This window comes from Rutidosis leptorrhynchoides, chromosome 9, assembly GCF_046630445.1.
Source record: "Rutidosis leptorrhynchoides isolate AG116_Rl617_1_P2 chromosome 9, CSIRO_AGI_Rlap_v1, whole genome shotgun sequence".
Taxonomy (NCBI): Eukaryota; Viridiplantae; Streptophyta; class Magnoliopsida; order Asterales; family Asteraceae; genus Rutidosis; species Rutidosis leptorrhynchoides.
In genome coordinates, this window is record NC_092341.1 from 203,559,377 (window position 1) to 203,631,465 (window position 72,089).

The following is a 72,089-nucleotide window of genomic DNA, read 5'->3' on the forward strand; positions in this document are numbered from 1 at the left end:
TTGTCGTACCAAGAACGAAAGAAATTCTTTAGTGATATAAAACATTATTTCTGGGAAGATCCACATCTGTTTAAAAGTTGTCCCGATGGAATAATACGCCGATGTGTATTCGGAGATGAAGCTAGTAAAATTTTAAACCATTGTCACACAGGACCAACAGGAGGGCATTATGGGCCTCAACTAACAGCAAGAAAAGTTTATGATGCTGGATTCTATTGGCCTACAATTTACAAAGACGCACACCTTCTTTGCAAATCCTGTGATACTTGTCAAAGGGCCGGAAAAATAAGTCAACGTGATGAAATACCACAAAATGTCATTCAAGTATGTGAAGTATTTGACATTTGGGGTATTGACTTTATGGGTCCATTTCCAAAATCTCATAATAATCTCTATATTCTCGTAGCCATTGATTTTGTATCTAAATGGGCTGAAGCACAAGCTCTCCCAACTAACGATGTACGAGTTGTAGTCAACTTTTTAAAACGTCTTTTTACAAGGTTTGGAACACCGAAAGCTTTAATAAGTGATCGGGGAACTCATTTCTATAATAATCAATTTGAGAAGGTTCTTAAAAGATATGGAGTAACTCATAAAATCTCCACTGCATATCATCCACAAACAAGTGGACAAGTTAAAAATACCAACCGAGCTTTAAAACGTATTCTAGAAAAAACCGTAGGATCAAATCCGAAGGAATGGTCCATTAAGTTGGAGGATGCACTCTGGGCTTTTAGAACAGCCTACAAAACTCCAATTGGAACCACACCTTTTAGACTCGTTTATGGAAAAGCATGTCATATTCCAGTAGAAATTGAACACAAAGCATTTTGGGCTTTGAAGACATGTAATCTTGATTTACATGAAGCTGGATGTCTACAGTTAAGTCAATTAAACGAATTAGAAGAATTAAGACATGAAGCATACGAAAATTCGTTAATCTATAAAGAAAGAACGAAGAAATGGCATGATAAAAGAATCAGAAGTTCAAAAGAATTTAAAGAAGGAGACATAGTTCTTCTTTTCAATTCACGATTCAAGCTATTTCCTGGAAAATTGAAATCAAGATGGTCTGGACCATTCATAGTTAAAAGAGTTTTCCCATACGGAACAGTAGAATTGATAAATTCAAATGGGATTGAATTTAAGGTTAATGGTCACAGAGTTAAACATTACATAGATAGTCCGATGGAAGTCGACAACGAAGTTAATCACAATTTCGACACCACAGCTAACTAAGTGTGGGGAGAATCAAGTCTTTAAAGGATAATATATATTTATGTTAGAGTTAGATTTTCTGTTTTCGTGTAGTTCTCGAAAATGGAACCCGAATGGTCTTTCCCTAGCAGACCCTAAAGAACTAGTCTTCTCCCCCCATTCTGAATTTTTATTTTTTTTAGGTTTTTACGAAATGAAGACTTCCTGTGAACTAAACCATGGTCTAATGCTACACGCTTTGATTAATGAACGTAATAATGACGTCCTTCCAAGTGAAATAGTATCATTAATCAGAGAAAAATTGGACGGAGTAAGAAAAGAATCCAGATGCGAAGATAATAAGTTACAATTTGGTAAAGGAAAATCAAAATCCGCAGCGAAAAGAAGAGCACGATACCTAGAAAGATGTCACAAATGCGGAAAATGGTCACACGGAGGTAAATGTTCAAATAATCAAACCTATTCAAACACCGAATTTGTTACTTTATGCCGAGACGGACCGTTCATATGTTTAGAAGAAAAAACACTGAATGCTCGAGGTTACGCCTATGTAGCCATGGAAAATCAATTAAACCGACTATCTTATGAATGGGATAGATCATATCACTAAGAATACTATCTCACAGGTAAGTCTGTACAGTTTTTTTTTTTTTTTTTTGATAATAAACGCTAATTTGTTTGCTATAAAGTACTAAATTGGTATTGAATAAAATTAGGTTTGGCGACCGAAATTATTGATATCATTCAAAAATTTATTACATCACGGCGAAATTTAACGTTTATTCTTAAAGTATAAATATCTTTAATCAATCAACCCAAAATATTTCAAAAATTCGTCATGAGTTAAATTAGGTCATGGAACCGAAATTACTTTACCGAAAAGAGGGGCGTATATTTTTGATAATATTTGATTAATTAAAGTGGGATAAAAGCCAAAAAAGATTTTTTTTAATTTTATTTTTACCATATTTTTAAAATTAATATATAGTTATTAATTTAATATTGTAAACTTTTTAAATTAATATATTTAAAATTATAAATATTTGAACAATTAATATTTTTAATATAAGTTTGTGTGTATAAAAACAAAAATATGAATTTTTAAATTAAGTTTGGTGTGAATTTTTAATTTTTAAAATATGAATTTTTAATTTTATGCATTTTTAATTTAAGTTTGGTGTGAATTTAAAAACAAAAATTTACTTTATTTCGCTAAGTTAAAAATATGATTTTTAAAATTCATCGTAAGTTGAAGACTAGGTCGTTGAACCGAAATTGCTTTACCCGAGGGAGGGACGAGAACTTTTATTATCATTATTTTTAATCTTATTGAATTAAAGTATGCCAAAAACATTAAAAACCCCAAAAATCTTAGCTTTTTAAACAATCGCTACAAAAAGACAAATTTTAAAATTTTGTCGAAGGACGGACTAGGACATCGTTTCGAAACGACCCCGTCCTAAAACAAAGGAAAACAAAATTTTAAATTTATTTTATATTTGTTTTATAAGTTAAGGTTTATTTTAAAAAAAAAACAAACACCGCGACTCGCGGTATTTGAAACTGCCAAACTCCGCGACTCGCGGAGGGTCCAAAATACTGAAAAAAATAAAAACGCAGAGCAGATCAGATTGCACACACTCCAAAAAATATACTGCGAAAAACATACGAAAATCGCCTCTAAAATCCAAATTTTTTCACCATTAATCATCAAATCTTTCACAAAATCATGTTGAGAAGGATGTTATCAAGGAATTACTCAAGGAAAACGGTAAATTTCTACACCTAAACACTATTTAATCCGAAAATTGGTGTTCTTGAGCAATTTTATCCCCAATTCGATTTTGATTCTTTTTAGTGTAATTATGCTTAAATTGCTTATGTATTATGTTTGTATAATCTAGATTGATGCTATTTAACATGATTAGAAGCCTTAAACTTCAAATTTTGAGTAATCTAGGGTTTGTGTTCTTGAGCAAATTTGGGGCTTTTTGATATAAACAGGTTATGGCCGATTTTTGTCATGAATTATTGCTAAATTAAGTAGTGTAACATGTTTAGATAGTTAAATGATCCAAACTTTGAGCCTAAACATAAATTTTGAGAATTAAAGTGGAGTTTTTCAAGTCTAAAATTCATGAACTTGATATTTTGATAGATAATGCCATTTGAAACTTATTTAATTGCTAATAATGATTATTTTGACATGTTATTTGAGTTGAATGCTTATGAACTTGGCGAACATTTTCGTATATGCTTATTTGAAAAAGTGTAGATTTGATAAAAATATGAAAATGAGCATAAGTTTGATATAAATTGGACATGTCATTATAATTATTTTGATTGTTGATTTTGCTGACACTAATGCATATTTGGATGCACAAAAATTGTGTTTGATGTGTTTTGCAGACTGAAAGGGGTGAATCTTCATCCCAAGCTCGCAATGCTCCTGCTGAGAATGCGGAACAACAGGAGGTGGGTAACTACTACAAACAAGATATACCTCATCCAGTTATGACATTTTCAGATATGCACTTGGAAGATTTGCACCCGAACTTGAGATTTGACAGACTTTGGATAGATTATCCAAAATACCAAAGGGGCTTGCATACTCTTCATTCTAAAGCTGTTGAAGTACCTAGGGTAATAGAATGGGAACCATTAGAAGCCGTAGAATTGGCCGGGCCAATTAGGGAATTACTTACGCAGAGGTATGGTAATTCTACTTTTAACGATTGGGTACGTTTATTCAACATGCATAGACCTGTATATAAAGTATGGTGTGAAGAATTATTGTGTAGTATAGAGATAAATGATCGGGTAGCTAGTTTAACCGATCGATCTTTTATTAGATTTTTGTTAGGAGGTTCGATGCGCCACATGTCTTTACTAGACATGGCTCAGGCCTTACGTATATATACGCCTGAGGAGTTAGCATCTGCCGATTGTCGAGGGTTGATACTAAATGGTAGAAAGATAGACGAAAATTTTGATATGCATGGTGTATGGAGTCAAATGACTAGCCATCACCGATTTAAAGGGGAAATTACTCTTATTTGGATATAGATAGAGCTGAATTAAGAGTAATTCATAGGTTTTTAGATAATTCGATTACACAACGAGGTAAGAATAAGGAAAAGGTAAATGAACAGGATTTGTTTTACCACATGTGTATTCGAGACCCACAAAGCGCTGTAAGTATACCGTATTGTGTGGGTTATTATTTGTCAGCTATGGTTAGGGGGATGAGACCACACAGTATAATAGGAGGTGGTATATTTATTACACTAATTGCTGAGTATCTCAATGTGGATATAAGTCGGGGGGATTATTAATTGAAGAACCAGAACCCCGCGATACAATAGGTTTAAATGTATACCATGGTGCGAAGTTTTGAAGAGGCGAAATAACGCCGCAGTACAATACCATGGAAGACATCCACAGGCTGAGAGAAATCAACAGCCAGGTAATGTGGGAGGGGGAAATGAAATGACAGAAATGCAAAGGTTTATAGCTTCACAAGAGTACGAAAATGCTAGACATCGAGCCTTTGAAGATTGGCAAGTTCATCAAAACCAAATCATAGCTTATTGCCAACATATAGGTAGAAACTATATTCCTACCCCAACGCCCATATTTCCTCCCTGGTCTATAGAGATGCAACCACCGTATCCTACGTATAACCCAGCTGAAGCATTCTATAACACATACGGTTATGCATGAAACCCCTACTGGTATCAGTATCATCCCTAGTGTACTTAGTTTTATTTATTTTATTATTTGTAATATTGATACATTTAATACTTATGTTGGAATTGTATTAGTTTTTATAATTTTATAATTTTTATTTTTAGATTTTAATAATGTTTGAATGTGGGGTAATATACCAAACTTCAAAAATATGTATATATGTTTGCAGTTTATCTTATGTACACAACAGGGTAAAACAACACATTTTCAAAGACTGGCATTAAGTTCAGCAAAAGCAACTAATTTTGACGACAAGATGCAAAATATATGTGAAATAACAATAAGACGGAATGAACAAATGATGTGCACCATTTATCATTCAACACAAACAACAATATGTATGGAAACTTTGGTAAAATTTAATCGTTTCTACGCTAATCACCCTCAATAATTTAAATTCTTACTGATTTCTCGCAAATGAGGGCATTGCAAGATCTTAAGTGTGGGAAGGGGTTAAATTCTTTCGGATTTTTAAAATTTTTAACTTAAAACACTTGGTTACCATTAAAAATACTAGTAAAGCAGTAGTTGTATTAGAATCTAGTGCTCTCTGATAATAAAGAACAGCCCTAGTCTTATATACTGACTACCCAATTCTAGTAAAATTTTCAAAATTTCCAATTGAATGAACTCAAAATCATGTTTATACATATTTATGAACGATAAAACTAGGTATTAACACCGAAATTATTGTTACCTTGGAAAGGACATAAATTGAGAAACAAACCAAAATGTTAGAATTCATTTAAGAATGGAATAGAGGAGAACAAAAAGAAAAAAATAAAAGCCAAGTGTGGGAAATTTTCACCAAGTTATTCAAAATATATATCACATATTTTTGTACAAATAATTGAAAATACTTTTGTTTTGGATGATAATTAACTGTTTTACCCGATGAAAGAAAAGAAAAGATGGATCTACACGATGAATCAATTCCATCATTAAAAGGAAGTAAAGTCTTCCGAAAAAGACACGCGCTTCTTGATTTAGGTCAAGAAGTTGTCGTCCAGACCAGCTGTAGGTTGACGAAAAATCTAGAAAAGTCATCACTAAAATCAGCAGGAAATCCACGGACCTCAGCATAAAACAGGGTCGCCAAGTGGTCAGATTTATCCTAACCATGAGAAGGATTTATCTCGTACAATGGGGGGGGCACCGTGAAAATTAGCTGGATAAGACTAATGAATCAGATCCCCAGAAAGGATGATCTCCTTAAAGATCAAAAATTAGCTTTTAAGACTGATATTACTCAATCCTTGAGATTGACCTTAAAGATTGAGAATTACAAACTCATGGAATTCAATGATATCTAAACTCGAGCTTGAACGAGAAAATATTTTGATCAAAATTACAAACCGATTTATTTTCTGAAAACCTATTTTCAATGCGTTCATTACCATTGAATGTAAAATCCTAGGAATTCACCTGGAATTCATTAGGTCACCTGAACCAAATCGGGTGTCAACCGTAAGAACGGTGGTTGCATACTATGGTCAAAGACAGGACCTTGTGCCAGACCGAAAAATAATAAGGGTGAGCTTTACTATTGCTCCTACAAAGGATAGTAATTGCGTCCGACACGTTATAGACCATAATTAAAAGCATGTCAGGGGACATTGCCTTAACAGTTGCTTGTTCAACGCTTTCCTTTACAACCGGACGGTAGTTTATCGAAAGGTAATATTCAGAGCAAGTATACTGGACGTGTTGCTTTCCCAATACAAGGTTAGCAAGTGGGTGACACAAAACCACAAGTTTTGAGCTAAAATTTTCAAATCTGAAACCCACCAAACCCACAAAAATATTTTGCAAACACCGGTGAAGGGTTATTCCGGAAAACTTATCTAGGGTAAAAGTTAGATTTAATTTTCAAAAGATCAAATGTTTTAATAAAGATCCAATTTCCTTAAAGGATCTAAATTTTATAGTCATGTGGGACTGTAAACCATATCGTTACTACCATTGTTTATACCGCCGTAAAGAAATCACTTATGTACAAAGTGTGAAGAATAAAGAAGTGATTCTAGTATTTCAAGACTATATTGCTTGAGGACAAGCAACGCTCAAGTGTGGGAATATTTGATAATGCTAAAAATGAACATATATTTCATAGCATTATTCCTCAAGAAAGACAAGCTTTTAGTTGCAATTGTTCTATTTACAAGTGATATTCGTTTAAATAATAAAAGGTGAAGACAAAATATAGATTCGACGAATTGAAGACGCAAAGGTCCAAAAAGCTCAAAAGTACAAAATACAATCAAAGAGGTTCCAATTATTGATAAGAAACGTCTCGAAATTACAAGAGTACAAGATTCAAAATGCAAAGTACAAGATATTAAATTGTACGCAAGGACGTTCGAAAATCCGGAACCGGGACCAGAGTCAACTCTCAACGCTCGACGCAACGGACTAAAAATTACAAGTTAACTATGTATATAAATATAATATAATATATAATTAATTCTTAAAATTAATATATATATTATAATATATTTATAATTCGTCGGCAAACAAAGAGCCAAAGCTGGGTGAGCTGTAATTTCAAACTCCGCGACTTGTGGAGTTTGAAGAAGGAAAATGCCGCGAGTCGCGGAGATCACCTGGACTCAATTCCCTATAAAAGCCAGCGCAGTTCGACGTAAAAAATATCATATAATCTATCTCTCTCTCAATATATACGTAATATATATATATATATATATATATATTTATATTTTAATTTTAATTTTAATTTTAATTATAATAATAAGGGTATGTTAGCGAATGTTGTAAGGGTGTAAGACGAAATTCTGTCCGTGTAACGCTACGTTATTTTTAATCATTGTAAGTTATGTTCAACCTTTTTAATTTAATGTCTCGTAGCTAAGTTATTATTATGCTTATTTAATCCAAAGTAATCTTGATGTTGGGCTAATTACTAAAATTGGGTAATTGAGCTTTGTACCATAATTGGGGTTTGGACAAAAGAAAGACACTTGTGGAAATTAGACTATGGGCTATTAATGGGCTTTATATTTGTTTAACTAAATGATAGTTTGTTAATGTTAATATAAAGATTTACAATTGGGCGTCCCTATAAATAACCATATACACTCGATCGGACACGATGGGCGGGGTATTTATATGTACGAATAATCATTCATTTAACCGGACACGGGAATGAATTAATAGTCACTAGAATTATTAAAACAGGGGTGAAATTATGTACAAGGACACTTGGCATAATTGTTAACAAAGTATTAAAACCTTGGGTTACACTCAGTCGACATCCGGGTGTAATTATTAAACAAAGTATTAAAATCTTGTTACAGTTTAAGTCCCCAATTAGTTGAAATATTTAACTTCGGGTATAAGGATAATTTGACGAGGTTACTCGCACTATATATTTATGACTGATGGACTGTTATGGACACAAACCAGACGGACATATTAAATAATCCAGGACAAAGGACAATTAACCCATGGGCATAAAATTAAAATCAACACGTCAAACATCATGATTACGGAAGTTTAAATAAGCATAATTCTTTTATTTCATATTTAATTTCCTTTATTTTATATTTAATTGCACTTCTAATTATCGCACTTTTATTTATTGTTATTGTATTTAATTGCACTTTTAATTATCGTACTTTTTAATTATCGCAATTTTATCGCACTTTTATTTATCGCAATTTCCTTATCGTTATTTACTTTACGCTTTAAATTAAGTCTTGTATTTATTTTTAATATTTTACATTAGGTTTTAACTGCGACTAAAGTTTTTAAAATCGACAAACCGGTCATTAAACGGTAAAAACCCCCCTTTATAATAATAATATTACTTATATATATATATTTGTATTTTTATAAAATAAAACTAATATAGCGTTAAGCTTTGTTAAAAGATTCCCTGTGGAACGAACCGGACTTACTAAAAACTACACTACTGTACGATTAGGTACACTGCCTATAAGTGTTGTAGCAAGGTTTAAGTATATCCATTCTATAAATAAATAAATATCTTGTGTAAAATTGTATCGTATTTAATAGTATTTCCTAGTAAAATATAAGCTATTTCATATACACCTCGCATAACATCAGGTGATCAGGGGAAACATGTGCATCAAGGTCACTATCTGACTCAGGAACTGAAAATGCAAAGTTGTTCCAGTCAGCATCAGCAGGAGAAAGATGGGCACCAGGATCTACACCATATTGTCGGAGACACCGATTTGAAGCTCTAACTTCATTTCTTGCAACAACCATCGCCATTTGATTAACAGTGGCCCTAAAATCTGCTTGTAGGGTAGCCATTTATGTATAGTCTCCACCAATTGAAGATAAGCAGAGACAGGAACCATATTAGCCATTTGTTGTTCCTGCGAATCCAAGCTCTCTGTCAATAACCGATCCTCGTCATTAAGGAAAAGATTCCTTCGATTAGCAGCATCAAGATCAGTTTGAAGATGGGCAATATGATCAGCATATTCATTATGAGAGATGATTCGCCTTTTGAGATCCTCCTCTTCTTCAAATTGTTTGACAATAGCTTCCACCGCTAGATCAGCAAAAGCACATACTTGTTTGAGCTGGTTTTCAATGGTAGAAGTGGTAACCTCCCCAGCTCTGCGTATGGCTTCAGTCATTCTATCAACAATAGAAGAGCAAATGGTGCTTTGTAAATCTGGTGTAACTTCGGCTAACGTCTTATAGACAGTCAAACTGGAGATGGCAGCCACCTCATCAGCATTAAAACTGCTGGTTGAGGGGCGATCATTAGCAGCTATCATAGAAGTACCTCCGTGGGGTGGTGGAGGTGGAATGTCAGAATCTGACTCATCACCATGATCACCATCATTTTTACCTTCACCCGAAGGTTTAGAACCACTGGTATTCTTGTCAGCATCATTATCACCATCATCAGTTAGATCCACTGGTTTGTCTTTGAAACCAGTCATATTATCATAAGTGACTGGTCCGTCCTTACCAGTACCTTTATCAGTATTACCATCAGATGAAGAAGATGATGATGAAGAAGCTGATGAATCAGAAGATACTGGCGAATCAGAGACATTTTGCATAACACATTTACCAGTAGCAGGATCTATGATGAACTTGAGAGGCCTCCATGTACCAGGCCATGGAGAAGCAGCTGAAGCTATACTAAAGTAGTGATAGTATGGCTACTCATTAACTTGTTGTAGCGTGGTCAACCTATCATATATCTCTTCTCTTGCTGGTCTATCCAGCTGAGATAATAGCTCAGTCAGCTCCTCTTCTGGTAATTTGCTGGCTAAGACAATAGCACTTTGGGGATCAATAGTCAGCTGATCCACCAGCAAGGCAACTCTGGGAGTGATGGATGCTCCCATATAGATGAAGTTAGGTACAACTTCATCAGGATCTGGTACCTGGCACACATATGGTTTCTTCTCAGCAGAAGCAGTAGCCTGAAAAGAGTCAGTGGTGGCAGTAGCAGAGGTACCAACATCCATAGTGGGTTCCGTAGAACCAGTGACATATCCAGAACAGGCAGCATTTGCTGCGATAAGCTCATCAGTAAGCACCACGTCATCTTGGTCACTACCTGTGATAATCTCTTCAATAGAAGCAGTTGGAGAAGTAACAGTGGTAGTGCCAGAAATATCAATATCAAGAACCTCCTTAACAATATTACCAATGACCTTTTCAAGTGTAGGAGGAGGTTCCATTATCATCTCCTCAACCACTACAGAATCAGTGGTTGAAGCAGCAATACCAGAGATAGTAGGAGGAGTAGCAGAAATATCAGCAGTAGCTAACTCCTCATTATCAGTAAGAACAGTGGAACCAGCAACCACATTATCTCCAGTAGAGCCAGCAACAGAACCAGTAGCAGTACCACCAGTAGTAGAAACGGAGAGCTCATCAGTAGAAACAATAACATCCTTTTCTTGCTCCCCCTCTGCTGTTCATCTACCCTGCTAAGAACTGAAACAAAAGAACATTTTGTGTTAACAACTGTAGAACTAAATAAATTTGACTCAACAATTGTATCTGTTGTTGGTCTCTGGGGTCAGACTGGTGATTTAGTCAGCCCTTCGATTGAGACAGAGTTAGGTGTCTGTAAGTACAGCTGTGACTCTGCTGACTCATTGGCAACACATGTTGACCCAGATAGTGTAAGAGTTCTGGCTGGTAATGATGTAGGAGTGAGACTCTTAGCATGATCCAAGTAACATTAAGGTTGTGCAGTGGCCTGAGCGTATTCAACACGATGAGGAACCAACTCAAGACTGCTTTAGGGGTCAATTATGTTCTCAGCTGGTTGTACTGTCAGCAGAGGATATTGGATGATGTTCATTTTAGAAAAATGTGGAAGTGCCTGGTTAGAAGAGTATGGGTTGCTACTCTTCTTAACACTAGTTTTAAAACCAGTCAGCTTGGGAGTAAAGGTTGTGCCTTTAACTCCACTTTCATTTTTCAAGTCAGCAGTTAAATTTTTTTTAATTAAGTTAGAGATTTCTGCTGTTTAGTCTAGAGACGCACCAGGTTCCATAGCAGCTTTCTTTTCAGAAGCAGTAGTTGAGACTGAGGCAATCCCTCCTGTGGTTTGCTTGGAGCCAACTTTAACTTGTTTGGATTTGCCTGTTGCCAAAAAATAGTTAAGCAACGGATTCCAATACTAGAAGTGTGTAGTCAGTATATAAGACTAGGGCTGTTCTTTATGATCAGAGAGCACTAGATTCTAATACAACTACTGCTTTACCAGTATGTGAGACGGTGGCTGTACTAGTTGAGGTAGCTGGCTTCTTCCTTTTCACAGCTGGCTTTCACTGAGGTCCCTCCCCCTTAGCTGGTGCAACACCAGAGACATTAGTTGGGTTTACTCCACCCCGAGCAGCAAGATACTCGAGCATGCCTGGTGTTAAACCAGTATATGGAGCAACAGGAGCATCTTTTGGCATTCCCCCTTGTTTTGGATGTAGTTCGAATGATTGATTAGCAATCTGCTGGTAAGCTTCAACCAGCTCATTTTCAAAAACAAGGCTCAAGAACCTTGGAAAGGGGATTAGATGTGTTCGTTTGGGTGCAAGCACCATTTCCCTTAACCTGAGGTAGATCTCAGCTGCGTAGTCAATGTTCCTGTTGAACAGCAAACCATTACCAATTTTGAGCTCAAAATCTGAGAACTGATCAATACTACTGGACTTTTGGCTGATGCACTGGGTCAGCAGTCCAAAGAAGTAATGCCATAGTGGTGGCATGTTCTTCCTTAGTGGTGTATGAGCAATTGGACCAGCATATCTAATCGTTTCCAGCACTTCCCTCCTAAAATAATCACTCGTTGGTGAATTAAAAAATGGACCACCAGGTAATTGAAGAGCACTACGGATGGCATCAACAGTGATCGAGCAGTGTAGGGTTTCAGTCACCATGCCACGAATACATGGAGCATCCTGTTGAGTGGTGGCCATGGTGGCAGTATACCAGAATCTTTCTAAATAGGCTGGATAGAGATGGGAAGGAACTCCGGTGATGGATCTCGCCAAGGGGCAACGCCTAATGTAGTCGATCAAAGCCTCATAGCCAATGCTGGCTTTAGACTTGGGAATTGAAAGAGCGTGTGCTGCATTGCCTCTCGATAGTCGAATCAATGCTTAATCTGGTGCATTAGCAGCCTTGATCAGATTAGGGTGAAGATTGAACAGTGGACCCTGTACAACTTGTTCCTCAATGACCGGTAGAGGGTGTTGTTCCGATTGTTGTGGTTCCACCGCTTGTTGTTACTATAGTTGTTCCTCTGGCTGATTCTCAGTAGGTGGTGATTGGTGTTGTTATCCTGCCATTGAAGAAATGTTGAAGGTGAATGTATGAAATATTTGAAGATTTGGGATTTGTAGAGAGAAGAGTGTGTATTTGAAAGGTAAATCAAAGAGTTAAAAACCGAAGGTTATTATGTGGAATTGATAGCCTTATTTAACCTTCCAGATTGGTGGAAAAAGTGCAGGAGAGAGAAAATGGCAACTGTCATCTGCAGGTGTGTGGGCAGATGTGACAGACTGGCACGTTTTCGATGGGACATAGACTGTTGACATGACATTTAATCGGCTTGAGCACTCATACCTCCCATTAAGCATTAAATGCAGCAGTTTTCAATCCAATTTGAAGTTAAAAATCATAAGATAAATTTTGTATTAAATACAAAAATTCTTTGTGACATTTAATATGTAATGAATTTAATTTTAAATCATTGGGAGTAAATGAGTTTCAGATTTAAGGTATCATTAAGTATTGTGAGCTATTTATTATTTTGTTTTGAACATTGAATAACCATGATATAAAAGACCTTGTTGTGCTGACTGTTTGACATGTAGGCAGTAAGTGAAAGAAATTTGGAATTACTGGTTTGCCCTACATGTTGTAGAGCCAACACACCAACAAAATTGGCTTTTATTTTAAAGTTCAAGCATACCCAGCTCTGAGATGAGATAGTTAAAATGTTTCTCATCTAAGGGCTTTGTGAAAAGATCTGCTAACTGCTGGTCTGTTGAAATAAAATGTAGCTCCACATCTCCTTTTTGAACATGATCTCTTATGAAATGATATCGAACGTCAATGTGCTTAGTTCTTGAATGCATCACAGGATTGTTGGTAATAGCAATAACACTTGTGTTGTCAAAGTAGATTGGAGTTTTTGTAACATGAACACCATAGTCCTTCAGCTGGCTTTGCATCCATAGTACTTAAGCAGTACAACTACCAGCAGAAACATATTCTGCCTCAGCTGTAGATGTGGACACAGTATTTTGCTTTTTGCTCGTCCACCTGACTAGCCTACCACCCAGTAACTGACAACCACCAGTAGTACTTTTCCTGTCTATTTTACACCCTGCAAAGTCAGCATCTGAATACCCAATTAGCTCAAAATCCTGGTCTTTGGGGTACCAAAGACCACGTTTAGCAGTACCTTTCAGATACCTAAATATCCTTTTTACTGCTAGCAAGTGTGACTCTTTAGGATCAGCTTGATATCTGGCACAGAGACATGTAGCAAACATAATATCTGGTCTGCTGGCTGTAAGATAAAGTAGGGATCCAATCATACCTCTATATTCAGTGATATTGACTGGTTCACCATTGGGATCAGCATCTATTTTAATAGATGCTGCCATTGGGGTCCCTATATCTTTTAAACAGGTCAGACCAAATTTCTTTAACATATCTTTGATATATTTATCTTGACTTATAAAAATTCCATCATCAAGTTGTTTAATTTGAAATCCTAAAAAGTATTGCAAATCTCTTTGTAAGCTCGTTTCATATGTCTTTGGTATAAGTTTTGAAAAATCTTGACAATGTTTCTCATTTTTTGATCCATAAATAATATCATCCACATATATCTGTACCAGCAAGAGATCACCATCTATCTCTTTTGAGAACAGAGTGGTATCAATTGTTCTAACTTTAAAACCTATACCAGTGAGATACACATGAAGTGTCTCATACCATGCTCTTGGTGCCTGTTTGAGGCCATAAAGAGCTTTGTCTAGCTTGTAGACATGGTCTGGATATTTACTGCTTATAAAACCAGGAGGCTGTTTGACATAAATTCTTCTTGCAGCTTCCCATTTAGAAATGCAGATTTAACATCCATCTGGAATACCCTAAAGTTCATCTTAGCAGCATATGCCAAGAACAATTTGATAACTTCCATCCTAGCTACTGGAGCATATGTCTCTCCATAATCCAATCCTTCTTCCTATTTGAAACCCAGAGCTACCAATCTAGCTTTGTTTCTGATTACAATCTCATCTTCATCCATCTTGTTCTTGAAAACCCGCTTGGTACCAATGATCTTCTTAGTTTCATCATCAGGTTTAGGTACCAATGTCCAAACCTTATTCCTATCAAACTAGGAGATCTCTTCTTGCATAGCTCCTGCCCAGCTTGGATCTTTGATAGCTTCATCGGGACATGTAGGTTCAATGGTAGATACAAAGTTTACAAGCATACAAAAGTTGCTGGTTGCATGTCTTATTGTTTTAACACCACTGTCCAGATTACCAATAACTTGTTCAATTGGATGCTCCTTTGTCCATCTAGTGTTATGAACATGTGAGCTTGTTGTGGAACACACATCATCTTGATCGTCAGCTGGCTCAGAAGAATGAGCAGGAGTGGGAGACATCTGTTCATTATGAGTGTAACCAGTACCAGCTTGAGATCCTTCAGAACCAGTAGACCTCTGATCCAATTGTAAAACTTCAGTAGAGCCAGTAGGTCCACATGGTATAGACACAGATGGAACAGAGTGTTCCATCTCATCATCAGAGAACCCAGCAACATGGATTGGTGAGGGATTTACTGCTGGTTCTTCTTCATCATCAAGAGCTTGCTGAGTTGGCTCTTCAAACAATAACTCCTCATCTTCTTGACCAGAAGATGAAGTAGGGGCAGTTTCATCATATGTAACATTAATGGATTCTTCAAATCAGCCCCTTCTTTTATTGAAAACCCTGTATGCCTTTGACATGTTGGAATATCCTAAAAATATACATTCATCAGCCTTAGCATTAAATTTTCCTAGCTGATCCCTATTGTTTAGAATGAAACAGGGAGTGCCAAATACATGAAGAAATGAAATTGAGGGTCTTCTGCCTTTGAGAACTTCATAAGCAGTTTTTTGATGTCTTTTCACTATTAAAGATCTATTCTGGGTAAAACATACAGTGTTCAAAGCTTCTACCTAATATGAACTTTTCAGCCCAGACTCAGCCAACATAGATCTTACTACTTCAATGAGAGTTCTGTTTCTTCTTTCTGCAACACCATTCTATTGAGGTGTTCTCACAGCAGAAAAGTTCTGTGAAATACCTTTATCATCACAAAATTCTTCCAATGTTGCATTTTTGAATTCTGTACCATGATCACTTCTAAGCTGCTTCACCAGTTACCCATTCAGTAGTTCCATTCTTTTGATAAAATTGATATTTTCATCAGCAGCTTCACTCTTTTGCTTCAAAAAGAACACTCAAGTGTATCTGAAATATTCATCAACAATCACCAGTGTATACTTCTTCCCACTACAGCTGGCTATATTAACAGGACCAAAAAGATCCATATGAAGAAGGTGAAATGGTTTCTCAACAGATGAAATCTACTTTGATTTGAATGAGGCATGGTGATGCGTCCCATTTTCACATCCAGGACATAATCTGTCCTTCACATAAGATATTGTGGGTAGCCCAGACACCAAACTTTTACTAGATAACTTATGAATATCTTTGAAGTTGAGATGTGAGAGTCTCTTGTGCCATAACCACTTGAGGTTGTCTGCTGCCTTTGAATAAAAACAAGTACCAGTTGTTGTGACTGCTGTGTTCATGTCTATTTGATACATGTTCTCATGTCTTTTTGCTGTCAGCAGTGGCTTCCCTGTCTTATCAAAAATAGTGCCAATCTTCCTTCTGAACTGGACTATCTTACTTTTGCTTGTCAGTTGGCTTATGTTGAGTAGATTATGTTTAAGTCTAACGACATATGCTACATTTGAAAATGTAACATTCCCATTTGTTAAAGTACCAAAACCCTTTGTGTAACCCAACGAATTATCTCCATATGATACAAATGGACCATCCTTTTCTTGATAGTCCATCAGCAGGGACTTACATCCGGTCATATGTCTCGAACAACCACTATCGAGATACCAGATTTGCTTATTTTGAATGCCCTGCACAGTAGCTAAGAGATAAGTTCTTTTTGGGAACCCATCCAAGGATGGGTTCTGGAAAGGTCATCTTTGATGATCGCTTCCTGTCTGCTGTTTTACTTGAAGAGGCAGCAGCAGATAGGGTTAGGGTTAGAGTACACCGGTTGGCTAAGTGAAACTTGCTGCCATATTTGTAGAATTTTCTCGCATTCGGTATCGGTGACTGGTCATACACTGAGTAAATGGGTGAAGTAAGATCGGGTCTACTTTCAGATATGGCAGCTATGAGCTGGTCAAGCTTGATAGTCATTATCTCAGTGATGGATGGCCCAGCACTTGATTCCACAATTTGGTTCACTTTAACTTTTCCCTTAAGGGCAGCTTTCCTTTTAGAACCAGTACCATAATCATGGTATACTGCTTTGCCTTTGTTCGACGAGTCAGTGTGGGAAGTTACTGACTCGTCAGCTGATGCTGGTCGATTCTTGTGAATCTTGATTGCTGCCTTTGACTTGCCAGTATTGTGTTTTGCTGGCTTGTCAGCAGCTACTGGTTTATCAGTACAATTTTCATCAGTTGGCTCAGCATTGGTGGAATTTGAACACGAAGGGGAATCAATTGATTTTAACTTTCTTTGATTGTTTTCAGTGATTTCCCTTTTAATGCGTCTTTCCTTTGGAGTCATATATTAAATGCTTGAGGGATCAGTAGTTTCATCAATTGAAGTACTGGTTTCCTTGGCTTTTACTTCATCCTCCAAAATTTCTTTCATGGACGGTGGTGGGGTGTCAGTAGGTCTGACAAACTTATTTGTTAAGACCTTTTTACCCTTAACTATCTTGGCAAAGGTATTTGGCAAGACAGCTTCAGGATCTGTTTCAAGAATGTTGTCCATTTAAGTAACTTCTGCGAGAGCAGCAGCAGCAGCATAGTCACCAGCAAAGAAAGCTTCAACTTGTGCAGGCACCTGTGAAAGGACCCGTTCATATACATTATAAAAGATTCACAATAGTTGATTACATTTCGAGGTATTTGACCTCTATATGATACATTTTACAAACATTGCATTCGTTTTTAAAAGACAAACTTTCTTTACATCGAAAATTGGCAGGCATGCATACCATTTCATAATATCCACTATCCAACAATAAATTGATTTAATAATAATCTTTGATGAACTCAATGACTCGAATGCAACGTTCTTCGAAATATGCTATGAAAGACTCCAAGTAATATCTTTAAAATGAGCAAATGCACAGCGGAAGATTTCTTTAACACCTGAGAATAAACATGCTTTAAAGTGTCAACCAAAAGGTTAGTGAGTTCATTAGTTTATCATAATTATTTATTTCCATCATTTTAATAGACCACAAGAATTTCATTTCTAGTTCTCATAAATATACGTCCCATGCATAGAGACAAAAAATAATCATTCATATGGTGAACACCTGGTAACCGACATTAACTAGAAACATATAAGAATATCCCCTATCATTCCGGGATCCTCCTTCAGACATGATATAAATTTCGAAGTACTAAAGCATCCGGTACTTTGGATGGGGTTTGTTAGGCCCAATAGATCTATCTTTAGAGTTCGCGTCAATTAGGGTGTCTATTCCCTAATTCTTAGATTACCAGACTTAATAAAAAGGGGCATATTCGATTTCGATAATTCAACCATAGAGTGTAGTTTCGATTACTTGTGTCTATTTCGTAAAACAGTTATAAAAACATCGCATGTATTCTCAGTCCCAAAAATATATATTGCAAAAGCATTTAAAAAGGGATTAATGAAACTCACCATACTGTATTTCGTAGTAAAAATACATATAACGTCATTGAACAAGTGCAAGGTTGGCCTCGGATTCACGAACCTAAATTAATTATATATATTTATGTGTTGGTCAATATTTGTCTCACAAATTAGGTCAAGTCATAGTGTACTACCATCCTAATGCTCGAGACTAATATGCAAAAGTCAACAAAAGTAAATTTGACTCAAAATAATTTCCAAAAATCTATACATGATTAATATATAGTTTAAATATCGTCGTTTATATTTTTAAATATTTTTAAAAGATTTATTAGAGTAAATAATATAATTTATTTATTAATAAATAAAATTTTATATTAAATTTATATAATAAAATATACTTTTATATATATTAAGTAATAAAATTTATAGGGTTCATTTAATATCAGAAAGATAATATGATAGGTATTATTAAAGTAAGTTATTACACGTAGTAAAATATGTTTGTATCACATATTTATTTGATAAAATAATATCTATAATGATTGTATTATTAGTAAAAGTTGTATTATTTTGTAATAATAATTATTATTATAAAAATATCAATATTTATAATTACTAAGACGACATTATGATAAAACGATAATTCTAATAATGATAACTTTAATATTTACGATAATTTTTAATATTATCTTTAAAATAATAATTCTATTTAAAATAATAATAATAATGATATTTTATAGTAAAAATGACATTTCTATTAAAATGATAATTTTTGTTAAAATGATAGTTTTAATACTAACGATACTTTTAATAATAATAGTAATGATAAAAATAATAAGAACGATAATTTTATCTAAATCAATATCTTATAATATTTTAATTTCATCATGATACTCTTACTCATTATTTCCTAATCATTTCATTTAATAGCTTTTAATCGTCTTTTATACCGTGTTCATAATAATGATAATAATAGTAATCAAAATAATTAGGTATTACAAATATTTGTTTTAATTACACTAATATTAATAATGATAGTTACTATAACATTATTAACGATAATACTAATAATTATCTTAATGATAATATAGTAATAATAATAATAACAATAACAATAACCATTTTTAAATAATGATATATATATTAATAATGATGATAATAATAATAATAATAATAATAATAATAATAATAATAATAATAATAATAATAATAATTGGATAATAATAATAATAATACTAATTATAACTTTAACGATAATAACGATAGTAATAATAAAAAAAATAATTTTTAATGATAAATCCCTTTTATTGATAAAGATAATAATAATGATAATAATAAGATAAAACTAGAACGGCGATAAAAACGACGATAATAATAATCATTTTTAATAAAAATATCGAAAATTTAATTGATTATAACTTCTAATCCGTTCATCGAAACCATTCGATATCTAAAGGAAAAGTTCTTAATTTTTCGCTAGCTTTCCAAGGACATGCATATCTTATACCTTATCTCAACCGCAAGTGTAACTAATTCAAGATTCAACCTAACATGTCTAAGGGTAATATCAAAAGTACAAGTATGCATAATCCTAAATACTCGAGCACTAGTCAGGGATACACTATTAGTATGTAAAAGTTAAATTATGAGTACTCACGTATCAATATTGAGATTCAATATTGCAGGAAAGGTACGTAGACGCAACGGAAATGATAAACACTATATTGACCTCACGAGCATACCCATGAACCATACTCAATCACCTCCATAGCTATAACCCATAATTTCCTTAATCCTATCCTACTCGAAAAACAATTTTGAAATCACTCGGATAGCACTCCGTCGTAATATTTTATGTATACTAATAATATCTTGAAATAATACGGAGTAAATATATATATGTAAATCGATTGAGAGAGTTTAGAGAAAAATATTTTCAAGTTTCTATGAAATAATGAAACCTATTTAATTCTATTTATAATAGATTTTTGAATAATTAAAGTGAATTATTAAAGTATGAATTATTAAAGTGAATTATTAAAGTATGAATTATTAAAGTGAATTATTAAAGTATGAGTTATTAAAGTGAATTATTAAAGTATGAATTATTAAAGTTAAAGTAAAGTAAAAATAAAGTAAAGGTAAAGTTTAAGTATAATAAAAGTATAAAACTATGTACGTATAATACGCGTATAAATATATATAATATTAATTTAAATCGTTATATATATTTAATAAAATAAAATATAAATATCGTTATCTTTATCATACTAGTTAAGTAATGAGTTGTCAAAAGTGGTTCTAGATATTTATAAAAGTTATATACGCTTTAATAATAAAGTTCTTTTTAAACTGAAAACGTTTTTGTACGTTTGAAACTAAATAGATAAATAGAGTCTTTATGAGATTCAATCTTCCACTATCCTTTGTCTAGTTCTCAATGATTAACAATTTGTTCTTATTTATAAATCACTTTACCATTTTCCGAATATTATTAAAATGGAAAGATTTCTCAAATCAACGTGGGCCTTTCAACAGAGACTTGTAATCATAATTCAATATATCTGATAATTCAATCATTTGATCTTATATTCTAATTCCATTGATAAACATTTTGAAACAGATACAATCATATAAAGTATTTAATCTAATATTTTATTTACGTTTCAAGTTATAATATATATACACATATTCATATATAATCATATTCATTTAATGGTTCGTGAATCGTTGGAACTTGGTGGAGGTTGAATGAATGTATGAACATAGTTTAAAATTCTTGAAATTTAACTTAACAAATATTGCTTATCGTATCGAAAACATATAAAGATTAAAGTTTAAATTTGGTTGGAAATTTTTGGGTTGTCACAGTACCTACCCGTTAAAGAAATTTCGTCCCGAAATTTGAGTGGAAAGGTCGTGAATGATAATAAGTATGTTTTCATGATGCATACGGGCTGAAAATTAGAGTTTTATCATCAGCGAATAATTTAGATAAACAATCCATTTATATGAAGAGTACGAATGAAGCTAATATAGAAGAATGAAATGAGTAAGTGTAGATTCATCTTATCATTTGACGTAGATATGATTGATTCCCAGATTTCAAGGGATTTGAAGAAAATCTTCTTAATAAGATTTGACTCTCCGGTAATCAAGGGAATTAGGATCCGCTTTAAATGCGATCGTCCATTTTAATTGTTCTGTCGGAGATTTTCTTATAAATTCACCTCCTTCGTTTCCTTACAACTTACACCTTATGTTGATGCATTTTATGCAAGTCCCTAGACATCTACCCACGTCCATTACAGGTACAACAGTTTACAGGCCACCATGATTGCTCGTTATTATCCTATCCGTGTTTGTATGTGGTTACAGGAACTGCAGGAACGAGATTTAGATGTTTGACTATGTTAGACTTAGTCAGATGTACGAGTAAAGCCTCACTAGTACGACTGGCAGGCTCATACGCACGGTTGATGCTGAGCTAAGTCAAAATTACAAACTAAATGAAAAGACACGAGTGAGTGATCACCCGTACGGCTGATGAAGCCAACTCGTACGTGTGATGAATGAATCGTATGGGTGAGTCAACAGCAGGGGTATATAAAGTCTTATGTTCTTCATTTTAGGTTAAGCCTCTCATTTGTTACACACACTCAAATCTAGTGAGCTCCTCCGATTCTCTCTCAGTCCAAATCACCCAGGTGGTGAATAATAGCTCTAGGTGTTAATCTAATCACACTTGATTTAGTTGTGGTTTGACTAAATTAATCAAAAAAAAAATTAACCTATTCACTAGAGGGTTTGATTCACTTATTCCGCCATTGTATGAGTTAAATCTGTTGATTTCTAAGTTCCTAGTCATGTTTCATCACCTTCTATTCTTTCCTCCTCAACTCATATTTTAAAGTATTCATCAATATGCTCCATCCAGTTCTGATTCTCGATATACTTCTAACTTTCATATCGGTCATTCTTCTTTTTCATCTACCGCCGGAAGAATCTATTTACTTCTACTATACTCTTGGGTTTATAGTGTTTCTAGTTCTCCCGTGTCTTTATATTGCTATATGCATCGATATATATGGTTTATAATTTCTGGTTTGTCGTTGGACTTTATATGTTCCCTTATATTTCAAAGTCTCTGCTTCTGTCTTCTATAATCATTATCATTCACAGTTAATGCTCTCTTTTATTTGCTGCAATTTATACCCCAATTTCTATTTCGGAGTTTTGTCCTTTCGTTTCTTCTTCTTGCGATTAAGCACCGCTTGTAATGGTCCAGAATTCACAGATATGAATTTCGGAATGAACATTGTTAATGTTTTAGGAAGGAAATTGTGATGGCAAGATCTTGACTTGTCAAATTACTAGAATACCTTGGAAAAGGCCGAATCATCAAGAAATATTTTTTTTGATATTTTAGAGGTTAAATAGAATACAAGAGTCGTATAACATGGCACATGATGATGTTATGATCTGTGAATCATCACGTTCCATTTAGAAACTCAGCATGACTTACTGTAATATAATCACATTGATTAAGTGTCATTATATTATACTAATTCATGCTTCAGTTCCCAACACTACTTCAAAATATTCCTATTTTAAACTTGAATGTTTCAGAATTTAGAAACTAAAATAGTTTCTTTTATGATGTAATACAGATAGCGCGAAGAGGTAAATGATTTCAAATAAGAAAAATTAAGAAAATATCTTCAGAAATATGGAGGATATTTATAATGAAAGATATGATGATATTTTAGAATTTCTAATATCAGAGAATGATGAAGAATATTGTCCGCAGGGGTTTAGAGTCAGGATCAAGGTATTCGTTAATGACTTCAGTAGGTACTGAATCATTTGGATCCTTTAAAGTCAGGTTCAGTCTTTGTAATTTGTCCACAGCCTCCTTCCTACTTTGCTCAATCCATTTTCTAGTTCCAAAACTTCTCTTTTTCTACGCTTTGCCAGCACACTTCATCATTATCATCCAGCTTTTACTGTTTAAAGTCGTTTATAGTTTTTGCTGCTTCATCAGCATTTTTTCCATTTTCGGAGAACCAATTCGTAGTTCGGAGTGTTTTTCAGAAACTTCACATTCAAATTAAGTCCAGAAGATAGACGTTATATATACACATATAACTGTTGGCGTAGACATGCTGCGAGATTTCAAAATACTGATTGCTAATTCTCAATGATTCGTATGGCAATTCTCATTACAAGATGCGAATGAGTAAATGATAGGGTTTCAATGAATAATTATAATGATTTTTTGGAGAGGCTAAAGTCAAAGGGTAATGAAGTTGTTGGTACATCTGCTAATAATGTGGTGGAATGTAAAAGGTTCCCTGGTAATGATGGTGTATATCTCAAGGTTATAATAAGGTTAGTCTGTCTGAAAAGTCGAAGTTGACTTGCTGGAGCTGTGACAAAACTGGCTACTTTGAATAGGAGTCGCAAAGTTATTTTTGCTAATAAATGCCAAAGAATCTGACGCGGATACGTTGTTTAAACTTTTACTTTGGTTTCAAGAGTTTTTCGGGTACATAACTGTGGGTAACATGTGGTTGGATCATCATCTCGATTGCTCATCATTCGAAGTGTCTTCAGAAATTTTCGAAGGGTTTGAACACAGATTGTAATCGTTAACATACATTTGATGTTCTAACACAGTTTTGAAGTCAAAATATAGCTTGTGAAAGATGTAAGGATCTAAGAGTAATGATTTTGGTCATATCTCAAGTTGAATTTTGAGATTTCAAAATCAGAATATGTAATTAAATTTTGAATGAGTATGGTTGTTTTGATTTCTATAAAAGAATGTATATTGTTGTGAAAGTAGGGAGTATAATGGATGATTTGCTGAATCAGATTTAAAGAATGTAACATATTAATTGTGAATTTATATATCTCTCGAGTATTACCTACCCGTTAAAAAAAAATTTCACAATTAATATTTTGTACAAAAAAATTTTATTACAGTATTTATGAAAATATATATATGTATATTTTCTTCAGATGTAACATAGATTTAATGAGTTAATGTTAAATTAAACTCATTTGATTTACGGTTGAAACTAGAATTGAATAATCCCTAAAGGCTTTAAAAAGTACATAACTTTTACGCAGTATTTCTTTAATGACATTAAAATTATGAATCAATAATTCGTTATTTGTTGATGTATGATGTTCGGTTTGTAGAATTCTTGTGAATTTCGCAAAGTACGAATGATGTTATCTGAAAAGTTTCAGGTACATCGATGATGAAAGTGTAAAATCAAATATATACTTGATTTATTATGAATTGGAATTTGTTGAATTACGACAGAGATTGTAGTTAACGCTGGTTAAGTTGCGGCCGAAGGACATACATTATTGCATATTTGTAATATGAATTAACCGAGTAGTTAAGATTCATACACAATAGCTTAGCACGGAAAGATTTATTTCAAAATATATATATATATATATATATATATATATATATATATATATATATATATATATATATATATATATATATATATATATATATACACATACATACATATAATTTCTTCAGAGGGAATGAGTTAATTCTTCATAACTCGTTGATACAATATACATGTTATTGATTCGTAATGATGTCCACAGTGATTCTTGAACTGACGGAGTTTGTGATGTTATCGGTGTTGTTGATTCGGATGTTGACTGTACTGACGATGCTGGTAACGCTGACGGTACTGTTGATGTTGTTGGTAAAGCAAGTTTAGCTTGTTAATCACACACCATTTTTGTCAGGGTTTCTACTCTTCCTTCTATCATTTTGGTTCGCTTAACTGATTTATGGTTAGGGCAAGATTAGATAATCTCTAAGACTTTAGAGATTACATAATCGCCGCGGAATTTTTCTCCAATGAAGTTATGAATTAATACTTCGTCAGTTATTGTTGTTGGTACTCCTTGGTATCTATGGTGCGTATGACGTTGATGCGCATGGGACAGATTGTGAAGTTGATGTTTACGACGTGGTTGTAGTTGGAGGTAGTAATGGTACTGTTGGCGTTGATGATGGTGGTACTGGTTATACTGCTGATGCTGCTGCTGGTGTTTGTAATCTCTGCACCATATTCTCCAAAGCCACTACCCGAGCGCGAAGCTCATTGACTTCTTCTATTACACCTGGGTGATTGTCGGTTCGGACGAGCGGATAAATAAAATCTAAAATTTGATGTAATATATAATCGTGACTAGATACTCTGGAAATGAACGAGAAAATGGTGTTTCGGACAGGTTCGCCGGTAAGTGCTTCAGGTTCTTCGTCAAGAGGGCAATGTGGTGGATGGAAGGGATCACCTTCTTCTTGTCTCCAATGATTGAGGAGGCTACGAACCCATCCCCAATTCATCCAGAATAGGTGATGACTGATTGGTTGATCTATTCCAGTCACACTGCTTTCGGAGCTTGAATGGGATTCCATTTCGGAATCTGAGTGACTTGAACTGATGACGAATTCCATTTCGTACGATTGGAAAAAGGATTTCTTTTTTCGATATGAAATGATTTTGGCTAACGAATGGTATTCTAATTACATAGAATATATATATATATATATATATATATATATATATATATATATATATATATATATATATATATATATATATATATATATATATCAAAAGATTTCGTAGATTACGGGGGACTTTGCGGGATATGTCAGGCAAAGTTTAAAGTAACAGATACGATAAGATATGATTTAGCAGATATGCTAAAATATGAATTTTTGTCTATACACTATTCATGCAATCAATGCAGCAAGACGTGTCTTAGACTAAAAATGATAAGCAGGTAATTTCCTGAGGATGATAAGTAGTTAATTTTCGACACAAAATGATAAGCAAAACTTTTGACAAGCAGACACGGTCGAAGTCCAGACTCACTAATGCATCCTATCGACTTATCAGTTAGACACCCTAATGCAGACCTGGTTCGCTAAGACCACCGCTCTGATACCAACTGAAAGGACCCGTTCATATACATTATAAATGATTCACAATAGTTGATTACATTGCGAGGTATTTGACCTCTATATGATACATTTTATAAACATTGCATTCGTTTTTAAAAGACAAACTTTCTTTACATCGAAAATTGACAGGCATGCATACCATTTCATAATATCCACTATCCAACTATAAATTGATTTAATAATAATCTTTGATGAACTCAATGACTCGAATGCAACGTTCTTCGAAATATGCTATGAAAGACTCCAAGTAATATCTTTAAAATGAGCAAATGCACAGCGGAAGATTTCTTTAACACCTGAGAATAAACATGCTTTAAAGTTTTAACCAAAAGGTTGGTGAGTTCATTAGTTTATCATAATCATTTATTTCCATCATTTTAATAGACCACAAAAATTTACGTCCCATGCATAGAGACAAAAAATAATCATTCATATGGTGAACACCTGGTAACCGACATTAACTAGAAACATATAAGAATATCCCCTATCATTCCGGGATCCTCCTTCGAACATGATATAAATTTCGAAGTACTAAAGCATCCGGTACTTTGGATGGGGTTTGTTAGGCCCAATAGATCTATCTTTAGAGTTCGCGTCAATTAGAGTGTCTGTTCCCTAATTCTTAGATTAACAGACTTAATAAAAAGGGGCATATTCGATTTCGATAATTCAACCATAGAGTGTAGTTTCGATTACTTGTGTCTATTTCGTAAAACAGTTATAAAAACATCGCATGTATTCTCAGTCCCAAAAATATATATTGCAAAAGCATTTAAAAAGGGATTAATGAAACTCACCATACTGTATTTCGTAGTAAAAATACATATAACGTCATTGAACAAGTGCAAGGTTGGCCTCAGATTCACGAACCTAAATTAATTATATATATTTATGTGTTGATCAATATTTGTCTCACAAATTAGGTCAAGTCATAGTGTACTACCATCCTAATGCTCGAGACTAATATGCAAAAGTCAACAAAAGTAAATTTGACTCAAAATAATTTCCAAAAATCTATACATGATTAATATATAGTTTAAATGTCGTCGTTTTATATTTTTAAATATTTTTAAAAGATTTATTAGAGTAAATAATATAATTTATTTATTAATAAATAAAATTTTATATTAAATTTATATAATAAAATATACTTTTATATATATTAAGTAATAAAATTTATAGGGTTCATTTAATATCAGAAAGATAATATGATAGGTATTATTAAAGTAAGTTATTACACGTAGTAAAATATGTTTGTATCACATATTTATTTGATAAAATAATATCTATAATGATAGTAAGTAAAAGTTGTATTATTTTGTAATAATAATTATTATTATAAAAATATCAATATTTATAATTACTAAGACGACATTATGATAAAACGATAATTCTAATAATGATAACTTTAATATTTACGATAATTTTTAATATTATCTTTAAAATAATAATTCAATTTAAAATAATAATAATAATGATATTTTATAGTAACAATGACATTTCTATTAAAATGATAATTTTTGTTAAAATGATAGTTTTAATACTAACGATACTTTTAATAATAATAGTAATGATAAAAATAATAAGAACGATAATTTTATCTAAATCAATATCTTATAATATTTTAATTTCATCATGATACTCTTACTCATTATTTCCTAATCGTTTCGTTTAATAGCTTTTAATCGTCTTTTATATCGTGTTCATAATAATGATAATAATAGTAATCAAAATAATTAGGTATTACAAATATTTATTTTAATTACACTAATATTAATAATGATAGTTACTATAACATTATTAATAATAATACTAATAATTATCTTAATGATAATATACTAATAATAATAATAACAATAACAATAACCATTTTTAAATAATGATATATATATTAATAATAATAATAATAATAATAATAATAATAATAATAATAATAATAATAATAATAATAATTGGATAATAATAATAATAATACTAATTATAACTTTAACGATAATAACGATAGTAATAATAAAAAAAATAATTTTTAATGATAAATCCCTTTTATTGATAAAGATAATGATAATGATAATAATAAGATAAAACTAGAACGGCGATAAAAACGACGATAATAATAATCATTTTTAATAAAAATCTCGAAAATTCAATTGATTATAACTTCTAATCCGTTCATCGAAACCATTCGATATCTAAAGGAAAAGTTCTTAATTTCTCGCTAGCTTTCCAAGGACATGCATATCTTATACCTTATCTCAACCGCAAGTGTAACTAATTCAAGATTCAACCTAACATGTCTAAGGGCAATATCAAAAGTACAAGTATGCATAATCCTAAATACTCGAGCACTAGTCAGGGATACACTATTAGTATGTAAAAGTTAAATTATGAGTACTCACGTATCAATATTGAGATTCAATATTACAGGAAAGGTACGTAGACGCAACGGAAATGATAAACACTATATTGACCTCACGAGCATACCCATGAACCATACTCAATCACCTCCAAAGCTATAACCCATAATTTCTTTAATCCTATCCTACTCGAAAAACAATTTCGTAATCACTCGGATAGCACTCCGTCGTAATATTTTATGTATACTAATAATATCTTGAAATAATACGGAGTAAATATATATATGTAAATCGATTGAGAGAGTTTAGAGAAAAATATTTTCAAGTTTCTATGAAATAATGAAACCTATTGAATTCTATTTATAATAGATTTTTGAATTATTAAAGTGAATTATTAAAGTATGAATTATTAAAGTGAATTATTAAAATATGAATTATTAAAGTGAATTATTAAAGTGAATTATTAAAGTATGAGTTATTAAAGTGAATTATTAAAGTATGAATTATTAAAGTGAATTATTAAAGTTAAAGTAAAGTAAAAATAAGGTAAAGGTAAAGTTTAAGTATAGTAAAAGTATAAAACTATGTACGTATAATACGCGTATAAATATATATAATATTAATTTAAATCGTTATATATATTTAATAAAATAAAATATAAATATCGTTATCTTTATCATACTAGTTAAGTAATGAGTTGTCAAAAGTGGTTCTAGATATTTATAAAAGTTATATATGTTTTAATAATAAAGTTCTTTTTAAACTGAAAACGTTTTTGTACGTTTGAAACTAAATAGATAAATCGAATCTTTATGAGATTCAATCTTCCACTATCCTTTGTCTAGTTCTCAATGATTGACAATTTGTTCTTATTTATAAATCACTTTACCATTTTCCGAATATTATTAAAATGGAAAGATTTCTGAAATCAACGTGGGCCTTTCAACAGAGACTTGTAATCATAATTCAATATATCTGATAATTCAATCATTTGATCTTATCTTCTAATTCCATTGATAAACATTTTGAAACAGATACAATCATATAAAGTATTTAATCTAATATTTTGTTTACGTTTCAAGTTATAATATATATACACATATACATATATAATCATATTCGTTTAATGGTTCGTGAATCGTTGGAACTTGGTGGAGGTTGAATGAATGTATAAACATAGTTTAAAATTCTTGAAATTTAACTTAACAAATATTGCTTATCGTGCCGGAAACATATAAAGATTAAAGTTTAAATTTGGTTGGAAATTTCCGGGTTATCACAACCTGCTCATTTACACACTTAGCTGTGCGTTGAGCAGATGTGCACCATAAAGCAACAACCTTCTTGAGGTCGTTTAGCTGATTCTTAACATCTGCTGCCTCAACGTGAAGAGACTTTAAAGAAAAATTTTATTTTTCAAGTTTTGAAATTTCATCCTTCAAGATCTTAATTTCATCAGTTTTGCTTTTAAGTTTATCATTTAAAGATTTGTTATCATTTTTCAAAACTTCTTCACGTTTACTGCCTCTACATAAATCAACTCTTAGGTAGTCAAACATTTCATCTTTTTCATCATCAGTATTAGTTCAAAAATTATCAACCTTATACAGCATTTCAGATTTCCATTGAGGTGAATCCTTTTTCCGATCAGCTTCTCTCATATCAGCCAAAAACATACTACCATCATCATCCTCATCAGACTCCTCGACCTCCTTGGCCATCAAACACAGCTTTTTACCAGAAGCATAACCAGCATCATCATCATTAGTATCACTGTCAGAAGATGAAGAAGAGCTGGTTTCATCCCAATCATGATGCTCAGCAACTAGAACCTTTTCTGGCTTTTTTCCTTTCTTATCAGCCTTTGCACTTTTCTTCATCTGAGCCTTCATGGCTTTGTACTTGTTCTTGTACTTATCAGCTTTTGAGAAGGAGTTAGCATGTGATGTTGAAGGTTTCCTGGACATGCATTCAGCAGCAAAATGTCCAACATTCCCACAATTGTAACACTCAGATTTAGGACCCTTGACTGATTTGCTGATATACCTAGCACTTGGTTTCTTACTCCCTTTGTATGGCTTGCTGGTTCTATTACGATTGAACCTTTTGAACTGCCTAGCCAGCAAATCCATACTTTCAGCAAACCCTTCAACATCATCTTCATCATCACTGCTTTCTTCAGACCCAGTACCACTATCCACCTCATCTTCAGCTGACTCATCTTCTGCCATCAACTTTTGAACCAGTAAAGCTTTTTGTGCTTTCTTTTTAGCAGCAGCAATAAGAGCATTATCATAAGTTTTTGAGGATTTTGAGGTGGTGGGGGCAGACTTAAAGTTTTCCTTTAAATTCAGTTCAAGTTTAGCTTCTGCCTTCTCATGGTTCCAAAGTGTACCATAAAGAGAGGACATGTTAAAGTTCTTTAAGGTCTGGGTGGTTTTTAAGGGGTCAGTGACAGGTTTTCATTTAGTAGGCAGTGAGTCAATGAATTTGTTTACTTGTTCAAAATCAGTATATGTGATTTTTAAAGTAAGCAGGTCAGCAACTAAGGAGTTAAACCTAATGAAGGTTTGCTTAAGGGTCTCATTCTTATAGGCAAAGAACATTTCATACTCTTTTTTCAAAGCAATAATCTTGTTCTGCCTAACCTCATCCATGCCTTCATAAGTGACGTCTAGATAGTCTAACATAAGCTTAACATTCAGCTTTCCCTTAATCAGTTTGAACAGGTGGTTAGGTAAAGTTATAGCTAACAGAGTTCTGATCTTAGGGTCAAGTCCTATACGACGTTTGTCCTCAGCATCCCATCTGGCTGGAGTGAGAATAACCTCTCTGCCAGGAATGGCAGGAGTGTCAGCAGTAGCTGGGATGCTATCAATAGTCTCAGTTAGGATAAATGGACCATCTGTGACAATACCAGGCATAAGTGGGTCAATAGACTCCAGGTGAAGCATGAACCTTGCCTTCCAAATTTCATACTCATCTTCATCAAATTTGGGTGGTCTATTGGATGAGCCATTTTCAAAGTAAGCTGTATTTGAGTATGCAGCCATGGGAGAATTCAGATCCAAGATATTAAATTATCAAGACTGATGCTCTGATACCAGTTGTTGGTCCCTTGAATAACAACATGAGTATTGTAAAGGGGGGGGGGGGGTGAATACAATTTCTTATAATTAACTAACCAATTAAACACAGTTTAGTATTCAAGCATGTAATGTAAGTAGAGTCAAAGGTAATTTTTTAACTGTTATTCTTTATTGATTAAATCACAAAGAATTACAACTATCCTTGGCGGAATGATAGTTGGTTGATACAGATTTACATAAGTATAGCTATGAGGATAAACTTAAAGCTATTACACATTTTGGACTCTAAATAACAAAACCCACACCACTAGTTGTTACAATAGTAGATACAACAATTTATAGTAGTCCTATTAACCGTGTAATGGTTCTATTGTCCACTGGTACATAGGATGTCTGTACTTGTGGGGACAACTGCATCAGAGAGCGTGCTCTCCTCTTTCCTCTTTGGTAGCTATTTGCAGGAACACCCCAATTCGGTTTGACACCACTATTTGTTTAAACAAATAGAATGTTGTGTTCCCTAGGCATTGACAAAGTATAGCACATGTCTGCACATGCGTTAAACTATCGCATTCCCACGTGGTCTTGTAAGGTCACTTGTCAGCCGCCGACGTGTGTCCTTTCCTGTTCAACTTTGCCTTGACTTCTGTTGAATAGTACAATTGATGTAGACCACTCAGGAAACCACCATGCTTATAATGGAGCATGGCTGTCTTGTGTTGTATGCTGCTTTCCAGGTTTCCTGGTTCTTCTTATGCTGAGTTACTTGATATTCTTGAATTGCTGAGTACTCATCCTGTGCTGATTCGAAGAATACACTCTACCTTGTGCTGGTAGACTATGTAGCATACTGAACACTTGACATAGCAATATTTGCTGTCTATACATAAATAAACTTGTGCTGGCTGCACATAACATTTTAGTGCAAATAAATTACGGTTTTGTCATAATTAAATCCTTAATTATTTTGGGGACTCAACAATATACCTTGTATGATACGTAGAATAATTGCGAGTGCATTCGAAAATGTGTCTTAAATTTGTGAGGAGGAAACGGAGGAGTTTCACAAAAAGAGTCATTCCATAGACGTGTTCTAGCACCTTCACGATCCCTATGAAGATACGATCGGGGTGCTCGGGGGGTCTTTGACTTTGGCCTTCATCAGCTTCTTGATCTAGCTCTTCGACGTACGCACTCATAACTTTTTATAATAAATCGTCGTCGTCGTCCGAAGAATCATTGACAATAGCTAAATAAGCATCCATGTTTGATGTTTTGTTTAGAAAATTGAAAGAGTTAAAGTGGGAGAATGAAAGAAATGTGATTTGAAATTGTGTTGATTATGTTGTATTTATATAAAATAGTAAATTAAATATAATTTAAATATAATTAAACATTTTCAAACGGATATATAAATATATCCGCTGTATTTTGGGATCAATACCCCCTTCTTCTACGTCGCCCAAAACTGCAACACGCTTCAAACCTTCTCCGTGTTCCCATCCAGCACGCCACACCACTCGACCCACCTGCACGCCTTGTTACTAGCGTGTTGCCGGTGTGCTGGTCCAAAACTTGCTCTAAAACGTGTTGTTATTCATGGTCTTATGGAGTATTATTTTAGAACACATATTTAGTAGGGTGGATAACATTATTATTCTTATTTTTCTTGTATATAAGTATCAGATTATAAAAATGAAATATTGCATCGTAATCGTAATTAAAAAATTAAAAGGTAATTTTTCCCAATAACGTGTAAAGATGCTTTTTACTCTCTCTATTTATTAAGAACACGTACACATCGTAAAAGACTGGTAACATCTAAAAAAACATAAAGATAACATTTAATAAATCAGCAAGTGCCAGATCATGACTACCTCACTTGTACAAATCTGTCGAACTGTGACCATCTAGATTCAGACAATTGACCCCAAAATGTCTGCACCCACCCACTTCCCACCGGAGATAATCGAATCCATACTCCGTCGTGTTCCGGCCAAATCTCTAGGCCGGTTCAAATCCGTATCCAAACCATGGTGCTCACTAATTTCAAATCCCAAATTCATTAAAACCCACCTTTTAACCAATCAAAACAACCATAAACATAAAACCCCTAAACTAATTCTCATATCTGATACTACTAAATCTCTTTACTCACTTGATATAAATACCGAAACCGCAAAAGAATTAACCTTCCCGCCACATCAGATTTTATGGGAAGAGATTTTAGGCTCGTGCAATGGTCTTGTTCTAGCCAAAGATGAAAACGACACCGTTTTCATAATCAATCCAACAACACGAGACCTCTCGAAAGTTCCAGTTTCTCCTTTTGCGTTACCCGCAAGAGAAAGTTTTGTTATGTACGGATTCGGTTATGATTCTTGTACGGAAGATTATAAAGTAATATCAATCTCGTTTTGGGACACAGATAACGAGTATAATCCGGATTGTACGGATATGTTGGTAAATGTTTATAGTTTACGTAATGACACGTGGAAAAACTTGGACAATTCGCCTTATGATCATGCGGTTGGGAATTTGATAAGTGGCGTTTTAGTAAACGAGAAGCTGCACTGGTTGACGAGTACACGTAGTGGATACTCGTCAACGATTGCAGCGTTTAGTTTATCAAACGAAGAGTTTAATGAAATCGAATTGCCAGATTCGATTGAAAATGATAGGGCCGTCTTTAATGAGTTAGTTGAACTTGGGGGGAAACTTGGTATGTTTGGGACTATATTGGGTAATGAAATGTGGGTGATGGATGAATATGGTGTGAGTGAATCATGGAGGAAGATTGAAGTCGTTGGGATCGATATAGATCCGGTTAAGCCGTTGTGTTTGGTTGATGGTTGCGATCGATATATCGTGTTTGGGGATGAAGATGGGGTCGTTGTGTATAATGTGAACGAAAGAAGTGTAAGGATTGTAGGTAGCCCTAATGGTTTTAGCATTGGAGGTACTTATGTTGAAACCCTTGAATCGCCCCAAATGTATTTGAATTAATAAGCAACAAATAAATAAATAAATTCTCCTAGGATGAATGGGTTTGTTTTGTTTGATATTTAGTTAACAAGTGTTGTAGTTGGGTAATGTGTTTTAAGTCAGATTTTGAATTGATGAGATCTCTAAAGGGTGTAATTACAACAAAGCTAGCTAGAAATGGGTGTGTGTGAGCAATTTAGGGATGGCAGTGGACATCCGATTCGATGGATATTTATCCGATTCGATCTACGTAGAGTAGATATGGATGACGTAACATCCGATCCGATAGATATGGATATGGATGATAAGTTTAGTGGATCAGATATAAATGAAAATTTGTAATCCATGAATAAACTCGCTTTACCCAAAATAACTAAATATATCAATATATATATATAACTAGAATTGATATAATGATATAGTATTTTTGAATTAAATATATATAGCTAATTTTAGGTGTTTGTTTTAGATATTATTATGTCTTATCTATGGTCGCTCGCAGACATTTTTACTGCAGACAGTTTGTTTTTCTGAAGACATAAGATAGAATAATGGCTTATTATGTCTGCAGCCTCGCAGACTTAGAAATATGCTTCTAAGTGCTGCAGATAGAATCAAACTATTTTACATACATAAAAACAAATAGTCTTCACTATCCATCATACGGGCCTTTAAACCACATCTTCTTTACAGACATGGTCCGCAGATCTTCAGACAAAAACATCTTATAAAACAAACAACACTTTAGTTTCTATGGAGTAGTTTGTTTGGTTCATTAAATTAAGTATATTCATGTTATATTTAAGGTTTTAATGAAATTTCATGTACCTAACAAAGTGTGAAATGAATATACGATCGGTACCTTAGAAATATCAATACGTCATATATTGTCTTTTGGTGCTACAAATAGTAACAAATGTGTCTATCGATTGTATAAACTGTTAATGACTATTATTTTTGATCGAATAAAAAGTAAACACTGCTCACGATTATACAAAATATAACTAATTGTTATGGATATGGATGATTATCTATTAACCCGCTTAACCCGACGGATATGGATATGGATATGGATGGATGAATTGAAATTAAATGGATATGGATTAGAACATTAAATGGATATGGATATGAATATGACGTTACCTGATCCATATCCGATCCATTGTCATCCCTAGTTAGCATGTGTTCTGTGGTGCAGCCATCCCGGTTGGGTTGGGTGTGACGACCCGGAAATTTTCAACCAAATTTAAAACTTAATCTTTATGTGATTTCGACAGGATAAGCAAAGTCTGTAATATTGATTCTCAAAATTTTTGAACTAATGTTATATATTCAGTTAACCTTTGACTATTGACTGACGATTCACGAACATCTACTTGTAAATAGATATATATATATATATATATATATATATATATATATATATATATATATATATATATATACATATATATATATATATATATATATATATATATATATATACATGTAACACCCTAATATTTATTGTACAGAAGTGTAAATATAGTACATAAAGTGTGGGAATAATTCTGTAATTAAACTGTGATCAGAGTCTGTTCAGGCCTTAGTGCGCTCAGTGCACACTTAAGGGTGCGCGTGGCGCACTCCCACTGTAGCCGGATTCTGCCTTTTCTAATTAGATATTTTGGAAGGGCCTTGTGGTAATTTCACTTGTGGAACGAGTTAAGGTCACAAGATCATTAGTTGGGGTATCATAACTCCATTTTTAACCACCTTCATCTTCCTAATTTAATTTTAGTGAGAGAAACCCATTTGAGTGAGACAAAGCTCAAGTAAAGGAAGAAGGAGCTAGTTTCGGGTCTTAGCTCGAGTCATAAAGTTGTTCATCTCCTCACTAGCTACGTTTTGGTTGTGGTGGTAAGTTCTAATCTTGATTTCCTTAATTTGATTTGTTTAAGAGTTAGGGCTTGGGTTAGTGATGAACATAAAACCCATTATTGGTGATTTTGAGGGTAAGATTGAGTCATGAGGACTCAAGAACAACCAACCTAGGGTTTTAAAGTAATAAATGGTGTTAATGAGTCCAAAATGGTTAGTTAATTACTAGCTCACTTGTGTTGCTAGTAAAAAGTGTTTCTAGGGTTTATGGTTGACTTGAAATGGGTCAAATGGGTAGGTTTGACCTAGCAGGATAAATTGTGTATGAAAACACCCTAGTTATGTGTTGATAGAGGTCTTGGAATCTTAATCACTAGCTTTTAGTGATTAGTTGGGAGTCTTGACCTTTAATGAGTGATTCTAGTGCAAATGGGTCATAAATGCACTAGTGAGGCTAGTTGGTGGAAAGTCCAACTTATTATGTGAATTAATTGAGAATTAATTGTGTTAGGTGACTCGCTTTGAAGTTACAAGTTGTTATTGGAAATCTCGCCAAGTCGACAAGGTGAGTGGAATGATTATACATGTGTGTATATAATGTATCTATTTGTAGGGCGGGAAAGGGGCCGGATATATGTTGTCTATACCACCAATAGTTAGTGATATATTTCGTTGTACACTAACGATGGATATTTCGTTGTCCAAATCGCCCAAGAGTTAGTGATATATTTCGTTGTACACTAATGATTGCTTTGAACGAATATTTCGTTGTCCGTGTCGCCTAGGGGGTTAGTGATATATTTCATTGTACACTAACGGTTGTTATGAACACCGATGGAAAATTCGAAGTACCATTCCCATGTATTATTGGTTAACCATAATTACGCGTTGTAGTGTAGCATGTTATATTATTCGGGTTATATGTATGCTATTGTTGTGCTAGCTTGCGATCTTGAAGGGTTTAGAGTTATACTTGCGATGGTATGCTATGTAAATTGCTAGCGTGTATGAGGTATTTGTGTAAGTGTATGCAAGTAGGTATATTATATATGTATGTGTATAATTATTGCATTCACTAAGCGTTAGCTTACCCTCTCATTGTTTACGTTTTTAGGATACGGCTTGGATAAGGGCAAAGGTATTCGCACGGATTAGTGGCTTTCGGGGGTTATAGATTTTTGGAAGTTCGAGCAAGAATTGTGTAGTTTAACCCCAAACACCATGCTCTAGTGACGTTTGGCAATTAAACTTTTTGTGGTCGAAACTCGTATTTCGTACTTAATGATATTTTGGGCATATGTGGGCCCCGCGATGTAAAACTCGTTTTATCATTGATTCGTGCTAGTTTTACTTATACTAATATGTTGTGAAAAGCATTTCGTCTAAAAATGATGGGAAGTGTTAGATCTTTTTACGAAAATGGAACAAGTTGGACAACGGGCTGCCAGGCCCTGTGCGCGCCGCGCACAGGTAGGGCTGCGCGCCACGCACCCTGCCTGGGCAGGCCTGCTTCGAATTTTTTTTTTTATTACGCAGTTTTGGTTGGTTAACGGGTTGGGTCGTTACAAGTGGTATCAGAGCATGGTCTAAGGGATTTAGGTGACTTGAGATAGGCGCCTAGACTTAGACTTTTGTGTTGTTGAATTATATGCGGGACTTGTAGGACTACGGGTCGGTGCGGGTTTTGATTAGTTCTTTGATGCATATGTGGACTAACTATACTATATTATGATGTTACTAATCGTGTGTTATTGTTTGAACATCGAGCAAGATGGTTGTGATACGTTTGGGCATGACGCGGCATGTGAGCGTAATAGTGAGTCGCGACCACTATTACAGTTGCAAGTCAATTCAAGCAAGGATGTGCGACAAGTATCGAGCTAGATGTGGTGTGTGTGCGGTCATATGCATAGGTATATATGTGTATTAAATTGTTGGTGATGTCTAATCCATTTTTAATCTTTAGAATGAAGACGGGGAACGGAACGGATACGAATGGCAATGGTGGTCCCTCTCATGTGGAGGAAGATGAGATGACTACCAAGATTGAGACCGCTTTAGAAAACTATGTTTCGGTTTTCTCACGAAGGGTTAAACAAATATTCGAAGAGTCGATTTCGGAAAAAATTGTCGATATGATTCAAGAACGAATGACTAATGCCATCAAAGAAGAAGTTGAAAGGAGGTTTCCTAGACCTCAAAATGGGGGCGAGTTGGAGTTTAGCTATAAGAACTTTTTGGCGACTAAGCCTCCTCACTTTCACGGGGATCCCGACCCCATGAAAAGTGCAGCTTGGATCTCCGATGTTGAAGGTTGTTTTTGCACGACCAAGTGCCCACCCGAGAAGAAGACAAGGCTTGCTACTAGTTTGTTGAGGGGTCATGCTAAAGATTGGCTCGATGGTAAAATCGATATGGTGGGTGATGCGGCTTTTGTGGGGTTATCTTGGGCGGAGTTCAAGAAGGAGTTTTTCCTCGAATATCATACGCAAGCGGATCTTTCCAAATTGCACAACGAGTTAAGGAACATGCGTCAAGGGTCTTTGGACCTAAACACTCTCAAAACCAACTTTCTCGCCAAGGCGCGTTTTTGCCCCGAATATGTGGGGAATGATCAATTGTTAATGGAAGACTTTCATGCGACCCTTAGAGACGATTTGAAGGGTAAAATGAGTATTGGTCATGTTGAGACTTTGCTAAGCTTTTGGCGGTGGCGAAGGGGTTTGAAGCGCAAGCTCCGAGTCCGGCTAGTTATACGCCAAGTAAAAGAAAGTTTGAGGCTTCTAGTTATTCGAACAAGAAGAGTAGGGGAGCATCCGAAAGTGTTAGTAGTGTGAAGAAAGGTACTTCTAATGTCCACGTGACCACGTGCTACAATTGTAGGCAAAAAGGTCACTACTCTCGGGATTGCCCAAAACCGCGTACTAATGTGATCACATGTTTTAATTGTCAACAAGAAGGGCACCGAAAGTCGGAGTGCCCCGATCTCCGAAATGATCAAGTTAAGAGGATAGAGAAGGCGGCGGGGTCGACAAGGGGGCGTAATTATTTGATGACCAATGATGAAGCTAAGCAATCCAATGAAGTCATCTCAGGTACTTTTATGGTTAACTCTAATCCGGCGAGGATTCTATTTGATAGCGGTGCAAGTTTGTCGTTTGTGTCTCCAGAATTTGTGCCTAAACTTAATAAACCATTAGCTAAGTTAAGTCGTCCGGTAGAAGTCGAAATAGCGGACGGCAAGACGGTGCTAGTGGTTGATGTGTGTAAAAATTGTAATGTTGTGTTTGGTGCCAAAAACTTTAAAATTGATCTCATCCCGATGACTTTGGGTGATTTTGATATCGTGGTTGGTATGGATTGGCTCGATCATAATAGAGCCGATATTGCATGCCATGAAAAATCTATTCGTGTGAAGACCCCAAGTGGGGGAGAGTTAATTATTCATGGCGATAAGCGTAGAAGACTTGTGCCGATATGCACTTTTGCACGGGCACGTCGTTTCCTTGTTAGTGGTGGCATGGCTTTTCTTGCCCATGTTGTTGATACTCGTGATGAGCCACCACCCATTCGCGAGATTCCGGTGGTTAATGAATTCGAAGACGTTTTTTCGGATGAGTTACCGGATATTTCGGCGGAAAGACAAGTTGAATTTCACATTGAGTTGGTTCCGGGAGCTACTCCCATTGCTAAAACTCCTTATCGTTTAGCGCCGACGGAAATGCAAGAATTGTTAAATCAAACCCAAGAGTTACTTGAGAATGGTTTTATTCGACCGAGTGCTTCGCCATGGGGTGCTCCGGTCTTGTTCGTGAAGAAGAAATATGGTAGTATGCGTATGTGCATTGATTATCGGGAGTTGAATAAAGTGACGATCAAGAATCGTTATCCATTGCCTACTATTGACGAATTGTTTGACCAACTCCAAGGTGCGACGTATTTCTCAAAAATTGACCTACGGTCCGGCTATCATCAAATGCGGGTTCGTGAGGAAGATATTGAGAAGACGGCCTTTCGAACGCGTTACGGGTATTTTGAGTTTGTAGTTATGCCTTTTGGTCTTACGAATGCACCGGCGGCATTCGTGGATCTTATGAACCGAGTGTGCCAACCTATGTTGGACAAGTCAGTAATTGTGTTCATCGACGACATACTTGTCTATTCGAGGAGTATGAAGGAACATGAACATCATTTGCGTAGTGTGTTGAAAAACGTTGCGGAAGGAGAAGTTGTATGCTAAGTTCTCGAAATGTGAATTTTGGCTAAGGGAAGTTCAATTCCTTGGCCATATTGTGAACAAGGATGGTATTCAAGTAGATCCGGGGAAGATAGAGACGGTGAAGAGTTGGGGACAACCGACTACGCCTACGGAAATCCGAAGTTTTCTCGGATTGGCCGGTTATTATCGTCGGTTTATCCAAGACTTTTCTAAGATTGCTTCTCCATTGAAGAAATTGACGAGGAAGAACGCGAGATTTAATTGGGAAAACGAGCAAGAAATTGCTTTTCAATTGTTAAAAGAGAAATTGTGTCAAGCTCCGGTCTTGGTGTTGCCGGAAGGTGTAGATGATATGACGGTTTATTGTGATGCTTCTTTAAATGGGCTCGGGTGTGTTCTAATGCAACGAGGAAAAGTCATCGCTTACTCCTCACGCCAATTAAAGGAACATGAAAAGAATTACCCGACACACGATCTCGAAGTAGCAGCGGTGGTCCATGCTTTGTAAATTTGGCGCCATGACTTGTATGGTGTCAAGTGTGTAGTGACCCGAACTTTTCTATATTTATATATATTAATTGAGATTGATATTTACATGACTAAATGTTTCCAACCTGTTAAGCAATCAAACTTGTTAAGACTTGATTAAATGAAATAAGTTTCATATAGACAATTGATCACCCAAGTTGACCGGCGATTCACGAACGTTACAAAATTGTGAAAACTACATGTTGTGGTATATATAGACATATATATATGGTTGACATGAGATTATGATGAGTAAGTATCTCACTAAGTATATTAACAATGTGTGATATACATAAGAAATGAGTTTACTAAGTTAAGAAACTCGAAATGATATATATAACGATTATCGTTATGATAACGTCTACTAAATACATAAGTATCATATTAAGATATTGATACACTATATTTAACATGATAAAATGATATTTAAATATATCATTAAGTGTGTTAACATTGAACTACATATGTAAAAACAAGACTACTAACTCAAGAATTACGAAACGAGACTTATATGTAACGATTATCGTTGTAACGATATTTTAATATATGTATCATATTAAGAGATATTCATACATCATAATATCATGATAATATAATAATTTAACATCTAATTTGATATAATAAATATTGGGTTAACAACATTAATTGAGATCGTTAACTTAAAGGTTTCAAAACAACACTTACATGTAACGACTAACGAAGACTTAATGACTCCATTAGAATGCATATACATGATGTGTTTTGATATGTATTCTTACACTTTTGAAAGACTTCAAGACACATACCAAAGTACTTTTACTTAACAAAAATGCTTACAATTACATCCCCGTTCAGTTTCATCAACAATTCTACTCGTATGCACCCGTATTCGTACTCGTACAATACACAACTTTTAGATGTATGTATTATTGGTATATACACTCTAATGATCAGCTCTTAGCAGCCTATGTGAGTTACCTAACACAAGTGAGAACCATCATTTGGCAACTAGCATGAAATATCTCATAAAATTACAAAAATATTAGTAATCATTCATGACTTATTTACATATCCTTTATATCTAATCCATATACCAACAACCAAAAACACCTACAAACACTTTCATTCTTCAATTTTCTTCATCTAATTGATCTCTCTCAAGTTCCATCTTCAAATTCTAAGTGTTCTTCATAAATTCCATAAGTATAGTTTCATAAAAATCAAGAATACTTCCAAGTTTGCAAGTCTACTTTCAAGCTTTCTAATCCATTCCAAGTAATCATCTAAGATCAAGGAACCTTTGTTATTTATAGTAGTTTATCTTTCTAATTCAAGGTAATATTCATATTCAAACTTTGATTCAATTTCTACAACTATAACAATCTTATTTCGTGTGAAAATCTTACTTGAACTGTTTTCGTGTCATGATTCTGCTTCAAGAACTTTCAAGCCATCCAAGGATCCTTTGAAGCTAAATCCATTTTTATCATTTCCAGTAGTTTTATCCAGAAAACTTGAGGTAGTAATGATGTTCATAACATCATTCGATTCATACATATAAAGCTATCTTATTCGAAGGTTTAAACTTGTAATCACTAGAACATAGTTTAGTTAATTCTAAACTTGTTCGCAAACAAAAGTTAATCCTTCTAACTTGACTTTTAAAATCAACTAAACACATGTTCTATATCTATATGATATGCTAACTTAATGATTTAAAACCTGAAAACACGATGAACACCATAAAATCGGATATACGCTGTCGTAGTGAAACCGGGGGCTGTTTTGGTTTGGATAATTAAAAACTATGATAAACTTTGATTTAAAAGTTGTTCTTCTGGGAAAATGATTTTTCATATGAACATGAAACTATATCCAAAAATCTTGGTTAAACTCAAAGTGAAAGTATGTTTTTCAAAATGGTCATCAAGATGTCGTTCTTTCGACGGAAATGACTACCTCTTTAGTAATTGACATGTAACTTAAATTTCCGACTATAAACCTATACTTTTTCTGTTTGGATTCTTAAATTAGAGTTCAATATGAAACCATAGCAATTTGATTCACTCAAAACGGATTTAAAATGAAGAAGTTATGGGTAAAACAAGATTGGATATTTTTAATCTTTTTAGCTACGGGAAATGTTTAACAAATCTATACAAATCATATCCTAGCTAACTTATATTGTATTATACATGTATTCTAATATATTATGTAATCTTGGGATACCATAGACACGTATGAAAATGTTTTGACATATCATATCGACCCATGTATATATATTATTTGGAACAACCATAGACACTCTATATGCAGTAATGTTGGAGTTAGCTATACATGGTTGAGGTTGATTCCAAAAATATATATACTTTGAGTTGTGATCTAGCCTGAGACATGTATACACTGGGTCGTGGATTGATTCAAGATAATATATATCGATTTATTTCTGTACATCTAACTGTAGACAACTAGTTGTAGGTTACTAACGAGGACAGCTGACTTAATACACTCAATTCTTTAAAACATAATAAAAATGGTTGTAATTATATTTTGATCATACTTTGATATATATGTACATATTTGTATAGGTTCGTGAATCGATCCGTGGCCAAGTCTTATTTCCGAGGAAGGAAATATCTGTGAAAGTGAGTTATAGTCCCACTTTTAAAATCTAATATTTTTGGGATGAGAATACATGCAGGTTTTATAAATGATTTACAAAATAGACACAAGTACGTGAAACTACATTCTATGGTTGAATTATCGAAATCGAATATGCCCCTTTTTATTAAGTCTGGTAATCTAAGAATTAGGGATCAGACACCCTAATTGACGCGAATCCTAAAGATAGATCTATTGGGCCTAACAAACCCCATCCAAAGTATCGGATGCTTTAGTACTTCGAAATTTATATCATATCCGAAGGGTGTCCTGGAATGATGGGGATATTCTTATATATGCATCTTTTTAATGTCGGTTACCAGGTGTTCACCATATGAATGATTTTTATCTCTATGTATGGGATGTGTATTGAAATATGAAATCTTGTGGTCTATTGTTACGATTTGATATACATAGGTTAAACCTATAACTCACCAACATTTTTGTTGACGTTTAAAGCATGTTTATTCTCAGGTGAATACTAAGAGCTTCCTCTGTTGCATACTAAAATAAGGACAAGATTTGGAGTCCTTGTTTGTATGATATTGTGTAAAAACTGCATACAAGAAACATATTCGATGTAATATATTTCTATTGTAAACCATTATGTAATGGTCTTGTGTAAACAGTATATTTTAGATTATCATTATTTGATAATCTACTTAATGTTTTTAAAACCTTTATTGATAAAATAAAGGTTATGGTTATTTTAAAAATGAATGCAGTCTTTGAAAAACGTCTCATATAGAGGTCAAAACCTCGCAACAAAATCAATTAATATGGAATGTTTATAATCAATATGAACGGGACATTTCAGTTGGTATACGAGCGTTGGTGTTAGAGAACCAGAAAATTTGCATTAGTGTGTTGTCTGTTTCGACCAAGCGAATAAAGCCGGTGGCTGCTGCTCTACTATATAAGTACAAACATCCGTCTCTTCGGCCTACCTAGCGACTGAAGAGTTGAGGGCAGAGCTTTTGGCCAGGTTCTAGTGGGCTACTATTCTTTTTTGTCGATCAAGCCGCTCTCCCTCATTCCACTCGTCCTCCTCGCGCCGCTGCCGCCGTTTCTAACTTATGCATCCAAGGATAACATATATTCAAAATACTAAAATAGCGTACGCGAGTTTGCTAGGATGCATTAGTGAGTTTGGACTTCGACCGTGTTTTCTTTAAAAATGATTACTTAACATTTTTGTTGGAAACTATATATTATTAACATGTAAATATTATGTGATATATTAATCTCTTAACATGTTTGATATTGTGTGATAGATGTCTACCTCTAGCACAAATCCCATTGACTCACCTAATAATAACGAAGAGTCGAATATATATTGGCAAGATTCACAAGTTCCCGAAGAACCGAAAGAAGAGGAAACGGAACCGGAAGAAGAGGAACCGGAAGAAGAGGAACCGGAAGAAGAGGAATCAGAAGAAGAAGAGGTTCCGGAGGGGGGAATAGTAGGAACCACAGAAAACCGGTCAAATAAAAGAAAATCCTCAACCAATGGACCAAAGTTAATAATGGTCAATGGTGTTTCCGCTAAGGAAGCAAAATATTGGGAGAATTACCAATTTTCCGATGAATCGGATCCTGATGAGGATTCTGATGATGTTATAGAAATTACCCCGACCCAATTTAATGAGGCAAAAGAAAATAATAAGGGAAAAGGCATCAAAATAGAGAAATCTGATTTCGACCCCGATGAACTTTATATGTACCGTCAACACCCGTATTTTCAATATCGTGACAATAACCCGGGAACCTCTAAACCACCAGGTTTTTCTAAACCAATGTGGAAAATGATGACTCGTATTAGAGGAACATCATATATCCCTAGAAGATTAGGAAAAAGAACCAAGTCCGAAGAAGAAGAAACCAATGATTCAGATTAGAGGGGTGTGAGCATGTTGTGTAATAAATGTATTGTAGTGTACATGTACTTTTATGTTCTATGTAAAAATTGCTTGTATTGTTTGTTATTACGAATCTAATCCTTGTCTATTTTACAGTATAAAAACAAAATGGACGTTAAGGGTAGACAACCGAATATTTTAGAAGACCTACCAGAGGATATGATTGAGGAAATCTTGTCTAGAGTCGGTTAGAATTCATCAGCACATTTAGTTATGGCGAAATTAACTTGTCAAACATTTGAAAGACTTTCTAAAAATGCCTTAGTTTATAAAAGGCTTTCCTTTGATAGGTGGGGTATATCACATTGGGGAGACCGTAAGTTACAACGTGTTTTCTTTAAAGCATTAAATGCGGGGAACCCAAATGCAATTTTACGCTACGGGTTAAGAACCTATTTTGACTCAACATATCCCAACATAGGATTTCGTGAATTAGAAAGAGCTTCTAACATGCAACATAAAGAAGCATTTTATGCTTACGGGCTAGTGATGTTCGCTTCTTACCAAAGTGAGAAAAAGAACATCGGATTGCAGCTTTTAAATAAAACTTTCCCACAAGTGACGGATTCAGTAGTTGGGGTGAGAAACAAGGTTTGTAGATTATTACGGGGCTGTTGGACATTACGAAACCCTCGTCCTTTTGACGATATTACAACATGCTGCCTAGCTAATGGTCATAACGGTTATTTTCCACAAGACCAAGGATGGGAAGTTGTCTTAGTAAAACCAGAATGCATGACTTGTTTCTGGACTTATGAATTACGTGTCTTTATTTCCTTTGCTGAACAACTTGCGTATTAACTAAATTTATCTTCAAAACTGTCCTGTATCATAGTGTACTATATTTCATGTTATATGTAATATAGTGAAGTTGTAAGTTTGAAGAATATTTGTATGTGATATATTATTATAATCAGTTTTTCATATGGAATTATGGTAGTTGAATTGTATATTAGCTACTAAGTATGAACTTAACGGGTAGGTAGTACCCGAATTTAAACTTATAAAACGCTAATATGAAGAAAAAGCTTTTATAAATGAGTTCATATTATGCTACGAGATACTATTGACTACTCTTAATATTCTGTATGATTAAATTGTTTCATTTGACTATTTTGAAGGAAATGGCACCGACTACTCGACACACCTTGAATATGAGCGGAGAGGAATTTCGTGCCTTTCTTGCTTCAAACATAGCCACAGTACAGGGCGCGCTACATACCAATAATAACTCTGAATCTAGCAATACAGCTAACGGCTCAAGAAATCGTGTAGGATGCTCCTACAAGGAATTCACTGCCTGTAAACCTTCAGAATTTGATGGGACCGAAGGACCAATCGGATTGAAATGGTGGACCGAGAAAGTTGAATTAGTGTTTGCCATAAGTAAGTGTGCTGAAGGAGACAAAGTGAAGTACGCTACGCATAACTTTATAGGTATTGCGTTAACATGGTGGAATACGTATCTAGAGCAAGTGGGAAAAGATGCTGCTTACGTGCTACCGTGGTCAGCATTCAAGCACTTGATGAATGAGAAGTACTGTCCCAGAACCGAGGTCAATAAGCTCAAGTCAGAACTTAGAGGGTTACGAACATAGGGATTCGATATTACTTCGTACGAAAGACGATTCACAGAATTGTGCCTATTGTGTCCGAGAGCATTCGAAGAGGAGGAAGAGAAGATCGACGCGTTTGTGAAAGGGTTACCAGAGAGAATCCAAGAAGATATAAGTTCACACGAGCCTACCTCCATACAAAAGGCATGTAGAATGGCTCATAAACTAGTGAACCAGATTGAGGGAAGAATTAAAGAACATGCGGCCGAAGAGGCCAACGTGAAGCTAGTCAAAAGAAAGTGGGAGGAAAACGGTGATAAGAGTCACCAAAACAACAACAACTATTCCAACAATCACAACATCAATCACAACTACAACAAATGGCACAACAATAATAACAACAACTACAACAATCATCCCAACAACAATAACAACCGCAACAACAACAACAATCAGAAGCAGCTATGCCAAAGGTGTGAAAAGTATCACTCGGGGTTCTGCACCAAATTTTGCAACAAGTGTAAAAGAAATGGTCATAGCGCGGTGAAGTGTGAGATCTACGGATCAGGGGTTAACAGAACGAAAGGAAAAAATGGTGTCGGAACGAGTAATGGTGGAGCAAGTAGTGTCGGAGCAAGTTATGCCAATGTAGTTTTTTATAAATGTGGAAAACCGGGCCACATTATTAGAAATTGCCCGAACCAGGAGAACACGAATGGACAAGGCCGCGGAAGAGTTTTCAATATTAATGCGGCAGAGGCACAGGAAGACCCGGAGCTTGTTACGGGTACGTTTCTTATTGACAATAAATCTGCTTACGTTTTATTTAATCCTGGTGCGGATAGAAGCTATATGAGTATAGATTTTTGTGCTAAATTAAGTTGTCCATTGACGTCGTTGGATAGTAAATTTTTACTCGAATTAGCAAACGGTAAATTAATTTCAGTAGATTATATATGCCGGAATCGAGAAATTTAACTGGGTAGCGAAATATTTAAGATTGATTTGATACTAGTAGAGTTAGGGAGTTTTGATGTAATAGTTGGCATGGACTGGCTGAAGGAGATGAAAGCAGAGATCGTATGTTACAAAAATGCAATTCGCATTGTACGAGAAGAAGGAGAACCCTTAATGGTGTACAGAGAAAAGGGCAACACGAAGCTACATCTTATTAGTAATTTGAAGGCACAAAAACTAATAAGAAAAGGTTGCTATGCTGTTCTAGCACACGTCGAGAAAGTACAAACTGAAGAAAAGAGCATCAATGATGTTCCTGTCGCAAAAGAATTTCCCGATGTATTTCCGAAAGAATTACCGGGACTACCTCCACATCGATCTGTTGAATTTCAAATAGATCTTGTACCAGGAGCTGCACCAATAGCTCGTGCTCCTTACAGACTCGCACCCAGCGAGATGAAAGAACTGCAAAGCCAACTGCAAGAACTATTAGAACGTGGTTTCATTCGACCAAGCACATCACCATGGGGAGCTCCTGTTTTGTTTGTCAAGAAGAAGGATGGTACATTTAGGTTGTGTATTGACTACAGAGAGTTGAATAAACTTACCATCAAAAACCATTATCCACTGCCAAGAATTGACGACTTATTTGATTAACTACAAGGCTCGTCGGTTTATTCAAAAATCAATTTACGTTCTGGATATCATCAAATGCGAGTAAAGGAGGATGATATTCCAAAAACTGCTTTTAGGACGCGTTATGGTCATTACGAGTTTATGGTTATGCTGTTTGGATTGACTAACGCACCAGCTGTGTTCATGGACCTTATGAACCGAGTGTGTGGGCCATATCTTGACAAGTTTGTCATTGTTTTCATCGATGACATACTTATTTACTCAAAGAATGATCAAGAGCACGAAGAATATTTGAGAAAAGTGCTAGAAGTATTGAGGAAATAAAAACTGTACGCTAAGTTTTCAAAGTGTGCATTTTGGTTGGAAGAAGTTCAATTCCTCGGTCACATAGTGAACAAAGAAGGTATCCAGGTGGACCCAGCAAAGATCGAAACCGTTGAAAAGTGGAAAACCCCAAAAACTCCGAAGCATATACGTCAATTTTTAGGATTGGCTGGTTACTACAGAAGATTCATCCAAGATTTCTCCAAAATAGCAAAACCCTTGACTGCATTAACGCATAAAGGGAAGAAATTTGAATGGAAGGATGAACAAGAGAAGGCGTTTCAGTTATTGAAGAAAAAGCTAACTACGGCACCTATATTGTCATTGCCTGAAGGGAATGATGATTTTGTGATTTATTGTGACGCATCAAAGCAAGGTCTCGGTTGTGTATTAATGCAACGAACGAAGGTGATTGCTTATGCGTCTAGACAATTGAAGATTCATGAGCAAAATTATACAACTCACGATTTGGAATTGGGTGCTATTGTTTTTGCATTAAAGACTTGGGGTCAAAAGTATTATATATACCGACCACAAAAGTTTCCAACATATATTTAATCAGAAGCAACTGAATATGAGACAACGCAGGTGTATTGAACTGTTGAATGATTATGATTTTGAGATTCGATACCATCCGGGGAAGGCGAATGTGGTAGCCGACACTTTGAGTAGAAAGGACAGAGAACCTATACGGGTAAAAGCTATGAATATAATTATTCTTACTAACCTTACTACTCAAATAAAGGAGGCACAACAGGGGGTTGTAAAAGAAGGAAAGTTGAAGAATGAGATACCCAAAGGATCAGAGAAACATCTTAATATTCGGGAAGACAGAACCCGATATAGGGCTGATAGAATTTGGGTACCAAGGTTTGGAGATGTGAGAGAAATGGTACTTAAAGAAGCACATAAAACCAGGTATTCAATACATCCTAAAGCGGGGAAGATGTATAAAGATCTCAAGAAACACTTTTGGTGGCCGGGTATGAAAGCCGATATTGCTAAATATGTAGGAGAATGTTTGATGTGTTCTAAGGTCAAAGCTGAACATCAGAAACCATCAGGTCTACTACAACAACCTGAAATCCCGGAATGAAAATGGGAAAACATTACCATGGATTTCATTACTAAATTGCCAAGGACTGCAAGTGGTTATGATACTATTTGGGTAATAGTTAATCGTCTCACCAAGTCAGCACACTTCCTGCCAATGAGAGAAGATGACAAAATGGAGAAGTTGGCGTGATTGTATTTGAAGGAGGTTGTCTCCAGACATGGAATACCCGTCTCTATTATCTCTGATAGGGATGGTAGATTTGTTTCAAGGTTCTGGCAGACATTGCAACAAGCATTGGGGACTCGTCTAGACATGAGTACTGCCTATCATCCACAAACTAATGGGTAGAGCGAAAGGATGATACAAACGCTTGAAGACATGCTACGAGCATGTGTTATTAATTTCAGAAACAGTTGGGATCGACACCTACCATTAGCAGAAATTTCCTACAACAACAGTTATCATTCTAGTATTAAGATGGCTCCGTTTGAGGCACTTTATGGTAGAAAGTGCAGGTCTCTGATTTGTTGGAATGAAGTGGGGGATAGACAGATTACGGGTCCGGAGATAATACAAGAAACTACTGAGAAAATCATCCAAATTCAATAACGATTGAAAATCGCCCAGAGTCGACATAAGAGCTACGCGAACAGTAAAAGAAAAGATATAGAGTTTGAAATTGGAGAAATGGTCATGCTTAAGGTTTCACCTTGGAAAGGCGTTGTTCGATTTGGTAAACGAGGGAAACTAAATCCAAGGTATATTGGACCATTCAAGATTATAGATCGTGTCGGACCAGTAGCTTACCAACTGGAGCTACCTCAACAACTCGCGACTGTGCATAACACTTTCTACGTCTCGAATTTGAAGAAATATTTTGCTAAAGAAGATCTCACTATTCCATTGGACGAAATCCAAATCAATGAAAAACTTCAATTCATTGAAGAACCCGTCGAAATAATGGATCGTGAGGTTATGAGACTTAAGCAAAACAAGATACCGATTGTTAAGGTTCGATGGAATGCTCGTAGAGGACCCGAGTTCACCTGGGAGCATGAAGATCAAATGAATAAGAAATACCCGCATCTATTTCCAGAAGATTCGTCAACACCTTCAACAGCTTAAAATTTCAGGACGAAATTTATTTAACGGGTAGGTATTGTAGTGACCCGAACTTTTCCATATTTATATATATTAATTGAGATTGATATTTACATGACTAAATGTTTCTAACCTGTTAAGCAATCAAACTTGTTAAGACTTGATTTAATGAAATAAGTTTCATATAGACAATTGATCACCCAAGTTGACCGGCGATTCACGAACGTTACAAAATTGTGAAAACTACATGTTGTGGTATATATAGACATATATATATGGTTAACATGATATTATGATGAGTAAGTATCTCACTAAGTATATTAACAATGTGTGATATACATAAGAAATGAGTTTACTAAGTTAAGAAACTCGAAATGATATATATAACGATTATCGTTATGATAACGTCTACTAAATACATATGTATCATATTAAGATATTGATACACTATATTTAGCATGATAAAATGATATTTAAATATATCATTAAGTGTGTTAACAATGAACTACATATGTAAAAACAAGACTACTAACGCAAGAATTACGAAACGAGACTTATATGTAACGATTATCGTTGTAATGATATTTTAATGTATGTATCATATTAATAGATATTCATACATCATAATATCATGATAATATAATAATTTAACATCTAATTTGATATAATAAATATTGGGTTAACAACATTAATTGAGATCGTTAACTTAAAGGTTTTAAAACAACACTTACATGTAACGACTAACGAAGACTTAACGACTCCATTAGAATTTATATACATGTTGTGTTTTGATATGTATTCTTACACTTTTGAAAGACTTTAAGACACATATCAAAGTACTTCTACTTAACAAAAATGCTTACAATTACATCCTCGTTCAGTTTCATCAACAATTCTACTCGTATGCACCCGTATTCGTAATCGTACAATACACAACTTTTAGATGTATGTATTATTGGTATATACACTCCAATTATCAGCTCTTAGCAGCCCATGTGAGTCACCTAACACATGTGGGAACCATCATTTGGCAACTAGCATGAAATATCTCATAAAATTACAAAAATATTAGTAATCATTCATGACTTATTTACATATCCTTTATATCTAATCCATATACCAACGACTAAAAATACCTACAAAAACTTTCATTCTTCAATTTTATTCATCTAATTGATCTCTCTCAAGTTCCATCTTCAAGTTCTAAGTATTCTTCATAAATTCCATAAGTATAGTTTCATAAAAATCAAGAATACTTTCAAGCTTTCTAATCCATTCCAAGTAATCATCTAAGATCAAGGAACCTTTGTTATTTATAGTATTTTATCTTTCTAACTCAAGGTAATATTCATATACAAACTTTGATTCAATTTCTACAACTATAACAATCTTATTTCGTGTGAAAATCTTACTTGAACTGTTTTCGTGTCATGATTCTGCTTCAAGAACTTTCAAGCCATCCAAGGATTCTTTGAAGCTAGATCCATTTTTATCATTTCTAGTAGTTTTATTCAGAAAACTTGAGGTAGTAATGATGTTCATAAAATCATTCGATTCATACATATAAAGCTATCTTATTCGAAGGTTTAAACTTGTAATCACTAGAACATAGTTTAGTTAATTCTAAACTTGTTCGCAAACAAAAGTTAATCCTTCTAACTTGACTTTTAAAATCAACTAAACACATGTTCTATATCTATATGATATGCAAATTAATGATTTAAAACCTGGAAACACGATGAACACCATAAAATCGGATATACGCCGTCGTAGTGAAACCGGGGGCTGTTTTGGTTTGGATAATTAAAAACTATGATAAACTTTGATTTAAAAGTTGTTCTTCTGGGAAAATTATTTTTCATATGAACATGAAACTATATACAAAAATCTTGGTTAAACTCAAAGTGAAAGTATGTTTTTCAAAATGGTCATCAAGATGTCGTTCTTTCGACAGAAATGACTACCTCTTTAGTAATTGACATGTAACTTAAATTTCCGACTATAAACCTATACTTTTTCTATTTGGATTCTTAAATTAGAGTTCAATATGAAACCATAGCAATTTGATTCACTCAAAACGGATTTAAAATGAAGAAGTTATGGGTAAAAGAAGATTGGATATTTTTGATATTTTTAGCTACGGGAAATGTTTAACAAAGCTATACAAATCATATCCTAGCTAACTTATATTGTATTATCCATGTATTCTAATATATTATGTAATCTTGGAATACCATAGACACGTATGCAAATGTTTTGACATATTATTTCGACCCATGTATATATATTATTTGGAACAACCATAGACACTCTATATGTAGTAATGTTGGAGTTAGCTATACAGGGTTGAGGTTGATTCCAAAAAAATATATACTTTGAGTTGTGATCTAGCCTGAGACGTGTATACACTGGGTCATGGATTGATTCAAGATAATATATATCGATTTATTTCTGTACATCTAACTGTGGACAACTAGTTGTAGGTTACTAACGAGGACAACTGACTTAATACACTCAAATCTTTAAAATATAATAAAAATGGTTATAATTATATTTTGATCATACTTTGATATATATGTACATATTTGTATAGGTTCGTGAATCGATCCGTGGCCAAGTCTTATTTCCGAGGAAGGAAATATCTGTGAAAGTGAGTTATAGTCCCACTTTTAAAATCTAATATTTTTGAGATGAGAATACATGCAGGTTTTATAATTGATTTACAAAATAGACACAAGTACGTGAAACTACATTCTATGGTTGAATTATCAAAATCGAATATGCCCCTTTTTATTAAGTCTGGTAATCTAAGAATTAGGGAACAGACACCCTAATTGATGAGAATCCTAAAGTAAATCTATTGGGCCTAACAAACCCCATCCAAAGTACCGGATGCTTTAGTACTTTGAAATTTATATCATATCCGAAGGGTGTCCCGGAATGATGGGGATATTCTTATATATGCATCTTGTTAATGTCGGTTACCAGGTGTTCACCATATGAATGATTTTTATCTCTATGTATGGGATGTGTATTGAAATATGAAATCTTGTGGTCTATTGTTACGATTTGATATATATAGGTTAAACCTATAACTCACCAACATTTTTGTTGACGTTTAAAGAATGTTTATTCTCAGGTGAATACTAAGAGCTTTCGCTGTTGCATACTAAAATAAGGACAAGATTTGGAGTCCATGTTTGTATGATATTGTGTAAAAACTGCATTCAAGAAACATATTCGATGTAATATATTTCTATTGTAAACCATTATGTAATGGTCGTGTGTAAACAGTATATTTTAGATTATCATTATTTGATAATCTACGTAATGTTTTTAAAAACTTTATTGATAAAATAAAGGTTATGGTTGTTTTAAAAATGAATGCAGTCTTTGAAAAATGTCTCATATAGAGGTCAAAACCTCGCAACGAAATCAATTAATATGGAACGTTTATAATCAATATGAACGGGACATTTCAAAGTGTACGATTTATTCGGATCACAAGAGTTTGAAACATCTTTTTGATCAACGGGATTTGAATTATCGTCAACGTAGATGGATGGATGTGATGAAGGATTATGATTGTGAGATACTTTACCATCCAGGCAAGGCGAATGTAGTCGCGAATGCGTTAAGTCGAAAGAGTCAACATCCGGCGATTCATTTAGGATTGTTGCGCATGATAATTACTAACGATTTTCTCGAAAAAATCGGTGAGATTCAAATTAAAGATTTTGTCCATAGTAAACGTGAAGAGGGGATCATGGGGCAAATGGAGTTTATTACGTTGGGCCCTCAAGGTTTATTGTCCTTTCAAGGAAGAGTGTGGATACCAAGTAAAATGACCCGTCCTAATCCATCCGGATGAAGTCCATATCGATTATAAACGATTCATAATAGTTGATTACATCGCGAGGTACTTGACCTCTATATGATACATTTTACAAACATTGCATTCGTTTTTAAAAGACAAACTTACTTTACATCAAAAGTTGACTGCATGCATATCATTTCATAATATATCTAACTATAATTGACTTAATAATAATCTTGATGAACTCAATGACTCGAATGCAACGTCTTTTGAAATATGTCATGAATGACTCCAAGTAATATCTCTAAAATGATCAAATGCACAGCGAAAGATTTCTTTCGTACCTGAGAATAAACATGCTTTAAAGTGTCAACTAAAAGGTTGGTGAGTTCATTAGTTTAACATAAATAATCATTTCCATCATTTTAATAGACCACAAGATTTTCATTTTCAGTTCTCATAAATATACGTCCCATGCATAGAGACAAAAATATCATTCATATGGTGAACACCTGGTAACCGACATTAACAAGATGCATATAAGAATATCCCCTATCATTCTGGGAAATCCTTCGGACATGATATAAAACAACATCGAAGTACTAAAGCATCCGCTTTAACGGATGGGGTTCGTTAGGCCCAATAGATCTATCTTTAGGATTCGTGTCAATTAGTAGAATGGTTTACTAATTCTTAGGTTATCAAGTAAAAAGGGGCATATTCGGCTTCGATCATTCACCCATATAATGTAGTTTCAATTACTTGTGTCTATTTCGTAAAACATTTATAAAAATTGCGCATGTAATCTCGGCCCAAAAATAAAAAGGGTAAAAAGGCAAATGAAACTCACCTAATGTATTTTGTAGTAAAAATACATATGACTATATTTAACAACTGAATAATGCAGGGTTGGCCTCGGATTCACGAACCTATATCATTTGTATATATATATTAAAACATATAATCGTATTTGAATAAGTTTTTATATATTATTATTAATAATCATACTTGTTAAATTATGTGTTTAATATATTTAATTTATATATTTTATATCACTAATATTCATTATAACATATTAATAATACCAATTTATATTAAGATTTATATATAAAAATATATATCTTTATATTTTGATTGATATATTTTACATTTAATTTAGTTAATATTATTTAATAACAAAAATATAGTGATATGTAATATTAATATTATTGTAATGTATAAAAATATCTATTCGTAATAATACTAACATGATAAGAATGATAAGAATGATAATACTAATGATAATGATATTAATAACAATAACAGTGTTAATTTATTACTGATAAAGATAATAATTTTACTAATTTTTGATAAAATGATAGTTTTAATAAAAATAATAACTTTAAAAATTTTAAATATAATGATACTTTACTTTGATAATATAATGATAATAATAATAACAGTGTTAGTAATAATAAATTTTATCATAAACATTGTGTAAAATTCGTAATCTATATCTATAGTTCCTATAACTTAAAGTTATAACTAATTTCATAACAATAATAATAATAATAATAATAATAATAATAATAATAATAATAATAATAATAATAATAATAATAATAATAATCATATTTATAATTATGATAATAATAATAATAAATGGTAGCTAATACTTAATTTAGTGATATTAATAATAATAATTATAAGACTTGTACTATTAACAATAACAATCATTAATAATAACAATAATAATAAGTGTATTAATAAAAATAATACTAATGACAATAATAATAGTAATAATAATTATACAAAATAAGATTAGAGAGTATACCCCTTTCTAAAAAGCTTTCATAAAAAGAATGCCCCAAACGGGACTCGAACCCGAGACCTCCCATTCAACTGTAACCCTCCTTAACCACCCAACCATTTCTAGCTTTCTGAAATTATACGAATCCTTTATTTCTTTAACTCCTATTTAACTGTTCCCTAATTCTTCTTCTTCTTCAGTTGAAAACCAACCAGAGAATAATTTCACTACCAAAATTCGTTTATTTTAACACTAGTAATAAAAACAAATCATAGGGGTTGTTTAACTTAAATAAAAAAAAATAGAATAAATAAAAATGTAATTACAGTTCGAAAATAAGAAGAACAACCCAAACATCAAACTCAAATTCGATTTCGAAAATTAAGTAAGTTTTAGATAAAGATTAAAACATGAAAAAGGTTTAAAAACTCTCCTAGAAACTTTATGAACCCTCAATTTCAATGGAAATAACTTTTAAAGCTTCAATTTGATCTTAGAATGCTCGGTTGACTTTTTATTCATAACCTTTGACTCAAAAATTCGAAATGAACAAGAGGATTTGGAAACTCATATTTTCCAGAAAGATTGTTTTGAGGATTACTAACAACATTACATTTATACATTTTGAAATGTGTTATGAAATCGAGTTTTTGGAAAAAAGGAAACAAGAACAGAGATGTCGTGCTTCTTTCTTAATTCTGTTTAATTCGATTGACCTAAACAGCTACAAATTGATACAATTTTGATAGTGAGGATTGATATTTGGTTAACTTAATCAATATCTCAGAGTAATTCGATGGTTATATAGAAGGGTTGTGGGTCTCGTTTGTAATTACCGAAAAATAAAAAGAAAATAATAAAAATAAAAAAAAAGTCGATAGGTATCGCTAACAAATTTTGTCTGATACACTGACTAATTTGTTTGAAGATTTCAATCAAACAGACGGATTCAACATGAATGGAAAGCGATATTAAACAGCTTTTGTATTTATCCTTGCTTAATTTATATTTAATAAATTTTAATACTAAATCTATTATTATTAATAATAATAATAAAAATATGTGAATTGTAATAATGATATAAAAAATGATAATTTTTACTAATAATATTTAATATCATAACTAAATTATAATCTTAATCATTCTTGTAATAATTCTTATATTTAATATCTTTTATTTGGATAATCATAATATTAAAGTTATTAAAAGTTTATAACTTTAATGATAATAATAATAATAATTTTAATAATACTAATATTGATAATAGTATTAATGAAAGTAGTAATAACATTTAATAATAGTATTAGTAATAATAAGGATATAACGTGTTACATGTATCAATTTTTATATCTACATACCCATTATTGAAAACAATAGCATTACTAATACCGATATTAACCTTAATTTTAATATTAACAACAATAATGAAAGTAATAGTATTGATATAACAATTATATTTTAACTTGTAATTTAATATATTAGTATTACATATCACTGTTTATGTAATATTTAATAATTATTATTATAATAATCTATATTGAGTATTAAATCTTCATATATTTTAATATACATCACAATATACATAAGATAATAAATATATATAGAAATCATATATGTTTATATTTAGATTTACATAATAACAACATTATTATCTTGCATATTATTTTACTTACATGATAATGATCTTTCAGTTATATCTTATTATTTCTATTTATTATATATACATACATTTATATATACATATAACTATTTATCTATAAACAATTGTTCGTGAATCGTCGAGAATGGTCAAAGTCAAATGAATGTACAAGAATATTTCAAAAATTTTGAGACTTGGTTTAACAGGCTTTGCTTATTATGTCGAAATCATATAGAGTAAAGTTTAAATTTGGTCAGAAATGTCCGGGTCGTCACAGTACCTACCCGTTAAAGAAATTTCGTCCCGAAATTTGAGTGAGGTCGTCATGGCTAACGATAAAAATGTTTTCATGACAATTATGAGTCGATAAATAGAGTTTTATCATTATTGACTAATATAGATAAATCAATTCGATTAGGTGAAGCGTACGAGTGAAGTTGTCACAAAAGATTGAGATAGAGATTTATCTTTTGACGTAGTCACGGTGGATTTTCTAAATTCAAATAATTTAGGAGAAAATCTTTGGAAATTTATAAGATCTGATTCTTCGAGTTTTAAGGAAATTAGGATCTCTTTAATTAAATGCGATGATCTGTCCCGATTACGACGTCTGATATTTCCAGTATAAATTTTCCTTTTCCATTCCATTAGTTTTCACTACTTCTATACTCAATTCCTAAATTCAAAAGATTGTGAAAATGCTTAATCCAGTTCTGATTCTTGTTCTTATACTCACTATCGCAACAATCATTCTCCTTTTCCAATTACCACCGGAGGAATCTGTTTTCTTCTACTTCGCCCTTGGGGTTATAATGTTTTTAATTCTCCCATGTCTTTATGTTGCGATAAATATTGATATACACGGTTTGTAATTCCTGTGTTTGTGATCGGCTTTATATTTTCCTTTATTTTTCGGAGCTCCATGCTCTTGTTTTCTCTTCTCGACTCCAAGTCAAGCGAATAATGGTCCAGAATTCGTAGATATAGAGTTTCGAATGATTATAATGTTCTAAGCAGGGTGGAACGTGATAGCACGATTTGATTTTCAAATTTATCAAAATTACAGAAGATAGAACTATCAAGAATATATTCTTCTTGATATGTTCGGAGGTTATGTAGAATGAAAAAGTTATGTAACATGACACATGATGATGTTATGATCTGTGAATCATCATGTTTCATTAGAAACTCAGCATGACTTACTGTAATATAATCACGTTGATCAAGTGTCATTATATTATACTAACTCATGCTTCAGTTCCCAACACTACTTCACAAACATTCATAGTTTAAACTCGAAAGTTTACAGAATATAGAAACTAACAGTTTCTTATATGATGTAACACTGATAGCACGAAGAGATAAATAATTTCAGATAAGGATAGTTATGAAAATATCTTCAGAAATATCGAAGATATTTATGACGATATTTTGGAACTTCTAAGATCGAAGGTTAATGAAGAAAATCTTTTCACAAGGATTTAAAATAAATAAGGAGCAATATATTCGCTGAAGAGTTCATCAGATACAGAATCATCTGAATTCGTTAACTACAGGTTTAGTCCTTGTAATTTGTCCACAGTCTCCTTCACAATTTCGCGTAATCCGCTTTCCAGTTCCAACTTTTCTGAGCTTTGCCAACACACTTATTCTTTATCTTTATAACTTAGACTGTTAAGGTCGTGTACAGTTTTTGTTGCTGTATTCAGCTTTTTTTTATTTTTTTTTATTTTTTTTTTTGAAGTATTGATTTGTAGACTGAGTGCTTCTCAGAATTTCAGAATGGAAAAATCATAATTCTAAGAGATAAATGTTATATGTATATATATAACTGTTGATGTGGGAACGTTGCGAGATTCAAAATACTGATTACTAATTCTCGGTAATTGGTATGGTAATTATCGTTACAAGATGCCGATGAGTTCATGATAAGACTTCAATAGATAAATAGTGATTTATCGAAAAGATTTAAGCCAAGGAGCAATGTGGTTGCTGGTACGTTTGCTGGTATTATGGTGGAATATAAAAAGTTCCCTGGTAACAATAAAAGAGCACGCATATATATCAATGTTATAATAAGGTTGTTTAGAACGAAAAATCGAAGTTGACTTGTTGGAGCTGTGACAAAATTAGCTAATTTGGAAAGGGATTGTAAAGTTATTTTCGGTAATAACAACGCCAAAGGAGCTAGCAAAAATACGTGTTAAACGTTTGCTCAAGTTCCGGGTGTTTTCAGGTGCATAAATATATGCATCAATCTTTTCTTCCATAGATGAAGTGCGGTTGGTTCATCCTCTCGATTGAGTTGTTTTCAAGAATCATGAAAGGTATGAATGCGGATTGTAATCGTCGAAATACAAATAAGGTTTAAGATGAAATCAAGTGGCAAACTTGAAGAATTGTTTAGTTTCATATGTTATAATCCATATTTTAATTCATTTTAATTGTCCAATATTATTAGTCTACAGTCGATAGTCCACAGTTAACAGTCCAATAATTTATATATAGTTTAATATATAATATTTGAATTAATTAATACGTATCGTGACCTGTGTACACGTCTCAGACTCGATCACAACTCAAACTATATATATTATTGTAGAATAAACCTCAACCTTTTATAGAGAACTCGATCATTATTGCATATAGAGTGTCTATGGTGATTCTAAATAATATATATAGATGCATCGATATGATATGTCAAAACCTTGTATACGTGTCCCGATATTTAAAGTGCGTAAAATAAATAACAGAAATTAAATGACGATACATAAAATTTCGAGAATTAAAATTGCGATAATAAATTGCGATAATTAAATGTAATAAGTTAGCTAGGAACAGTTAGCGTGAATTCTTAACAAAATTCTTCATAGTTAATTTATTTATTTCTAACAAATTTTATTTTTTATTTTTTTGTCCAATGTTTTCTTCATTATGCCACTTGTTGGGTTCTGATAGATCGAAATCCAAATATGAAATTGAATTTGAATGAAAATAGTTATTCTTTGGTGAACGGATACGTATATCGGTGGTTGTAAATAGAATAGTAAATGATTGTTGAATTAGATTTGAAAGAATGTACAGTGTACTTATTAATGTGAAATATAAATATTCCTCGGGTATTACCTACCCGTTAAAATATTTTCACCATTAACAGTTTGTACGAAAGAATTTTTAATTACAATCTTTATGAAAAAATATATATACCTATATATTTTTTTCAGATGTAATCATGGGTTTAATGAGTCAATATGATATTAAACTCATTTGATTTACCGTTAGAACAAAAATATATAATCTCTAAAACATTAGAGATTACATTATCGCTATGTCAAACGAAGATAAATGATGTAGAACGTCATGCAGAACGATGATTATATTCGAGGTACAGAATGAGATGTCGAAGCTGGTGACGCGGATGTTGTTGTTGGTGGTACTAGTGATGTTGGTACTGAGGATGGTGATGTTACTGGTGTTGGTGATACTGCTGGTGCTTGCAAATTGCGTACCATGCTCTCTAAAGTTAACACTCGAGCTCGGAGTTCTTTAACTTCTTCTACTAACCCTGGTTGGTTATCAGTGTGAGGTAGAGGTCGGATATCTTCTCTAGTTCCATTAATGGTAGCCTCAAGAGGAAAAATTCTTACAAAAAGGGTATAAACGGTGTTGCGAACAGGTTCGCCTGTGAGCGGGTCGAGTACTCCAAGGTTAGGTGGTAGATTCGGTTCATGATATGGAGTACCTTCTTCCCTTTTCCATAGGATGAGTATGTCGCGAACCCATCCCAATTTTATCCAGTAATCACGGTAGTTGATTGGTTGGTGTGCTCCTGTCACGCTATCTTCGGAGTTAGAGGAACGTGGTCGATTCGTAGAGGCCATCTTATGCGATCACAGAAAAGATTTTTGGTATGAAGAGTTTAGTGACAGTAATTGATAGTTGGATGTATTCTCAATGCTTAATATGCATAGATATATATAGTACCAGGATCCCTTAAATTACGGAGAAATTTACGAGAGATATCAGGCAAGGTCTACAGTAACAGATACGCTAAGATATGAATTTTGTCTATACACTATTCATGCAGTCAATGCAGTAAAATGTGTCTAGACTAGGATGATAAGCAGGTAATTTTGACAAGAAATGATAAGCAAAACTTTTGACATGCAGACCAGGTTCAAGTCCAGACTCATTAATATAACTTAACAACTACTAGGTCGAAGTCCAGACTCATTAATGCATCCTAACAACTCCTAGTTAGACACACTAATGCAAGACCTGGTTCGCTACGACCACCGCTCTGATACTAACTAAACTGACCCGTCCTAATCCATCTGTATGAAGTCCATATCGATTATAAACGATTCATAATAGTTGATTACTTCGCGAGGTACTTGACCTCTATATGATACATTTTACAAACATTGCATTAATTTTTAAAAGACAAACTTGCTTTACATCGAAAGTTGACGACATGCATATCATTTCATAATATATCTAACTATAATTGACTTAATAATAATCTTGATGAACTCAATGACTCGAATGCAACGTCTTTTGAAATATGTCATGAATGACTCCAAGTAATATCTCTAAAATGATCAAATGCACAGCGGAAGATTTCTTTCGTACCTGAGAATAAACATACTTTAAAGTGTCAACCAAAAGGTTGGTGAGTTCATTAGTTTAACATAAATAATCATTTCCATCATTTTAATAGACCACAAGATTTTCATTTTCAGTTCTCATAAATATACGTCCCATGCATAGAGACAAAAATATCATTCATATGGTGAACACCTGGTAACCGACATTAACAAGATGCATATAAGAATATCCCTATCATTCTGAGAAATCCTTTGGACATGATATAAAACAACATCGAAGTACTAAAGCATCCGCTACAACGGATGGGGTTTGATCAATCCTTAATTAGCGACGTTACTTAATTACGGATTGAGTGCAATAAGATTATAATAGAGGACGGAATGTTTGATGATTATTTTGGGCCCCGATGATCGTCTTTCACTTTAACTATCAAGTGATCAACCACCCCGACCCGGTCTTAATTTTTAATTAACATAATTCACCTTTGCGCGATGTAAAAATCCCTTGGGCAAGATCACAAGTGGAAATTACAAAGGCCTGGGCAAAATTGCAGAGAATCAACAACCCATAAATGAGAGGCCAAGCTCCCTATTTATAGTATTCAAGATATCTGCGGTCTGCGAATTACCTAACCTTCCGCGGAAACTCAGCGGATGAAACCGCAGTCTCTTATTAACGCGGAAACATAACTGCTGCACTTTATTTTCAGCGAATATTGCATATCTTGGCTTTAGAGTCCGCGTAATTCTGCTCTTGGCCTGTAGCAAATAAAATATACATATACAACGCTATGTATATGATCAAGTCGCCCCAGTTTATTATGATACATTTTCGCGAAGCAAATGTATCATGATAAACTCTAAAAATAAAGAAGTGCTTATTAAAATATTTCACAAGCAATATTTTATAATTTTTACCGTCCATTTATTACCGTTGTTTTTATTAGGCCCAACGCGTAATTACAACGGTAACTTTCGCCATTCTGTCAAATCAATACGCTGTAACGGTTAGAAATTTACCGTTTACACGTTGCGGTAATTTCAGCCGTTTAAATGTAATGATTACCCTTTCCACTTGCTCGCCTTAATTCCAATTATAAATAGCTGAATAATCTGCATAAAAACTTTACGCTTTCTCGCTCGATTTCATTTTCAATCAAATTCATCTAATCACGATCGTACCAAGCAATTAACGAATCCAACCTTTAATTTCTTTAATTCCAACTTCCGATTTATTTTCCTTATTACAAATGGCGTAGTCTTCATCTATGCATACTCCTGGGGGTTATGTTTCCTATATGACGGAATCAAAACTCCGAACCCTACAAGAGTGGTATCCGCCACTTGCCCAATTTGTTCTTACCGCACCCGCAGCTGAACAACGGGCTGACACTCCCCCTAAGGGGATGATTTCTGTTTATGAGGCTGCCATCTCACAAGGAAACCTACGATTTCCACTGACACAATTCTTCCGCAGTGTATGTGAGTATTATAAGATTGCTGTGGCACAATTGCATCTGAATGCGGTTAATAAAATTGTGCTGTTCGAGATGTACTACAATGCCACCAACGTACAACCGCTGCTAAACGTGTTTCGCACGTGTAACAGTCTGATTTTATACGATGTGGGATGGTTTTCATTCCGCAGCAAACTGGGTACAATGATTTCGCCGAAAGACTCAATCGGCAACTGGCACGGTTCGTTCTTTTATATTAACGACACCGCGAATGTGGACAGCAACACACCAAAAACATGGTGTACAGAACTTGATCCCAATCTCAATGAGAAACCTGTACTTGATGATCTTGAGCATGATATTCTCAAGACACTCAAAAACGTAGGCCTAATTCTGCGAGCTTATTCGAATGTACCACTGTACATCGGCAGAGTTTCAATTTAATGGCCATGGAGCGAATATGACGCGCTTTTGGTTGACCAGGAAAAAAATGGTATTTCGCTTAAACTTATTGCATAATACTTTTCATACTTTTCGCAGTATATTCTTGCTTCACATAACACTATATGTTTATATTTTCGCAGTGATTGCTCTTGACCTTGTCATGAGGTCTGCCGATATCAGCAGGATCAGCCCTGCTCATTGCCTAAAAAATGGCGACGGTGAGATTATACTTATTGATGAGCCAATCATCAATACATCTTATATTACTGGTGGCGAGGACCGCGGCAAACGAAAAGTTATGGAAGGTGCCCCCACTCCACGCAAAAGACGACTACGGTCTCTTTCTGAACAAGAAACAAGTAAGTGATTGCTAAGTTCGCAGTATTCATTCATTATGCGCTTTGTTATTTTCGCATAAATTCACTACATTTGTTTATCTGGTAATAGTTGTTCTTTCAGAGTCATCCGCTGAAACCACCCCGCTCTACAACATCAGAGGGAGCATCCCTACAGATGTTCTTGAAGAGCCTGATCGCGAAAATTTATCACTTCCTTCGGATGCAGAAGCATCTAATCGAGAAGAGGAAGGAGAAGATGATGCGGAAGAAACCGCAGCAGCAGAACTGGCTAACCAACTATACCCCAAACTTTACAAATTTATCCCAAAGGATACAAAAGAGCAATACCACAATTTATCATATCTTGAAGCTGCAAGGCAACGATTGCATAATTGCTATAACGCGATTTGTCTTACTGTAGACAGTATGGAGCGTTACACCGAAATGTCTGATGAATATGATAATGTTGTGAAGATTGCCAACTCTAGCGAGAGAAAAGTGCAAAGGACGGAGGCGCGGTTAAAGAAGGCTGCGGAAGAGAACGTCATTCTCAAAAAGAGGGCGGAAACTGTGGAACAAAATTTCGCACAGCTGGTCAAGTATCTCCCAACTTTCGCAGATAAAGTGATGGACTCCAATCCAGTCACTGAAAAATTTCAAGCGTATGCCCAAGCAGCAAAACTTGCTACCCGCTGTGAGTGGTATGATTTATTATGCAAGCTTGGCGATCTTTCTCAACCTCTACCTTCTGACATGGCGAAAGAAATATGCGCCACAGATGATGCTCGCGAAGCACTCGAGAGAGCGAAGAAGGAGGGCGAGAAAGTTAGCATACCTGCCCTGGAGGAACTTAGTCAGCGCGAGGGCATTTCATTCGCAGATATTGAAGCATTAGAGCTTTAAATTTGACTTAGCTAGCTTTTGAATGTATTCTCGCAATCTTGAATTGCGTTTTTTGTAACGACCCGCGTTGTTTACACGCTTAATATTAATTACTAACCATTCGCAGTTGTAACTTCTTTTATTTATATAGCACTTTACATTATCATATATTCATAATTCAGACTTGCCCTTTGTAATTTCCGCATTCGCTATTGTCCACATAACAAAGCGTACTTTATACGAAACAATCTTTTAATCATTATGAATCTTCTAAGTTCGACAAATCGATCCTTAGGAAAATTTAGCATTGTGAAGCATCTAAGTATTGGAAAGATCAAATACTTAGGAAATTTTATCCTTTCGCAATTAGTAACACAAGTGGGCAATTTCATCACTTTGTTTTTAACAAATTATTTCGCAATGCATTTCTGCATTATAGTAACATTTAAGTAGGTCATTTTTAGCGAAAACCATGCCACCTTACTTAAAGTATCCGCAGAACAAACATTAACTTAGTGTTATAAAAGATAAGTAATTGTATTCTGCGAAATTATCACTACGTGTGGCCACACACAATGCATTCGCTTTGTTAAAGAAACAACTACCAACACTGAAATTAACTTTGCCTCATTCATTATTGTTTCGCATTACAAGGTTAAAAAATAAACGCATCAATCATATTCGCATATTATATCATACATTGATGAAGTTTGCCTTAGCATCTCATTATAACTTTTAAGATTTCGCACTTATTCAGGATTAACTGAATGTCCTTCAAGACCCATATTCGCATTTGCCATGATCATAGCGCAGAATGGCTCCATCTTCGCAGTAATTAGCGTGCCAATTCCTTTATTTGCAGAAAATTTAACCATGCCATGTATAGTAGAAGGAATAGAGCCAAACATGCACAGAGCAGTGCGCCCCAGTGTCATATTGAATCGCGGTTGATTTCGCATTATGTACAGATTCAATAAAGCTTGGCGCCTTAGCGACTCATCGCTGTCATCAACTAGATCCATTTGCAATTCCAACTGGCCAACAGGCCAGGATGACTCTCCTGAGAACCCAGCAAGTGAAACCGCAGTAGGTTTCATCAAAGCTTGAATGTTCGCGGGCAACTTGCTAAAACATTGTTCGTACATGACATCGACACATGTACCTTCATTATCATTATACCAGTGTTCGCAATGCGGCATGAAACCACCACAGGTTTATCAACATCCTCGGTTAAGCTTGCAGGAGGAAAAGTAATGGAGGGGTACCTCCAACTTACAATCTGCTCAGAAATTTGAAGTACTGACAGTTTGCCCTGCACTTCCACCACATTAATTACTTGAATTCCGCGCTAATTTTCTTTCTTATTCACCATATTTACCCCCAGATTTCTCACTGTGGGAGGCTTTCGCTCAACCGCATTTGATGCATTTGAGGTGTTAGATTTTGTAGGCATTATAATCGCATTCGCAGTATTCTGTGCGATTAAATGGTCCAGCTTGCCTTGCTCGTATGCTTCTGCAATGAATTCCGCCAAATCTCTACAGCGATTAGTGTCATGACCATAATCATCATGGAAAACACAAAACTTTGACCGATCGCGCCTGCTATTCTCTCCCAAAGGCTGCGGATCAGGGAAAGACTTAGCGACTCTTTCTTATACAAAAATTTCCTTAGGCGTTTTTGTTAGCATCTGAATGATATTGAAAGATTCATTGTTCCACTTTCGCGTAGAATAGCGATCACGACGGCCATACCCATGGTTATCATTTTGCCCTTGAAACCTGTCATTTTGCGGGTATGCACCGCCGCTGTTTTTCCGCGGAAAACTTGATCCACGATAATTGTCACTGTTACCATCACGAAAAGAATCATTGTCGTCTCGCCAACTTTTGTCTCTACCCCACCCACATGCAGGGGTTATAGTACTATCCTCTCCACCGCGTAGATAATCATATCTTTCCTGTTGAACTTTAGAAAAAGTGTACGGGACATCTCTTCGCAGCCTTCGCACCAGAGTTGGATGTCGCTGCGGATTAATAGCAGGCAAAAATCCAGAGATTTTTTGATCTTCATGCAGGCTTGGAATCTTTTGACATTCGTAGATGTATCGTGTAAGTAACGCATTCAAGGTTTCCTTGTTACCTTGTTTAATATCGTGACATTCGATATGTGTCTTTTTCTGCGGTAATAGATTCTGGAATTGTAACAAAAATTTTTCGCGAAGATCAACAAAGCCAATAATACTGCGAGATTGCAGACTATGAAACCACTCCTTTGCTGACCCTTGCAAAGCCATGGGGAACACTCTACACGCAACTGGTTCATCCCAATTATAGTTGCTTACCACCCCTTCAAAGCGTTGCAGAAAATCTAAGGGATCGGTTAAACCTGAATAAACTCCCAGAGTTACCGGCACGATTGGCGGAGAAACAATTGGATAGTCAGAAATATGCTGGGCAAACTTGTCCGCAGCAGTAGTGATTTCTGTTGCCTTCTTTGTACGAGTATCTGTGTTCTCCTCACAAAACTTGGTAATCATGTCTTGCAAAAAATTTGGCTGATCAAACTTATGTTGCATTGATTTTGGCGCAATGCTTCTGAAAGCATTCGCCAAAAAATTTTGAGCATTTTCTCTGCGGGCAGCATCATATGCTTCTCCTTATTCCCCATAACGAGTGAAAGGTGTTGGTGGGCGTTTTCGCTTAATATGTGGAACTTTAACAAATTCTTCCACACTATCCGAATCATCAAAAAATTCGCTTTCCTCTTTTGGCCCCTTAGCCATTTTTGAGTTATATGTAGAATTCAAATTAACGCGCTCTTCTGCATTATCACTATCACTATCGTTTCGCTCAATAACTAGGCGATCGACCTGTGATCCTGAATCATTTAACGGCCATAGGTAGGTTCACGGTATGCGGGACTCGCGACTACATTTAGCATCTTTCTTAGCATGTTCAATGGCGGTGCCACCAATTTTTTTAGTTCGCAGACTAGATTTTCTAGCCAAAGTCCTCATTCGCTTTCCTTCAGGAATTGTTTCATCGCGATTTTGCAGCAAAGTTCTGCGCGCAATCATTTTCTCAGCAGCAATTTTTGGCTGCGAATCACTAGCGTTGTTTACAGTGAATGTTTTAGCAATCGGTTCTTGAACCGATTTTCCCGCGGTTATACTAGCATTTGTTTGCAATGGAAATATCACGACATTCTGCGAATCGCCGGGCAGTTCATCAGCATTCGCATAAATGCCAGTTTGCTTTGCATTTGTCATCGTAACTGTCAAGCAGATCAATTGATTGCGTATTCAAAAATTACCTGTAAATGATCACAACAAAAACACGATTGAAATTAACCCGCCGAATTAGTTGTTTGATGGCTCGAAACAAAAAATTTTCAGTTTAATTTGTAAAACGTGTCCCATGGATGGCGCCAATTGATCGATCCTTAATTAGCGATGTTACTTAATTACGGATTGAGTGCAATAAGATTATAATAGAGGACGGAATGTTTGATGATTATTTTGGGCCCCGATGATCATCTTTCACTTTAACTATCAAGTGATCAACCACCCCAACCCGGTCTTGATTGTTAATTAACATAATTCACCTTTGCGCGATGTAAAAATCCCTTGGGCAAGATCACAAGTAGAAATTACAAAGGCCTGGGCAAAATGGCAGAGAATCAACAACCCATAAATGAGAGGCCAAGCTCCCTATTTATAGTATTCAAGATATCCGCGGTCTGCGAATTACCTAACCTTCCGGGGAAACTCAGCGGATGAAACCGCAGTCTCTTATTAACGCGGAAACATAACTGCTGCACTTTATTTTCAGCGAATATTGCATATCTTGGTTTTAGGGTCCGCGTAATTCTGCTCTTGGCCTGTAGCAAATAAAATATACATATACAACGCTATGTATATGATCAGGGTTCGTTAGGCCCAATAGATCTATCTTTAGGATTCGTGTCAATTAGTAGACTGGTTTACTAATTCTTAGGTTACCAAGTAAAAAGGGGCATATTCGGCTTCGATCATTCACTCATATAATGTAGTTTCAATTATTTGTGTCTATTTCGTAAAACATTTATAAAAATTGTGCATGTAATCTCAGCCCAAAAATATAAAGGGTAAAAAGGAAAATGAAACTCACCTAATGTATTTTGTAGTAAAAATACATATGACTATATTTAACAACTGAATAATGCAGGGTTGGCCTCGGATTCATGAACCTATATCATTTGTATATATATATTAAAACATATAATCGTATTTGAATAAGTTTTTATATATTATTATTAATAATCATACTTGTTAAATTATGTGTTTAATATATTTAATTTATATATTTTATATCACTAATATTCATTATAACATATTAATAATACCAATTTATATTAAGGTTTATATATAAAAGTATATATCTTTGTATTTTGATTGATATATTTTACATTTAATTTAGTTAATATTATTTAATAACAAAAATATAGTGATATGTAATATTAATATTATTGTAATGTATAAAAATATCTATTCGTAATAATACTAACATGATAAGAATGATAATACTAATGATAGTGATATTAATAACAATAACAGTGTTAATTTATTACTGATAAAGATAAAAATTTTACTAATTTTTGATAAAATGATAGTTTTAATAAAAATAATAACTTTGAAAATTTTAAATATAATGATACTTTACTTTGATAATATAATGATAATAATAATAACAGTGTTAGTAATAATAAATTTTAAAATAAACATCATGTTAAATTCGTATTCTATATCTATAGTTCCTATAACTTAAAGTTATAACTAATTTCATAACAATAATAATAATAATAATCATATTTATAATTATGATAATAATAATAATAATAAATGGTAGCTAATACTTATTTTAGTGATAATAATAATAATAATTATAAGACTTGTACTATTAACAATAACAATCATTAATAATAAAAATAATAATAAGTGTATTAATAAAAATAATACTAATGACAATAATAATATTAATAATAATTATACAAAATAAGATTAGAGAGTATACCCCTTTCTAAAAAGCTTTCATAAAAAGAATACCCCAAACGGGACTCGAACCCAAGACCTCCCGTTCAACTGTAACCCTCCTTAACCACCCAACCATTTATATCTTTCTGAAATTATACGAATCCTTTATTTCTTTAACTCCTATTTAACTATTTCCCTGATTCTTCTTCTTCTTCAGTTGAAAACCAACCAGAGAATAATTTCACTACCAAAATTCGTTTATTTTAACACTAGTAATAAAAACAAATCATAGGGGTTGTTTAACTTAAATAAAAAAACAGAATAAATAAAAATGTAATTGCAGTTCGAAAATAAGAAGAACAACCCAAACATCAAACTCAAATTCGATTTCAAAAATTAAGTAAGTTTTAGATAAAGATTAAAACATGAAAAAGGTTTAAAAACTCTCCTAGAAACTTT

The 72,089-nt window shown here is 34.0% G+C and overlaps 1 protein-coding gene across 1 annotated transcript; it reads left to right on the forward strand.

The window, feature by feature from the left end:
* Positions 1-33,756: 33,756 nt before the first annotated feature.
* LOC139867224 (F-box/kelch-repeat protein At3g06240-like) lies at positions 33,757-35,199 on the forward strand. Its single transcript, XM_071855557.1, has one exon. The coding sequence runs from the start codon at positions 33,797-33,799 to the stop codon at positions 34,865-34,867; it is 1,071 nt and encodes a 356-aa protein (XP_071711658.1). The 5' UTR covers positions 33,757-33,796; the 3' UTR covers positions 34,868-35,199.
* The last annotated feature ends 36,890 nt before the right edge of the window (positions 35,200-72,089 follow it).

What these genes read in the sequence shown, in the direction of transcription:
- LOC139867224 (XM_071855557.1), top strand. Translation starts at nt 33,797, where the DNA reads ATGTCTGCACCCACCCACTTCCCACCGGAGATAATCGAATCCATACTC.